Here is a 72,089-nt window from a genome sequence, read left to right as displayed (position 1 = left end):
CCATTTCCATTACCAGAGCAATCGATTTGGGTTTAAGTTTTTTCTTTTTTTCTTCTTTTATTTTTTTTTTTTTTTGTCTATGTCATCTAAAGCAAGTTCTGTAAGGGCCATGAGATAAAGCCCTGAAAAAGGTCTTTAAAAAGGTCTTTGGAAGCAGTGTGGAATTATTTTAAAATCTAATCCGTTATTTAAAGAATGAAAACTAATGTAATTGGTGCACAGTCCATTTCCATTAGAAGGAGGATACTGCCCAGTTGTTTCCTCTCAGCATAGCCTAGATCAAACATATAGGTGAACTATTTATTTTTTTTTTTTTTCTGTTTCTTATTTTTTCTTCTTCTTGTTAGTTTCTCTCTCTAGGGAATCTGTTTGCAGAGTAACAGATGCAGCTTTTGGCCTGTTACACACAGACATATATTTTGCTGTCCGAGATGGAGAGAGAAAGTTGTTCATTCAATGAAGACAGTTTTTAAGCTGCTATGATCTTGAAGCTGCCCACATGTTTCAGAAGTTGTGGCACCTCAGTACTCCCAAAAGATGTGGGCTGGAGCACCGGGCAGCCCTCCTGGCACAGCAGGCTGGCACGAAGCAACATGGGTGCCCGGGCCCCCCATTCCCCTGCAACGCTCCTTTGCCATTGCCTGCAACTACTGACTCTCGCAAGGAAATAAATCAGCTTAGCAGATCAACTAAGAGCAGACCTCTGTGCTGCGACCACCAGCCTGGCCTGGCCTCAGGTGGAGGCTACTCAAGCAAGGCAATGGCAAAGCAAGGCCATGAGAAGAGAGATGTGAGACGCCTGGGGACGTGGAAGCAGCCAGGGATTGTCCTGGAGGGGCTGCTAGCCGGAGAGTCAGAGTGAGGTTTCGGTAGGGGAGTAACCTGGCTGCTGCTCAAGGTAAAAATCACGTTTTTCCTCTCCAGGAGCTTGGAGCCAAGGCTGAAACTGAAGTGCTACAGAAATAATCCTTGCCCAGGGTAGCTGGCATTGTTTCAGGGTTGAAACTGTGAGTCAAAGATGGTTTTATGTCAAGACTTTCTTGAAATCACTCACTGTGGTCCGTTTATTTTAGCCTGTGTCTGGCAGGAGTGCAGTTCAGATGGGTAATGATATTTGGGAGCTTGAAGATGAACTTCGCTTCCAGATCAAAACGTCTCCTCTGTGCTCTGCCACCCATGGCTATGAGACGTCTCAGATGATGCTTGTGTACATTGCAGTGCTCTGACTGCATGTCACACAGAAAGTGGTCATAAGCTGTATCTTGTGAGAGTTTGTTAACAATGCAGCTTGCTATGCTTTCTCAGAAATGTGATATACATGTCCATCGGCCACATGTCTGTGCAGACAGCATCGTAGCTAGAGGAGAAAACCAGCAAACATTACTTATTTTTCCTCCCTCCACACAATTGACTCACAAGATTGCAGCTGGAAGAGCAAGCCTCTAGCAGATGAAATTAAGGAGAGGGAGGGAATTATTTGCTAAGTAGGCATCACATTAAAATAAGTATCTTTTCCTCTTTATAGTAAACAAAGGCAACCTTTGTTAAGGTCTGTAGTTCAAGCAGGACTGGGAAGGTATAACAAATATTTGGTAGCATAGGATTTTTCTAAGGCATAGAGAAAAGAGAGTGCTTATCAGGTGAGAGAGAAAAGCTGAAAAAAAAGAAGGGTACGGTGGGGATCTGGCACAGACAAATAGAAATTTTGTCCCTAAAATAGACATGAAAACACAGTGCTGAAAGCAGTTTTTACTCTAAAGCATTAGGTGTAAAACTTGAGGCACTTATGCAGAAAGGTTTACAAATGAGGGATGTTTGGTTGGGAAGAGCTGTATACTGTACCTATAGACTCAAACCCACTTTACACACACAACCCACCTCATAACCTGTTGCTGTATTCCAGAAGATCAGGAAGAAAATACACAACCCTTTAAATAGAAATCTTTGAGGCTGGGATTTCAATAGAGCCCATGGAAGCTGGAAGCCTTCCTTCCATTAAATTCTGATCGTGCCTCTGTCAGCTGGGTGCCACTGGAAATCTCAAACTGCAGCATTTTATTGAAACCTCGTACACAAATCATCGATATGTTTGTGCAATGCTTGTTAAGCCTATGAATTTGCAACAGCTTATTTTTCCCCCTCTATGAAACCGTGACTTAAAGCATAGTAATGGCATGTCAAAGGCAGTGTTACAGCCCTGGTCTTGAATGCAATGCTGAGTCTCCTGTCATGCGTGGAATGTAATTACCATTAAGGTTGAAAAATGAGAGAGATGAACAGTAGTGGCAGTTTTTCTCAAGTTTACATAAACACTGGCTGCAAGAAGAGGGCAGGAACATTAAAATCAAAGAGTTCCTGTCACATCAGTGCTTTAAATCTCTAAGCGGCTCCTTGAAAATCATCTGGCCTCGGTGAACACAAACAACCGATAAAAGCTTCAGTTGGGGTCTGCTCTTATCTGCTAATTTCAGGGCAGTCTTGCCCTTTACCCACCGTCCCTAGGAAAGCAGTGATTTGAGCACTTTCTCTTGGCTCACTAAACTTTTCATCGCAGTAATAACTAGCTGGGAAAGAAGTAGAAATGGGGTTGAAGGTGTTTGAAGAAGAAATCCTTGTATTGATCACTGAGCAGCTGTGGCGAAACACTCCTAGTTCTTTGCCTGTGTGTGTTAACAGGCAAAGACTGGGTAATAGCGGGTACCACTCCTCTCGTTTCTAGAGCTGGGTGCCATCTCTTGGCCACAGAGCACCAAAGCCTGACCCAAAAGCTCTTCAGAAACGTTGGCAGCATCACTCTCCCATCCGGTCCTGATCACAGAATCATAAAATCATAGCATAGTTTGGGTTGGAAGGGACCTTCAAAGCTCATCTAATTCAGTTCCCTTTCAAAGAGCAGGGACATCTTCAACTAGATCAGGTTGCTCAGAGCCCCGTCCAGCCTGACCTTGAATGTCTCCAGGGATGGGGCATCGACCACCTCTCTGGGAAACCTGTGCCAGTGTTTCACCACCCTCATTGTAAAAAAATTTCTTCCTTGGGTCTAGCCTGAATCTCCCCTCTTTTAGTTTAAAACCATTACCCCTTGTCCTGTCGTAACAGGCCCTACTAAAAAGTTTGTCCCCATCTTTCTTATAGGACCCTTTTAAGTACTGAAATGATGAATCTGCAGGATTTGTCTCCTGGTGGAAGCGCCAGCAAACAGGAGTGCCTTGGGAAGAAAGAAGCAGCAGAGATATTTTAAGGCTTTTTTTCCTGAGTTGTGGGAGTAGTTTTTTCCCTTGTGCGGAGTTAACAGTCAAAAATGCAAGCCCGCAGGTTTCAAGTTTCATTAGGGACATGAAACTCTCAGCAGGTTTGCCAGAGGATGTTTCAAAGGTAACTTTTCTGCATGAAACTGGGCTGATTTATTATCTCTGTGGTTTTATTGAGTGTTTTTTGCTTCTGTTTTCTTGGTGGTTTTTTGTTTTTGTTTTTTTGGGGGGTTTTTGTGTGAAATCTGATTACTTAAGCTGGGATTTGTTTTGAGGCTTTGATGGACTGAAGTCTCCTCATCCTGCTGTTCTTAATGCAGCAGCGCTGTAAAGCACTTTGGGTTCAAAACTTGCAAAATTTGGTGCCAGTAGAAAACGTGGGTCACTCATGTCTGTGTCTCCTGTATTTTCCGCATTGCTCTCCGTCTCCTTTCCCCAAGACTGGCTCTGGGCATCAGACTGGAGCCACCGGCATGCAGCAACCCAAGCTAACTCAGCCTGTATCCTAGCATGGGCTTTTCACTCCTCAAGTCCCCTTTGGCTGCTTCCCGAAGGATGGAGGAAAGGAGGCTGAGAGGAGACCTTATCGCTGTCCACAGCTACCTGAAACGAGGTTGTAGCACGGAGGGTGTTGGTCTCTTCTCCCAAGTAGCAAGAGATACGATGAGAGCAAATGGCCTCAAGTTGTGCCAGGGGAGGTTTAGGTTGGATATTGGGAAAAATTTCTCCACAGAAAGGGTTGTCAGGCATTGGAACAGGCTGCCCAGGGAAGTGGTGGAGTCACCATCCCTGAGCGTGTTTAAAAGGTATTTAGACAAGGTTCTTAGGGATGTGGTTTACTGAAAGTGCAAAGGTCTTTTCCAACCAAAATGATTCTATGATGGGAGTTGTGCCACGGATACACCCTGTTAGAACATCTTCGTGCTGTGATGGAAAAGAAGAGAGAAGGAAGAGGGCAGGAGAAATAAGACAAAAGAGCCATCTGCTCTTCAAAACCGTATAAGGTCTTCATGGAAAGAGGTAAGATGGTGGTCTTCTCTCTGACAGACATCTCCTGCGGCTCTTGCAGTCACCAGTTTCAGCACTCTACTGAGCTTTTATGAAAATGGTCCTCTTGGGTCCAAATGGGCTCTTCTCATCTGCAGAACCGAGTAAGGTTAGTTTAGTCTATGTGGAAATTGTAACCAGCTGCAAATGCTTCATCTACCAGTGACAGAAGAAATTACAAGAAAAAACAAAGAATAGGAAAATTTAATGCAATCTCGCAGGTTTTGAAACCTGTACTTATTTGCCACAAAATAATAATGTATTTTTATAAGTATCTTCTTTTTCATGAAAACGTTGTCTTTTCTGGCACAAGTGTATTTCTTGGTGAAGACTTCTCCCCACCAGTGTCTTGGTCAGCATTTGTTTCTGAGCTGATAGAAATTTTAAGCCCCAAATATTCCGGGGAGGAAAGAGGATTTTTCCCTCCCTCAGGTCTTCCAGCTGAAGGTTCTAAATGAAGCCAAACTGAAGAATTTTTATAATACAGCTTAAGTCTTGAAATATTTCTGTACTCTTCTTTGCTTATCAGAATTTGGATCTCCAGATGGGCTAGAGATTTGCATTTGCAGAAATCCTCTCCACAAAGCACAGAATTAATGCCATGGCTCATTTCTTATTCTAAAGATACCTTAATTAATGAACCTTTTAGGGTCTGTCCCATGGTACCTGAGCACAACAAGCAGAGCAAGTCTTGGGATGAACATCAGGCTGAGCCAAGAGCCTAGAGCACCAGATGAGTCCAGGGTGATGAGGCAGGTGCATAGTCAAGATAAGACTTCTAGTCCAGGGGTCAAGGACGGGGAAATACAAAACCAAGCGGGGGCATAATGACAACGTAGCTTAGGCAGAGACCAGGAGTGGAAGCCTAAGCCTTGATGCAGACCTGTGGAGGCTTCTCAGGGCCAGACCCCCAGGATGGAGCCATCTACCCAGGGCCTTAGCATGGATACACTCACCCTTTAAAGTTGTGGACAGGTGTTTGCAGTCCTAAGCTCTGGAGACTACTCTTGGTACTACAAATCATTCAGGTATTCATGTTCTTTAGTCATAACAATCAATATGAACAACTTCAGTGTTCATTGCTGGTGCTCGGGTAGGACTTCATCTAACCTTAACCCCAGGCAGGTGGGGGAAAATGCCACCCATTAAATATTAACTTAATAACATAGTTGGAATAAACGTATAAATGTAAAAACTGCAGCACTCAAGTGGAGAAGAAAACACCCCAAGGGGCAAGTATTCTTCAATACGAGTGAGACAAAAATTGGATACTTCAGAAATTGTGAGAATGTTCTTGAGTGTACAACCCTTTTTGCAGTGTCACACAACTAACCCAGACTTTTATCAAACCACTCTGGTGATAAAAGCCTGCGAATGAGAAAACCAAATGGAAAAACTAAAAGTGGAAGGAGGGCGTTAATGAAGTCTAATGTGTAATGTGTTCTGTATTAGTTTTTAATCAGATTCTATATGTGGTCACAGTAAAGAAATATGATGAGATTCCTCTGCTAATACTTCACATTCTTACTGGTGGTCTTATTTATTCAAGCTGCGTTTTTCCAAATAAAAGCACTGGGGGTGGGCAAGAAAAGGTGGGAAAAGCAGAGAGGAAAAAGCAGAGACCACACTGGAAAATGAAAAACTCCTCTGAGTATTCATCCTTTATGGAGTTCATTCTGCATTTCATTCCATGTGTGAAAATAAAATGCAGTTCTCCTGCTCCCCAGAGTATCAGTGGACAAAATGAGTTTGACTCCTTTTAATATAAGGGAATTAGATTATACACGTTTTTTTTCTTTCACTGATTTTTTCACTTTGCTTCCATCCAAGCTAACTTATGCTTCTGTTTTATTTGTAGACAATTTGAGCATTCAGTTTTGATCATCATATAAATCTTTCACCCTTGAACCTGTTTTGATACGTTTAAGGGGATATATGGTCTAGCAGCTAGAGAAGGCGTTATTTTAATTAGCAGCTATATAAAAAGTTCTGAACTTTCCTAGCACAACAGTTACAGGATTTGGACCACTGCTTCCCAGTTGGCTCTGCCAGAGAGATTGCAACAAAGAAGGATGTATTTGACTAGCTAGCTCAAGCAGAAAAGGACAAGGTCCAAACTAAGAGGAGGTGGTTGTGCTGGGGATGACTTTTGCAGTCTTAAGGACAGCAGATGAGGCAAGTTGCATGTAGTATTTCAGCAATTAGGTTCTGCAGCTTTGATCAGATGCAGAGAGTGAGTGCAAAAAGGAAGATTTCACGCTTTTGTGTTTTTCTTTGAGTGAATTCTCTCCTGCCACACTAGGAACTTTCTGGATAGCTTCTTGCAAAGGTTTGAGTGATGGAGTTTTACTGATATGCATATTCAAATAAGGCAATTTAGGAATTACTTAGACACAACTAAAGGGAAAACCCCTTTATGAAATGCTAGAGATGCTGTATGTTCATTGTTCTAGTAAGGAAAGATGGTATAATGTGGCTTGTCTGAACAAATTAACCCAAAAGCTTGTAATTTCTTCCACTTATAGTTGTTGGTCTGATAAAGGATAATATCTCCTCCTACAGATTGCCAAATTAGTACAGTTCAGACACTGAATATCAAACACTGGCAAAGGACTTTGTGTTAACTGAGACAACATTCTGGAAATACAGGCAGCAACACAAAAGGTTGTAAGATCTTTTTTAAATGACAGGTAATTTGAATAAAATTATAAAGTAGCAGCAAAATTAACTGTGGGGTTTTTTTCTGTATTTGTTTCATTTGGATTTATTTCTCTATTAATCTGTATGATGTTTTAAAGAAAGGACATCAAAGAATACAGTGGTCTGTAATACCACCTATAGATAAAACCACAGAACAGCCCTTTTGCTACTCTGTGACCCTGCTTCAGCCTGGACTTTTGTCCAGCATGTTAAATGCCATGTCACATGCATGAGATTGTCTGTGGCGCAGACAGCTGACATGTATTTTTTGCATACCGTATCTATAATTATCTTTTTTGAGTTTGGGTATGACATTGCACAGGTAAGATACTTCATAACTCACAAACAGACAAAAGTTATTATTAAAAGGTGCAAGTATACATTATTTGTCATTTTATCTAAGGGGCGAGTGAAACATAAATTATACAAAAACTTACAGAAGATTCCATCTCTCCCTAAAAGAAGTTTGCGCAAACATCTGCCTCCTAAGTTTCCTGGGAGGTCCTCCCTATCTCAGCATTTGGAGAGGTGAAATAAGTGCAGCTCTTTTAGAAGGAAGAAATAAAGTCAGATTTTTTGGTTCCACAGAGAAGTGTCCTCAATTAAAACTGACAGCTATTTAATTTCATTTAAAGTAGGTTGGTTTAAAATATGATTCTTATCTCTTCACCACAGGATGGACTAAGTCTCTCTTTTAGAGTCACACAGCAATGGGTATTAGTAGAACTCGTTTACATTTCTCTTTATGGAAACCTGAGCTCCATTAGCAAAATATAGATTTGAGCAGATACAGACCCAGCATCTGGCCTTTTAGAAATAAGATAAAAATGTGAGGAGGGAATTAGAGGAGATCCAAAAGCCCTTTTAAATCAATAGGGAGGCTCCATAACCTTCAGCAGGTTTTGGATCTCTCTCTCAAAGAACAGAAGAACTTGTTTATCATAAAGGAAAAAATCACTGTCAGTTCATCAACGCCTTGATTTTGTTTTTCTCTAAAATCTCTTTCTTCTCTAACAGTAGCTGGCTGTCTTAAAGAAAATGGGCAGCAAGTGATGCCACAGTGCAGAGGAGTGGATATTCTCCCAACTAAGAGGGATGTGCTTAATCTTCTAATGTAGTGGTCCCATCCCAACTGCTGCTTGAATTTTAATGAAACAGTGTGCTGCTCTTTGTGCTGATCTAGGTTTGGCAGCACAATAAAATCAGCTACTTAAAAAAAAAAGAAGTATCTGTTTTGAAAATGTCTCTTCAAAGCAATGGATGATGATGTTTATTCAGAAATTCACTAGGGTTATTGGTGGAGACTTTTTGTTAAAACACACACACAAAAAAAAATCGGAGGAAACATAGGGTAGAAAGAACGAGAAATACTTTTATCAACCAGCTCTAGACAGGTCTTTGAAAAGCTTTAATTTAATGAAGTGAGAACAGCTGATGCAGAACTGGTTGCTAAGAAGGTGTCATGTAGCATATTGAGTTATATAAACTCACTGTTTGTGGTGATTAGAAAACAGCTTCTTGTCTCTGGGGATGTTTAACTCCTGAAACATAAAGCTTGAGGGCACAGCTACTAAATTAATGTTTGTGAAGTCTCCTGGGCAGTATTACTGAACTTTGCTCAGGCAAAAGAAACACCCAGGTCCTAGGCCATTATACATGGTGGCTTCACAGCAGTCCCCTAAGACACTAGGAAAGCTATGAGAAATACAGTCTCTACCAAGATGTGGGCACCACCAATGAGGGTTCCAGCAAGTCAAATGCAGTGGGTGGTCTCAATCTATACCACAGTTTTCCATTCAAGTAGTCCAGTTCTAGGTGGCAAAGAGGTTTTTTTTTCTCTATCACCAATGAAAATACAGAAGAGCTGCAGTACTGCTTCAGCTCTTCTGGATAAGTGAAAGTGGTGAAGCTATCTGCCACCATTCATGAATAGTACCTATATAAAGCTTAAAATCAGTGCCTAGCATCCCTCCACCAGGTATACAAAGGCACACCTCCCTGCATAGGAGAGCATATCTGGGGAATGAACCTTTTCAGGGCTCTCAGGTGCTCCTGCTTTCCTTCTAGATACTCTTCTAGATACTCTTGGTCAGGTGTTGACTTTGCTAAAATCAACAGGTAGGAGTAAAGCAGTTGAGTGATGTGACTATTTCCTGGTTAGTAAACAGGCAGACTGTTTTGCTTCTGTTCATTTGGAGGACCTTGGGCTAAGAAACATCTGTGTTATCCGTGGGGTTAATGGTACTGACAAGAGAAGGTCTGTGGAAAACCACTGCTTGCTTGTTGGAGCTTGCACGGGTGGATGGAGAAGCCAGCAGGTTCCTGGAATAACAGGGAAGGGAGAGGGGAGTGTAGCACTAATACCTCAGTAAAATATCTAACTTTTTTGTGAGCAGTCATCTACTACATTCGTTTTTCTTGTATGTAACAGGCACCAGCATACAAATACTGCCGCAACACAGGTATACACACAGACCATCTTCAAGGACAGTGAAAGGCAGGCAACCTGTTTATTCAAGCTGTTGCTATGTTGATTCTCCCTTTCAAAAATTGTCCTTTTATCACAAAAGGTGTTTGCAAGCAGTCATGGTATGGTTTCTACAGCTGTGGTTAACAGGTTGTCTGGTTCACTCAAGAAATATTTGTGAAAATTGAAGTTGATGCTGTATGTTTTAATGTAGACCCCTGTTAATTTAATGGAACTGTGTGTAACACTGAGATTTAGGAAAGAATTGTTGTCTAGAAGAGTGATAGATTTTCTGGATCTTGGAGTTAGAACTTTAATTATATTACAATGATAAAGTCATGTGCCATTTGAGGTGTCTCTGCTTTCTAGTCAGTGTTTGTGTGATGTAACCTACTCATCTTCCACATGCCTTCCTGGTATATTTTTTCGGATATGTTTTTGGGTGAAAAAAAGCACTGCTGAAGATAATTTAAAAAAGAGATTACTCTTGGGTTTTGATCTGATTTTTTTTAGTTACTAAGTCTTAATTTAAAAAGAAAAAAACCCTCAAAGTGACTAGTAGGATTAAATTATTTTCAAACTAGAGTATTAAAAGCGACAGTGACAAACACAAATGCTAATGGACTGCAGCTGAATTGATGTGCTGAAGAATTACTTTGTGTGCCTAGTTTTAAAGATGATGATGGCTGTGCTTGCAATCAGTTTTATACATGGTTTTCATGCATTTAGTAATTATTAATATAGACAGTAGGACACTACTAACAGGTTTTTATAGCATTGTGTTTAAACAGCAAGATGGAGATATAGAAAAAATATGTTGGTGAATAAGGGGTATAAAAGTTGGGGGGTTTTTTGGACTCCCATAAGCATAAGTACTGCTACAGTGAACCAGACCAGAACATCCATATATGCCAATATTCTGTTCTGCTACGAGCTGGCTGAACAAATAGAGAGGGATCCTTTTTTCTGGTATATTTTTTCTCAACTTGCAAACATTGATGATTTCAGAATGGTTGTTTCTTTAGGATGCACTAATGGATATATCCTCTATGGATTTGCCTAATTCTTCTCTGAACCTCTTTTCATGCTCCTGGCCTTCACAATCTTCTGTGGCAATAAGTCCCGGAATTTAACTATTTGCGTGGAAAAGTACTTCCTTTACTTCTAAGGTTGCTGCAAGATAATTTCATCAAGTGTCTCTTGGATTGTTTTGTGAGAAGCAAATACCATCACCCACTTGTTTTTGCTGTGACATCCACCATTTTTTGGCACAGTTACTCTTGAAAATTATTTAAAATTTCTGCTTTATTAAAGAAAACTTTGATACATGTATGACGAGTGATATTATAGGACTTAGTTTTACCTGTGTTTATATGTGTTTGAAGTCAAATTAGAACCACACAGTTTTTTCAAGTAAATTCTGTCTGGTTTGTCCCCAAGAAAATTGTTGTTTTACTCAGTTTTCTGTTTATGCTGTGCTCTCGCACCTTTTTTGAAACTTATTTTTGTATTAATGTTTCACATTAGTGAAAGATAGGACAATTTTGTGATGGAGATGGTGTCATTTGCCATAGGATGCTACTTGATAACCATGAGAGATCTGACTCAATAAGGCTGAAGATAAAACTATTGTAGATCACAGCAGCAAATAAACTAGTTCCTGCCTCTTGGGGTGAGGGGTGGAATATGAAAACTAATGAAATTTAGGTTTTGTACTTGCAAACATGAAATATCTCAGCTACCTCTATATCAATTATTCCACTTGTTCCTTACGTGGGCCTCACCATAAATGATATTTAGTGAATACACATTCTCAGCCTGTTACTTTTGTGAGGCAGCAAGGGATCTGGGAGCATGAGGTGAGTTGTAGCTCAAATGAGTTTTTTTCCAAGAGCTTGTTTAGACCAGTTGTCGTGTCGTATAGAGGTGCTCATAATACTTTGGTACTGGGTTTAAAGGTTAACAGTGAAGAAATCTCTGCCTCTCTGAGGTTTCTTCATGAGCTCTGTACTGCACCAGGTGCCCCTCCACTTGCCCTGGCACCATCTCCAAAGCCAGCTATGGCTTGAGTTGAGTTAACCCACAGCCATCAGTTAGCATAGGTCGTACTGCAGCTCCCCAATGCCCTTTCTCCAGCATGTTGCAACGTGTGTGTACCAGGGAGTCCCAGGATGGGCCTGGGGGTGCGGAATGGCTCCTTGAGACCACAAGAGATGGAAGTGGGGGAAAATGAGTGTTCATCAGCACTTGCCTCATCACCAGCACTTGAAAACCCTTCTCTGCACTTGTTTAAAAAATTGTTCCTTGCATTTACTTTATGTTGCTCTTTACAATGTAAGGATGGCAGAAACAAGCCTTTACATATAAATGACTTTGCACTTTGATGAACTACATTGCCTTTACCTATGCAGAGATGTTCAAAAGGTCTTAAGGGTCTTGAGCATATTGAAGTGGGAAATGAAGACTGGCTTTTTCAGTGTCATAGTAGTTGTTTGTGTTAGTGGAGGTTGGTGACCGAAAGAAACAAACAAACAGAAAGCTAAACAAACACCCCGAAAGTACTCCAAAAATAAATAGCTTTAATGATAGCCAGCGCTGTTTTCAGGATTAGTTCATTATTCCTTAATATGAAATAGTCAAAGAAGCTCTTTGACAAGACAGAGAGCACAACATGCTTAGGAAATTCTAACAGGTCTATCCTATGGTCAAAAGAGGCTGGAAAGGTTAGGATATTTCCAGCTTGTTAGAGAGGGAGAGTGTCCTGGTAGTCAGTGCAACAAAAAACTAGATGGAGCTCTGTGTGTCCTGGACTCCTAATGAGGGTCTCCTTATCACTAGCTAAAGAAAATTCCATCTCCTCCTGATTTAACATGAGAGACTGGGTGATGGGAACTCATAATTTTCTACTTCTCAAACCTCCTGTCCCAGAGTTCAAGTACTCCCAGTGCTTCTAAGTTCTCTGACACTTTTCCAGCACTTCACTCCCATTCTTCAAGCTCCTTTCCCTTTCCCAAACTGTTCCTACCCAGAGTTTTCTGTTCCTTCCCTCAGAACCTTTCATCGCCATCTACCCCAAAGTCCCCTCAATCTTTCTAACTCCCTTTCCTCACCATGTCCATTTTGTATTGTGGCAACCTTTGAATAAAATTGTCAGTAGCACTGTGTTTGGTGAGGTCTCCTGGTCTCTTCCCCTCTCTCCCACACTGATTATATCTGATGACTAGGTTTACAAGTATTCACTCCCAGCTGTCTACAATGAGAGCTGTTGTATGCTGAAATATTCTTGTAAACCTAGTCCAAACAGGACCCTATTCTAATGAACAAAGGAAAATGGCATGAATTCCCTCCTAATAGACAAGAGATTGTGATTGTGGGTGTGTGTACTTGTGAACATCTGGTAAAATGCAGTTTGGTGATGAAAGCTTCCTCCACGTGGTCAAGTCCCAATAATATGACCCAGTGTTTAGTCTAAGCTCTTATTTCACCAAGTGCTTCACTCTTGCTTTCAGTGACCTTGTACATCAGTCAAAGGGCATGCCACACACACTGCTGTTTCCACTCTTAACAGGGAGGCTGAAGTTGAAAATTGCAGGTTGGTCACTGTAACACCCCAATGCTCTGCCCCCATTGTTGTGGCTAAGCTTGTTATTGTGGAATTATTGTTGTTATGTTGACACACCAAGCACTGGTCTTACGACCTCTGCAATATCAAGAGCGCTGTTTTCATGAGGCTCATTTCAATAGACATTTGCAAGTGACCTTGAATGGCAGCAAAGATATCCTGCTGTTCTTTTGTGTTTTAGATGGTCTACATCTCACATGCATTATGATGAAATTAATTCTTTCCACAACGATCTCTTGAAAACTTTGTTTCATGTGTTCTTATGTGGCCCTAATGATGGGACCTGAACTACTTTTCTTGAAGCTGTATCATAATCACACTTTATGTCCCCTTGCCTTGTTTTATTTTGAGTATGTGAAAGAGGAAGAAGGGTGAGTGAGGAATACTATGCCATCTACATTCTGATGTTTTTGTTGTAACTGTTATCTTGGACTCTGGTACATGGAGAGCTGCTATTACAGATGCAGGAATTCTAGGACAGGAGGATACTGGCATCAAGTGCTCAGTTTTTCTGCATGTGTATTTCTGATCACTTGATGTAACAGGAGCTTTTACAATCATACAATTGTGGCTGTGCTCGTCAGGTGAACTATTCAATATATGCGGTTGGAATATTATCCAAGTATTATCCGAATAGAATACAAGTAACCGGTTCTTTCACATATGGGTAGGAGATTACCACTGCCTCTTAAAACTGCTTCAGAAAACTAAATTGACCCATTAATATCTATTTAAAAGTTGAAGGGCCAGGGCACAACACCTGATTTAAGGCTCCATAAGGGCACCCTATGACAAGCTTTGGAACAAGGTCTTTGATCTGAATGCAGACTGGATGTAGGACAGTGACTTCTGGCATTCTGCAAGTTCCTTCTTCTGTTAGCAAGCACTTCTTGAGGATATGTAGGGACAGATGTCATGGCTGAAGAAGAAAGCCTGCTGCTTTGGTTTTGAAAGATTGTATGCTTGAAGAGAATGGGCATACCAGGCATCACACTGTGACCTCTCTCTTAAATGCCTATTAGGTTCTTTAAATAATTTTCTAAAATATATTGTTAATGCACCTATCGATAAAATTCTGCAGGAAAGCCTTTTGCAAGTCTGAGCTGACATGAATATGGAGGAATGTTGATGAGATAATATTCCCCAATTTAGACAAGGTCTAAACCACAGAAGATTGAAAACCCATCATTTAAATGAAAATAGGGCCTACTGCAGATGCAGTCAGTGAAAACGAAGCTATTTTGCTGCTAATGTCCTATAATAGAAACCCTGTGCTGCCCAAGTATGAAAGCAAGGATGTTTTGTTACTTCCAAAGTCATGAGTGAAAGGCGCCTGAGATGAATTTTCACTTGTGCTGTTCCTTTTATCCCAGACCAGGTAATAATCCACAGCAGAGCTAAAGACAGTAGGAGGAAGATTGCGTGTTCTGCTATATGGCATCCTTTAATATATACATGCTCATAACAACTTTCAAAGAGTCTGCTGTCACCTTGATACCCCAAATGTTGAAAGACTGAGATCATGTTTTTCTTGTGTGGTATCATGAGAAAGCAGGACTGGAGTTGTCACTCTCTTGTCCATACTGGAGAGGTATTAGAACAGCAATGCAAAATTCTTTTGAGCTGCTCTAGAGGAGTATTAAGAAAGATTTGGGTTTCATTGTGGTTTGGGGTTTTGTTTGTTTGTTTGTTTGGGGTTTTTTGTTTGTTCGTTTGTGTTTTGATTTGGTTTGGTTTTTATGTATATACATTAGCCTCTACCTATGTCACAGTTTTTAAATTAGGCTGGACACATGACAGTGCTTTGCTTGTCTAGACTCTCCCTCCTTTCTCTGGTCTCTCACCTGTTTGTGGAGTTCCCTCTCTCTTCCTTACTTGGACAGTCTCGCTGAACAGTGAAGCACATCCGAAGCAGAAAAAAAATTTGAACATCATGTCTTGAAAGAAAATTCAAAAATCATGTTGTGAGTGCTGCGTAAAGCCCTACAACCCTTGTAACTTAATCGTGACTTTTATTAGAAAGCTGATGTTTAGCATACTGTACTGATTAGTACATGTTCTCTGCATATTTCAAAGACATCTCAAAGGCTGGAATTTCATAGATCTTCAATAATTGCTTAGTACTTGTCCAGCCAGTTGAACTTCTGAAGAATTAACTTCTTCAGAGGCTGAAATGTTCTATCTGTATCCCTTCCACTTGCTTATATTTCCATGCACTAAGGTGAACAGAAATATTGTCTGTGCTGTGTCCAGAAATAAGCTTACAGTTGTCTGAATTCTACTGAGCAGCAAAATAAGAACTGGAAGATATACAGGTGTGTGCATATGTACCTATGTAGAACATATTTAATTGAAGGATATTGGATAAGATGAGCTGAGCAGATGATAATCACTATTTTTTCCAGTAGAGATCTAACAGAGACTCCCAGTAGAGATCATTGCTTGGAGTTTCTTTTCTTCTTGTTACTAACATCACAGAGTCAGGTCTTGTTTGCTCTTTACCTCCAAGACGCATTGAATAGTTCAAGTCCTCCTGAGACCATGTCTGAAAACAGACCAAGAAAGTCCTCACTTGGCTGCGAACTCTCCTGTTTCCCTCAGATGTCTATGCAAAATGTGGAGGGAAGTCTGTTAGTTAAAGCTGCACAACGCCAACTCTTTCAAGTCAGGTTTTGAGGATGCTCATATACACAGAATGATTTCCAAGCTGTCTTCCCCTGAAATGAGAAAGCTATGGCTTTGCACTCCTGAACTCTTTTATGAAAATTAAAAGCATCAGAAAGAAAAGGGGGAAAAGCCCAACCACCAAAATCAAAATCTTTCTTCCCTCTTTTGCAGAGTTGTCATGTCTCGATTGTAAATTAGAATTTTAGGACTTTAGAGGGGAATGGAGCATTTGGCTGCCTCATTTCATGCTAAATCAGAAATAGTGTAAGAGAGCATTTATTTTGCAACAAATGAACAGGGGCTACTGCCTAGAAAACCGCCAGTTTTCTCCTGCTTTTGTAGCCAAGCCCTTGGGCCCCTTTTCATCTCAAATCCTACTATAATTGTAACACCTGCTCTGGAACTACATGGAAAGTTGAGCCGATAAAGGTAGCAGTTTGCAGACCTGAGCGCACTGGAGCGCCTTGGGTTTTTGGAAGGCCCTGCTTTCACTGGCCCAGATCCAATACACCACTTAGACATCTGCTTAACTTTAAGCATGTGAGTATCCCCTTTGAAGTCCTATGTATCTTGTTTTGCTGGACTGAGGTCAATGAGCTCAGTACCTTGCAGGATTGAGCTCCTGAATGTCAGATCTGATTAAATGCTCCCCCTTTTTTCCCCCCCTCTCCTTTCCTACCATGAAAGTCTGACCAGAGCTGAAACAGCCTCATCAAAAAAAAAAAAAAAAAAAAAAAGCAGCTGGTGGGAAGTGAGCCTGGCTTAGCTGTGGTAGCTTGGTCTTGCAGAGCTAACTAGAAGAAAAGCAGAGCAAAAAATCTGATTTGAGATCTAGTTAAAAATTAAACCATCTACACTTTCCTGAGGGAGCTGCAGAATCTCAGCTAGAAGTAACCGCTTATCGATCATGCTGCTTCTTCCTCCTCAAACTCAAACCATACCAGCACCCACTTCATCTAAAACGTAACTGCTCCCTGTTAATTGTGCTTCTGCTCCTTTATTCCTGTGACTCCAAAATATGCTCTCCGCAAGCGGAATGAGCCGCGCTCTCTCTCCCAGTCTGTTCCTTGTCAATTCGCATCAGTTTAAGGTCAAGAAAGCTAACGGGGAAAAAGGCGCTGCAGCATTTGAACTCAACCTTGCTTTCCCGAGGAACAAACTGACAATTAGTACAGGGATCAGCATCAAAAAAGAGCAACCCAGCGTGAAGCCTGTCTAATTAGTCATATGAACGGAGGCCTTCCCCTCCACTTCCTCGGGAACACATGCCTGTCAGATCTGATACAAAGAGACTTCTCTCCCTAACATAATACTGAAATTAGGTTGAGAACAGGTAGCCCTGGCTGAATCGCTTGTTTAAGCAGTGGGAGGCTTAAATGCAAAATCTAGCTGCGTGCCCGTATCCACCGTTGCAGCGTGCTTCTGACCATGTGCTTGGTACCCTATTGCAGGATGTTTCTTTTCTTCCAAGACACAGCAATTAAAAAAAAAAAAAAGGAAAAAAAGTAAAAGTGGCATTGATCTTGTTGCTAATCTTCTCTATTTAATAACACTTCTTATTTAGATGGAAAAATGAACAAAGGGAAAAATTAGAAATGAAAGCTGAATGACAGTCTCCTAATCTCAGAGAATTGTCCTGGTTGAGAGACTCCATGTGTCTGACTTCTTTTTTTTTTTTTTTCCTTTTTTTTCTTTATGAACCAAAACTTGCATTTATCTCCTACAATCTGTGAGATAAGTAGCAGTAGAACTTGGTCTTTACTGTTAATTTTGCCATAGTGTCTGGGAAGTGACTAACGGTGTGAGTTGAAATTAAGATCCTGTTGTATTCACTCTGTGAATGCAAAAGACAACCAAAGCTCACACAGTCTAACAGCTTGTCTATACAGGGAAACACAGAAAAAACAAGCTAAATTAGCTAAAAGTGTATGTTTTATGATTAGTTAAACTCCATTTAAATTCCTGAGTCAAACTCCTAATTCAGAGTTTAAAAGTCCTTAATCTAATTTTTCTGAATTTACTTTGGAAGTGAAGCAAATGAGATTAAATAAAAGCTACCTTAAACACGTCCTGGAACTATTTTGATGTGGGCTGCAAAATACATGTGGCATACTAGCAATTCTGAATTTTCATTTTATTCTTGGACATAAGGTATATTTTATACTGGCATGGCTTATTTCTGGAAGGAAAAAGGAGTAAACTACTCAGACATAACAGGCTTTTGCATGGAGGTAAAGAAACATCTGCATAGGGGCTGCATGCATATAATAAATAAAGAAAAAAAAAATACCCCCACCATTGCCACAGTTTTCTCAGTGCATCTGCTGGGTCTTCGTGATGGTGACATTTTGCAACAAGTCCCTCAGTACCTGTTTCTGTACAGATCATGGCCTAGATTGGGCTCTTTTTTTTTTTTTTTTTTCTGTAGACGAAGTGCTCTATGCCTTGGTTTCACTGACATGACTTTCCCATCAGACAGAAACTCTCTCTTCCTTCCGTAGGGGCTGCCAAAAAGCTGTCAAAGAAGCTTTGCCCCTGCAAGGTACATCAGGCTGTTTGATTCCTACAGGAGACCGAGAGCTGCATCTCCAGATGTAGATTCCTGGCACGGCAGGAGAATGCCAGTGCCAGTCCAAGCACCTGTATTCAAGTGGCTCCTTTTTTTATATACCAAAAAGGAGAATAGACATTTTCTATTTGGTATAGCACTGGGCTGAGTCTCAGGAGACACACATGCACTTCCTACAGTGGCATTTAGCTTCTGGTACTTCAGAGGACAAAGCTAAAACCAGCTGTGTCGTTCTTCCTTTCCTACCTCTCATGATACTACCCTTATTTGTAAAGTACTTGAGTTCTATCACTGAAAAGTGCGATAAAAGCCCTTTTCATCGTTATTTATTGTGATTACTACTAATGCAGAAGCACTGGCAACAGTAGCTTGAGCTGAGCATGTGCTCATGAGGAGCACCACTGTGCCTAAAGAGAAATGCATGGGAACAGAGCTCTTCGTTTGCTGACATACCAGAGAAAGAAGAAAAACAGAAGAATGATTTTTCTGCCATATGCTGAGTGGCACAGAAGCAATTCCACATGCTTGCCAGTGAAGCTGTGTCTCTCTGGTATTTGAACGAGTGTGCTCCGCTCTCTTCATGCAGATTCTGCACGTGTTAATTAGCTGAATTCAGATGCTTGGTGCTTTTAGTAGCTTGTGTTTGAATAGGCACTTGGTGGCACACTTTCTCTGAAGAGTGCTGTGGGATAATGCCACTGTTTTTCTGGAGTCTCTTTTTGTTATCCTCCCTTGTCCTTGGCGTGGTGTGTCCTTACAGGCTGCCAGCCTTGTTCTCTGGCTTTTGCAGCTTACCTGCAGAGCAGAGGCAGCTGCTTTTAAGAAACAAACAAGCAAAACGCTTGATCTCATATCTCTCTCCAGCTCCCAAGAAGAGAATCAACAGCTACAGTATTCTGCAGGTTTCAATAACCATCTGTGTGTGGTTCAAGCTCAGCTGAATTTCACTGTATTCTGGGAGTGCTGGAAACAAAGTCCTTCTCTCATGGACTACTTGGGCCTCCCTTCCTACACCTGCATGGCTGCTCTCTAGAAGAGACAATATTGTTCAGTATTTGCATACACTCAACCAAACAACATCAGCTTTTGCAGCAGTTAGTCCTGGTGATACATGTTTCTGCTACATTCACACCTAGGGAAGATCTCACTATATATAAAAAAATAATTGAACAAGTAGTAAGAAGATAGATAATGTCCTTTATGATTTTTTTTCTCAGGCTGATGTTCATGGCTCATGAATGGCATTTATGCTGCTGCCCTTGTTATACAAATACTTGCCTAATACTACTGCTCAACCATAAGCTTACATTTACTTCCAGCAGATTTCAATGGTGTGAGCTGGCTAATACTGGCATCTTCTCTCTGTGAATCTGCATTAATGAGCCACTAAAAGAAGAGTCATGCATACGTTGGCCTGAAATTTTAAAATTTGACAAGGCACTCTGCCTTCCTGTGCTGATTTAAGATATTGTTTGAAACTTGGAAAAAAGTATGGGCAGTACCCAAAGTCTGTTCAACTTGTAGCTCTGATCAGAATTTCTTCGTGCTGCTTCTGCTAGCTGGCACTCCAGCAGTGCAATGGACTGCACAAGATTGGGCACTGGGCCCACTAATGAGCCAGCACTAACAAACACTGCCAAAATCTCCTGCCATTAGAGCATAAATGTAGAGAAATGGCAGTGGTGTCAAGTCTTTCATATATTTAGTTGTAGGCAAGAACTGAGAGGGAGGGAGAAAGAGAAGTGGGACAGTAGTATGTTACATGTCAGAGATGTGTGTTATATGATGATGAACTGCTAACTGGTTCCTTGGTGCTTTTCCTGTAGTTTCCCCAGCCCTGTAAGCAGTAGTTTAATTAACAGGCTGCTTGTCCAAAGCCATCGTTACTTTTCTGCTCGCTCTCCTTACTCAGTGTATTACAGCATATTCTGCTCTACAAAGCTCTGAGGACTTCTGTGAGGAGGAAAAGAAAGAGCAGATTTGGTTCCCAAATGCTCTAAAGCTCCATATGAAACCAGAAAGTGAGCTGAGCCTTCCCATCATTCACCTGGGGAGGTTTCAGATGATATAATCGTGTGTTTTTCATCCTTTACAGCTCTGGTTCAGGTCTGTTAGCCATTTCAGCAGTGTCCCTCTGAGGGAATGCTAGCGATGCTGCTGACTCACAAAATGCTTCACTTCCTTGACACATCGCAGTGACTGCAAAGAAAGCCTTTCTCCGTGTGAGCCATGCTGCAGCCCAGCCTGGTTCTCATTATGTTCCTCTCCATACCATTATGCTTCTGCATAGACGTGGTACCCACCCAGCTGGGGTCACGTCTGCTGCTAACAATCTGCTGACATATTAGATAAGTTATATGGGTTTCTTCACTGCTGCAAAGGGCAAAATATTCCCACTTCTGCAGCATTTCGGTTTTGGTTTTTTTTTTTAAACCAGATGCTGGTGAGGCTGCAAAAAAGCAGGGGAAGTTCCTGAAGCAGTGATCTTACCTGATTAATGCTGCCTGTTTTCCTCCCCAGAAGTGTAGGATATGAAACAACAGGGAAGTGGAAGCCAGAAATTCTCCACTTGGCCTGCTCAAGAGGTCTTTTGTTCTTTGATGCTTCCCACCATCACCTGATGTGGACACTATGCAATTCGCTTTTGGTATCTCTTTTAATTGAGGGAGGTCTAATGTAGTGAGTCACCTGCAGGACCTTCGTCTTCAACACTGAACACATGGGCCATCTGCAAGACATCTTAATGTCTCTTCCAGAGTTTTTTGACTGCAATGCACTGTCTTTGTTTATATAACACAAAACAGATACGCTTCGTTGTTGTGATATTACCATGAGGGAAACTGCTTGTTGCCTGTTTCTTAAAACTGGCTTCCTTAAGGAAACAAGGCTGAAACAATTCTGCCTATCTGTCCATCCCATCCCTCCTCCAAAAAACTTCTGAACTACTTGGCCAGTTTCAATTTCACTTAATAATAAGGACAGAATGCCAATGATATTAAATGTGTGCTTGTTTTGTGAATATAGACAGACTAATATAGGAGGTACAGATGCTCTTTATGCCTCCATTCATGGAAGAATTACAGTATGACTTGGTTCTCTTTCTTATTAGATAATTATTGACATAGCGAATTTTGTCACAAGACATAAACTCATGGGTGACCAGCCTTCATAGATTCTGCTACTTCATGCAAAGTATTTATTTTTTTGTGTCCCCTTCAATACATACTCCTGCGAAATTGTACCTAAATTGGCACATACTGCCTGCTTCATTGCATCACAGAGGAATGGCCTGGTCCTCAGTAAACCTAGTATGAGGTACATGTATTAGTAGGCTTGTTCCTCAGGTCTAGGATTCGAGTCTGGTGTGCCAACACAGAGTTTTGTGAGACCTGACATGTTCTTCCTTGCTTTGATTACATAGGTTTATGTGATTGTTTTATTTGTCATACACTTCTGAAGAGAAAACCAAAAAAAAGTAAATTCAAATTATAACTGAGGGAGTAAAATTAACTTTAGCTGTGTTGCATGTACGATTATCCCATATATAATCATTTAAACCTCTTTCAGTCCCTAGCACTTGGATAGCTAAACAAGGATGTTAGGAGCTTTGCCATAAGCCTTCAAACAAGACCACACCTAGACCCATCTAAAGCTCTTTGGTATCAGTGTGGCACATCAATATGAAGTCTGCTGAACAGATAGTAGATCTGGTTTCTGTCTCTCTTCTGAAGAAGGGAACCCAGCTCTTGTAAAATCTGGGTTCCATATGCAGAGCCAGCTATGAAGTCTTTCCTTTCACAGGAAAAGCCTGCACCAGTGTCCTCAAGTTTCATCAGCTCTGTTATGTCTCTCATGTCCCTTCCTCCCCACCCAGGAGATCCAAAGTATCAGTGCTTTGGTCAGGCCTGCCTCTTTTTTACTAGAGACATATGGTGATAAGCAGGTTTCATGTCCCCGCTACCTGTTGCTAAACAGAGGCTCGGGGATAAAAGCGACTGGCATGTTGCAATGGCCTTGGTAAAGAGCCTGCTGAGGAACCGCAACTTCTGGTGTCGCTTCTATGAGGCGATGAAGAAAATGTGACCAGGTTGTGGACAGCTTATTAGTATAATTCACTCTCAGTTTGTCTGCAAAAGTTCATTACAAACCCCTTGATTTCTGGCTCTAATGAGAGATTATTTTAAGGTGCCAAGAAGGCAGACCAGGAATATGCTTAACGGCTGAAATGATCCCGTCTTTGCTGGATCATGTATGGTGTGTTTCCTAGGGACAGCTGAGCTAAGTTCACTGGTAACTCTGGGTGCTAGCAAAGCTCCAGCTAAACAGTGGATTAAGAATACAAAACAGTGACACACTGCAGGAAGAATATTGCAGAATGATCACTGTTTATTAACTCCTCTGGATCTGGGGCTGAATGTGACGACGTTTCAGCTTTACCTAAAAGCTTATTTGCTCTGAGAGAGAGCTGGCATTTTGCAGCAGAAATTGCTTTTCTTTAAAAAATAATTTAAAAGTAGAATGAGAACCAATGTGAGTTACATATGTCAAGGACTGTAGGCTGCCAGTGATGTCTATGAGATAGCATGCAGATGACCTAAGCAGTGCTTGAATGAACTGAAAAATCTTTTGTTTGAAAAAAGACAGGAAAGAGAAAAGATATCTTTCAAAAGGGCTAACCCTATATTTCTTTCTTGGCCTGTACCACCTCCCTTCTCTACCCCTGTAGCCCTTGCAGTTCTCATTTATGTGCTTCAGATGCACTCAAAAGTTGGTTCTTTTTGTTTCTCCATTTTCTATGAAAACTCTCATGTTACCATGACAGTTAGTTCTCCAGTGTGAGGCAGCTTTAAGGACTCATGTTTCTGTCAACCAAACAAAAACCAAAACAAAACAAAACCAAAAACGCACACAAAAAGAAAAAACCAAAAAAACCCCCAACCAACCAAAACCACACCAAACAAACAAAAAAAACCCAAAAAACAACAACAAAAAAGGCAAAAAAACCCAGCCAAGCCCCAAACAAACAAAACCAAAAACAGGGTAAGTGACTGGGATACATTAGAAATCCCACTCATTGTACAGTGTCTGTTTCTCCAACCCCCACCCCTGCCACGTACACCATTGCTGGTGGGACAAATGTGTGCTGCTCCTGCAATTCCACCATCATCACCATTGAAAACACTGACCCATAACAAACACAAATTTTCAGGCAAAAGAGTACAGTTTAGAGACAGACAAGAAATACCAAGGTTAGCATGTCACTCAAAACTGTATATACTCAGGTTTTAGTGGAGAAGACCGGCAAAATACTGGTGACCGTTGTGTTGTGCTTGTGACTGCAGTCTGTACCCATTCAGTCTTCCAGTGCTTAGGTCACACATTAGAGAGGGATCGGTCACTGTAGATTAGCACATGTCATCCATTTTAGTGACAGCAGAACTAAGTAATACTCCCTTTCCTGCAGCAGTCAGTGGCTTCTCTAAAGACATTTCCAAATTCAATTGCTGTTGGGTTAATTCCTCTTCTCTTATATCATACTGAAAACTGGACAGCTGCCCCAGCTGGTGTCTGAATCTTCAATAGAGAAGAGGTCAGCAAAACTATTTTTCAACGTTTAGCAGAAATCTACTGAAACTGTCAATTTTAGAAAGCTGATGGCAAGTTGTTTGACAGATGCCAAGTGGTAAGAGCCCAAATATACTATTGTGAATGTTTATTTGTGGGCATAATATCCCCTGTCAAAAGGAAGAAAAGGATGCCATGCAGGTTGCAAATACTAAGTGACAGATTTTATACAGCCTTTCTTTTGCTGAAAACTTGAGTGCATGTTAATCATAGAAGGGCTCTTCCCAGTCCCTAGGAACACATCAGTGCAAGAGGCTCACAACCCTTTGGAACTGAACTTAGGAAATAGAGGGTTCAAATATTCATTGCTTTGATAACAAAAATATTTTAAAAGCTCTCTAAATCTGACCTAATTGAATGTGATAGTGTCATCGGCTGTTAGTGGCAATGCCAGTTTTAAGAACAGATTCTGTCTTCTCCTTTGTGAAAGCTCAGAGTCTACAAATCAAACCGTCTTCCAAATGCCCTGTTTTATAAGCACTACTAATATCAGCTCTCTGTATGGTGCTTTTAATCAGCAGACTCCAAAGCCTCTTATACAGCAGGCTGGTGTCATTACACTCATTTTTTGGCAAAGTACAGGGATGTAGAACAGTCGCAGTTCTGGGCTAGAGCCTAAGACTGGTAAATCCCAGTCTCATGTTCTAGTTACCATCTCGTGCTGTTCAAGAGCAAATGTGGCGTTGCTGAGGAAGGGTGGAGGCATCACCTGAGGTACAAATCTGTCATTACGGCTGTAAAAGCTTTGTCGCACTTAAGCCACTCTTTTTTTTTCCCAGCATGTGTTTCCACCCCTGGGACTTAGCACCAAATCTTCAACCCTTTGGTCTTAATTTTCTTTCCATTACCAAGTGTTGGCTATGTCTGTTTATTTTGCCAGAATTAGCCTTGGCTTTCCCTTTTTGATATAAAATACCTCTTTCAAAGTACTCACTCAATTATGTCCAGGTTTTCTCCTCCTCACCTCTGCTACAGCCTACTGTATGCCATTGTCTTTTACAGTGCTAGCCTCAGTTTTACTATGCACTTAGCAAATCCATTCTGGTAGGCTAAAGGGGATTTTCAATTCTTATTTATTCTAGGCCTTTTTAGGATATGCACACTAATCACAGTGAACAGTTTTAGTGTTTCATGCACTATATAAAGGTAAATATCAATTTGAACAGGATTGCTTGTATCCAAGTGTCTCAAACCTGGGAGACAAGGTTTGTCTAAGCACCAGCACTCAGAATATTCCTGGTGCTAGAAAGAAATATTTATTAAAACACTATTTCTTGTACTGTACTTTGGCAGTAGTCTTGGACATCGAAAGGTGCATGACAAGGTTCTCTACTCCATGCTTGTTCAAGAGTTTCTTAAAAAAAAAACGGAGGAATATAGACTCAAGTATATAAAAGGGGGTCTATACCATGGACTTTTAAGGAGAGCTCTCTCATTGCAGCCTGTGCTAGACCTAAGTTCTTGGTCAAATCCTTAAATTGTCAGAAAGTGACACTGTAAACAATGTTTTTAACTTGAAATATATTATTCCAACATTTTTTAAAACAATGTTTCAATTATTGGAAAATGGAAATTAATTTTCCATTAATGGAAACGTTTCAAATAACGGAAGCTGTTTCAATTGATGAAAGAGATTTTTTTGGCTTTTTTTTTTTTACTTTGACTCCATGTACAGCTGGAATTACAACACATGGCTTCAGGCTGATTTTCATCAACCCCTTCATCAAAGAAAGATCTCTGAAAGAAAAAAAGAAAAAACCAAAGCAAAACATACATACACCAAAAACACTAAGAGAAAGCATCTTTACCCTAAGTTTAAGATGCTACCATGGATGAAGAGAAGTAAGTCACTGGTTTAACTAGGCTAGGCTTAGCCCAGATGTCCACAGTGGGTAGAGGTGAAAGTACAGCCTGTGCTCTCCTGACTGGCAGACGGGAAGATAATCAACAGCAGTAAGTCAGGGCAGCTTTGCTGATAATCATCAACTACGTTGTGGTGGGACTCAGCTGTACTGGGCAACTATCGACATATAGAAAGGCCAATTCCTGCTCTGCAGACCTTGCAGCCTCATCGGAGGCAGGGCAGGCCAGTGGTGGAGGGTCGGATACTCTGTCCTCACCCCCTGACCATCACCTTGCACAAGAGGAACCCCTTCTGCCTGGCCAAATTTAAAAAGCTCCCCATTTACCTTCCTAATGCTGGGCCAAAAGAGCACACTGGGCTGCAAATGTAGTTCAATCCTTGTGTCACAAAGTGTCATCAAAGTAAAAGCCTAGGAGTGGTGATTTCTCCACCATGGAAAAGATAAGGTGCATGATAGGTAGTAAGTGGTGTCTTTTTTTTTGCTGGAAAGGAGCTGTTTTCACAAGTTTTACTTGCCCCCCCTTTTATCCCTAAAATATGCAATTTACATGACTTGTAAGCATTTATAAACTATTTCTATGATTACATTTATTGGTTATTTACTCAACATGTACAGTGAGATGTTATTCTACCAATCAAGTTACATTTGCCTCATTTGTGTTTCACGGTAACAGCAGCATCAGTTGTGTTAAACTTTGTAAACCTTTCCTGTATCTCAAAAGAAAAAACAGCCCAACTTCGTATCCTGCAAGAACACTTGAGGCTAATACCTTATTAACTCTCATTTAGCCATAATTTAAATTAACAGATGCAGGCACTACAAGATTATAAACCTTCCTCATTAGCAAAAAGTACACGTTCATTTATATTAAATATAAACCATCATAATCTTATGTCTGTCATAGGGAAATGTTGTTTTAATTTCTATGGCACTGTGAAGCCTAATGGATTTGTATTTTCATTACCACAATCATTATTGCTGAAAGCTTTGAGATCAGCCACAAATACTGTACTGCAGTCACCCAGTCGGGCTCTAAAACCAGCCTAAAAATCCCTGAGAGGTTTGGTAAAGGTTGAACTGAAGTATTGGTTCAAGTTCTTCTCTGATCCATGCGAAATGAACTGTTAACTTTAAGGGGGCCAGATTTTCACCTTTGCTTGCCTGAAAGCTGATGGCAGCCTACCTGACTTTCAGTCACGTTTTATGGTGCAAATTCCGGGTTGATTGGTTTCCTCGCTTTGATATAACTAATGGAAGCAAGCTGCCGCCTTCTGCAAACCCGCCCGGGCAGGGCAGGAAGCGCTTAGCTCGGACGGTTGTCTTCACGCCGCTGAAATGAAAACCCTTTCGGTGCCAGCCTTCCAGCAAAGCATGTGCTGAGAATTAGGCAAACCGGTGAATTGCTTTCCCCCAACGTTATTTACGACCACGTTATTTCAAATAAGCTTAGTTTCCCTCTGCAAGCTTAGCCATTGCCAGATAAATCAGCGGTATGTTACGGATACTGAAATATGTTTTCCAAGCCTTAATCCTGAATACTTTTGAAATTGCAGGCTTAAAAAAAAAAAAAATCATTTTCATGCCAGAACACCCCCAGTCCTGTTCCCCATACTGTTAAAATAAGCAAAAGCGATGCCTTTCACCACGCCACGGTGTGGGAATGCTTCTCCCTCCATCCTCACAGTGTGGAAATAAGCCAGAAATATCTGGCAGCCCTGTCTGCGGTGCCTGACGGGCCGGGCAGCGCAGCCCTATCTGTGCACACTGGGTTTCTGCGACGTTTCTGTCAGGCTTCAGACAGCCGAAGGCTGCGAGAGCAGTTTCTTGGTGACAGCAGTGCTGCTCCCAGCCTGTATAACACACTTTATTACAAGCTACTCTGTACGATACGATCTGGGAGAGTTGTAAATCATGGCGCTTCTTCTCACTTTCCGAGCTCACTGGGCCAGAAATGAAATAATCTTTGCTCTACATTCACCTCGTATTTCCTTGTTTTCTAACTTGTTTTGTTTTGTTCAAACTACCATTTTCTTTTACATCTACCGAGAGAGACATGGGACACAAAATGTGTATGAATCACTGAGCGAAAACTGAAAAGCGTCTGCTACTGAAGTTTTTGGAAAATGGCTGATAGTCTTTTTTTAATTCTTTCTACCACTGGCCCTCAAAGCAAAACTCATTGTCTTTGGGCGTATTCCTGCTGCTGTATGTTCACAGAGGAAAAATATGCAGAGGTCAGCAGTTTCAAAGGCACTCTCTAATTTTAGGTCCTTAGCTTTGGATATTTTGGGATAAAACTTTGGACACAACAAAAGAAGTGTCAAGGAACTATAAATCTAGATGAAGTAAGTAACACCCAAGATTTCTCGAACCAGAGACCCAAAACCAGACACTCCTCTATTTAAAAAAAAAAAAAAAAAGGTTTTAACATTTGCCAGAAAATGTTTTTTCTTAGTTCTTGAGGTTTCTATCCTTCCCCACACTTCCCGCTATTCCTATTTTCATATCGCCATTACAGGCAACTCTGAAATTCTCCTACCAGTCCAAGGCCTGCAAAAGCCGAGGAAAAAAATGTCCTTTCTTACAATGCGCATGTGATCATCTCAAGATTGAATGCTGCGTAAAGTGTGATTTTTTTAAAAAAACAAAAATATGTTCCTTGAAACTTTTATTTAGCTAAATTCATTCTAAATACTTTTAATTGTCAATGTGTTGTTTATTAATGTCTTTTAAATATGCAATTTTCAATTTTTAAAAATTGTAAACAAAAGATCTATTTAAATTCCAATTATGTAATAAAGTTCAAAAGTGCTGGTTTATTAAATAATTCTTTCATAATTATATATGAAAAGTAGTCCAAAATATTTGAAGGAAAAATAAATTAAAATCGTTTCACATAAAATATGTCACCAATACAAAATGGGGGGGGGGAAAGTAGAAATTAATATAGTTCCAAGAGCTCAAGTACATTTCCAAGCAGTCCCACTGCACAATCACATCACTCATTATCCAGAGATTTGCTTCAAACAACAAAACACTGCAGAGGCAGCTCTCCTGGAAACTGCAAACCCAGAATTTCTGAAGGACCACAGTACCTGATCAAAGGAGAGGGATCCATCAGAATCTTTCAGTCTGCCAGGAACTGCTGTTCCATCTTCAAGTTGAAAGTCAAGAACGAGCTCAGTCCTATCTCCAGGACAGACAAACAGACAGATGTACATATGCCTGTCAGGACATGATAACTTCAGTGAGACTTCAAAAGTCCTGAGTTGGAAGAGATTTTTCAAATGCTCTGATAAACAGCTTCCACATCAGTGGCATACATTTTTGTATCTTCAAAATGAGCACTGAGATACAGAAGTCTTGTTTTCCACTAATATTTTGGTCCAAAGCAGTGGTTTCAGTTTACAGTAAGTCTTGCGCTGTGGCAGATTGTGAGTTGCTTGTATTGGTTCATGGAAGGCAACTAAAAAAAGCACCACGGGACATGTTTAAACCTAAGGGACTGCATATGTATGCATATAGACATGTATACCTGCACGCACATATTTTTCATGTTGAATAATATTCCCAAAAAGCAAGTCACGTTTTATGGTTTCTAAAATTTTGAAGAGCAATTTGTGAAATGTTTTGTGTGTAAAGAAATTGCAGGTGCTTTTTGTGTAAAGAAACTAGCCAAATGGATCCTTTTGCCAGCCATTGAAACACAGTTCTCTCCAACAAAGTAGCAGGACTGTAAATAGAAAACTTCGTATTCTCTGATTTTTTTTTTTTTTAGACCTGTGAAGGACCTTTTCTGAACCCATCCATCCCTGCAATGTGCCCGCATTTCTGCTTAGTTCTGTCAGTTAATCCAATGAATATTTCCTCTAACTCTGCGAAACAGGTGGAAGGGCCCTTAGGAACATTGGTTTGAAATTGAGCATGAAATGGATGTATAAAAATAGAGCATTAAAGATCTTGTGGCTTTTTGTAACACTGCTGACTACCGTTTTAAACACCAAAACGCAAAGCAGGTGCGTGGTCAATGCAGGCACATGTGCCTTGGCTGTTCTGGGTGCTCATGAGGATGGCTTGTTTTGCTTTGTTTTTCAGTTAAGTTATGTTGGTCAAGCTGAGCAAGACAAACATGAGTATTAATTAATTACTTTTTTTCAAAAAAAAAAGAAAAAGGCTTATGACTTATGGTATGTGTGATGCAAAAGGGGGCAGAGGTCCGTCACTGCACGGAGGCAGGAAGGCCCTGGTCCCTACTCCATCTCACCGTGGAGAGACCAACCTTGCCCTGGCCACCCCCCGCGGGTACAGGTCAGACCCCCCCATCACCCACTGGGGTGGGATGGGGTGCTGGCCGGCCGCCCTGCAGCATCCACTTCCCGGGGGTGCAAGCCTCCCTCCCGGGGACGGGGAGGTTCCCCCCTCGCGGGGACCAAGCACAGCATCGGCAGCCGCAAAACCCTCATCCCTTGCCTGTTCCCTGCCTGCACTCGGGGAAACCAATCCAGCTGGCTAAAATGTGCTGCCTGACTCAGGGAGAACGTATAAACACCTTGGATAACGACCTCCGTGGATAGTCGGGGTGCTAATGAGTTCAGGCCGGGGAAAAAAAAAAAAAAAAAACAAAAAAACAGCGCTTTGTGCGTTCGTTGCAGCTTTCTCGGTAGCTGGTCTTGAAACCTAAAGAGATTTTGCAATAGTTGAATGGAATGATCACCTCCGGAGTCTTGCACGTCTTGGTGCTGCTTCAAATTATAGGTGCAGAGCATTTGCAGTACAAATCCTTAGTGAAAATTTCATCAGCTTTTAGTGACGGTTTTTAACCGGGGGAAAAAAAAATCTGTGGAGTACTCAAATTCAGATTTTTTTTTAATATATAAAAGTGTCATCGCTTGCGTTAAGCGTAAACTCAAGGTTTATATGGAAAATACAGTGCGTTTTCTGCACATGAAAGGGACATTAAAGTGTAATCGTATCCAGCTGACGTACCGATGTGTGTATATACAGTATCGCACGTCTGAATATACAATATACTGTGTATATACACAGTATCGCACGTTTATACGCCTGTGGATGCATCTTTACTGGAACGTTTGTAGCGTGTGTGTGTGTGCTCTCGTAAGCTTGCACCAAAAGCAGATTTGCTAGATGGCTTTGGATCAGGATGGTTGCGTTTAATGATCCTCCTGGCTGCGTGTCCGTGTGTCCGTGCGTGTGTTGAGCTGTGCCCGGCCGTTCGCGCTTCCGTGGACAAAGACGTCTCCCGTTCAGGAGTGCAGCAGCCTGCAAAGTGTGAATAATTTTCAGTGAGGAGTTACACTAAGTGGGAAAGCTTTTAGCACATTATCCACTGGCAATTGGACTATAATCTAATTGTCAGCCCTCGGGTCTTAATAGAGCCTCTCTTTTTCTACCATCGGATTTGCATCTGGGAGATGCCTAATGGGTTTAAAATGCATCGCATTTTGCTCCAATAAGCCACCTTCCCGGCGTAGATGACATTGAGACGTTTTTGTTGCGAAATTGGATCTCGGGTACCTGGGCTTCTGCTTTGCTGGCGCGGCTCTTTTCGTGAAGGGAAGAGCCTGAAGCGGCGGCCAGGGGGGAGATGCCCCCGCCGCAGAAACAGCGCTGGGAACTTGCTTGCTTCCTCCGAAACCGGGGAACGCAAAGGGAGGGTGAAGTCGACGGAGGGAGAAATATAATTATGTGCAGCAGAGGAAAACAAACAAACAAACAAACCCAAACAAACCCACCACCAACAACAAAAACTGAAAGCAAAGCGTAAGGTTGGAAAGGAGCAGAGCCGGAGCCACGGAGCTCTATAGTCATCGCTTTGTAAAGGAACGACGAACTCTCAAGACATGAACGGGGGCTCTTACGACCCTGCCCGAGCGAATAAACACGATTCTTAACACACGACAAGCTGTTTTCATCTACAAGGGAAAGAAAAAAAATAATAATAAGAAAAATATTTTAACTCCTCCCCTCCCGAGGCGGGGATGCGTTCAAACCAAAAGCAGCACCGCAGGTTACTTCGCAGCGGGCGGTGTGGGCAGCAGCTCCTGGCAGCACCAGGAGGGAAGCGTTTTGAGTGGGAATGCGGCAGTAAGGGTCTTAGCAGCGTCTCCCCACACTCGTAGGCTCCTAATTAAATGGGGGGGAGGGTCATTAAAGCCCTAATTAAAGGCCACACACATACACACACATACATACATATATACATGCATATCTATGTCGGGTTATCCCAAGGGGCGGCAGGAAGAGGAGTGGGTGACAGCTCAGTTCGATGCTCTGCAAGGAAATAGCAGCCGGGGCCAGTTTCGGGGCACAGCCCCACGGGTGCCACCACAGGGCTGTGTGGAGATTTGTCTCTGCGGCATGAAGTGAGCGGCGTGGGGGCTTTTGAGAGAAAGAGGGGGGAAAAAAGGAAAAAAAAAAAAAAAACAGCGTGAAACAGATGCTTAAAAACAGCGTGGTACCCTGCCGGGTCTGCGCCCCTTTCCGCGCATCTGGCCCGCCGGCGAGGCTGCGCGACCGCGTAAAAGTGCACAGAGTCGGAGCTCATGTCAGCCAAGCAAAGGCACACCTGAAATCAAACCTCCTGCTCGGCACGACGCTGGTTTTCTTGGCGGGTTTCTGCAGGTTTCTGTCCCTCGTGTCTCGTTCCCGTCGTGATTTTGGCTAGGTGAGAAAACGGCCGGGAAGAAAAGTTGTTCATCGTTTTCACGGGATCAGCTTTTCGCCTTTACTTTTCAGGGATCAGAGAGAGGTTTTGGAAGGGGACTGCAAGGTCCCTGTTTGAAACCTGACTATGAAACTGAGATGTAATCCTGATTAAAGTTGGCAACTGAACGAGCACAACGAGGTATGCAGCAATTACTCGCAGCGATTACTCGCACGCTGCTTTTTGCCAGAGCGCAAGACAGCAAAGGAGCAAGGTGCGCAAAGGAAGAAAAAAAGTACTTCGAAAGCATAACGAAGCCTCATGAAATGGCTCTGCCATGCCAGACTGACACAGGCGACAAACACCTGCATTGGCTAGGTAGCAAACAAACTCCGCGGTGTAGATGGCGTGTTCTCTATTTGCGGATAAAGAAATAACGAAGGATTTAATTTAAACGGGTTCGTATAAGACAACAGCCCTGCTCAGGTGCAGCGGGATTTGTAACTGTGCTCTGGGGAGCGGGGTCAGTATAGCGGGGACAGCCTCTCTGTGCCCGCCTGCAGCGGGGGGGACAGCGGGGACCGGCTGCTCCGGCTCACACACCCCGGGAAGGACGCGCGGGGTCTTATTAATTACATCCCCTTGGCTGGGAAAGCAGAGGGAGATCAAGAGCACTGGGGTAACGGTGTGTGCCCCCGACAGCCCCCTCCCGTCCCTGAAAGCACTTCCATCTCCGAGAGGCCCATGGGCAGGGTCGGCAGAGCAACCCAGAGGAGTCGGTCTCTCTCCTTTTTCCCACTCAGGTCGCCGGACCCGCGTGTCTCCTGGCTCGGCCTCGGCGGGGGAGGGAGTTGCAGCGAGGATTAGGCGGCCGGAGCCGAGCCCCATTCATTGCCTACGGGGGAGGAGGGGGTGCTCTGGACGTCTAGACAGGGCTCATTTCCTTATCGGAGGCGGAGCGAGGGAAAAACTAAGAAAATAAAGATTCTCATGGGATTGAGCGAAAACTTGCAAGGTTTAACTGAGCAAAGAAGAGCCATCCCGTAAAGACGAAGCACTTTTAAAATAAAATAAAACGAAGCTCCTGGGGTTTTGGTCTCCAAGGTACGAGCAGGGACCCTCAAACCCCCAAGGCCGGTCCCTCTCCTAGAGGAGCAACCCGCCGCCCGGAGGTGATTGCCACCCCCTCTCCACGGCCGCGCCGCGGCCTCAGTCTCCCCGCTGCTCTCCGTGCCCGACCGCGCAGTGCCGCTCTCACCGCGCAGCGCTCCTGAGTCTTTCTCCCCGAGCTACAGGCAGTGACGGGTCACCCCGCGGGGCTGGAAATCCGCGGCGAGGCAAAGCAGAGAGGAGTCCGGGCTTTGTCGCAGCTCCCGGGGCTGAGCCGATCCCCGCGTGTCGATGTTTTCCAGCCAGGCGCAGTCAGCACCGAAATATCCACCGCCACCCGCCGCACCCCCCTCCTCTAATCCCTGACAGGCCAGGCACGCCGGGGGCAGCCCTTGCTAGGGACAGGTATGTTACGACCTGGCTGCTCTGGAGCGGAGATAAGCAGGTTCTGCGCTGTTACCTTGACGGGAGCTTGGCTTTTTTGTTATCCTTATTTTGCACGGCGCATAGAGGAGGTAGGAAACCAGAGAGGAATTTAGCATCCCCACCACCACCGCAGGGAGAGTGAAGAGAATAGTTGCCCAGGCTATTTGTACCGTCCTTTTTCTTTCTTTTCAGGCAGGCCGAACTCTGCTTTTCAGGCAGGGACAAGGCAGAGCAGGGCCGGGACTCCGGGACCCCCGTCCCACCGCTGCCGCCCGTCGCACGCCGGGAGCGTCCTCAGGAGCGGGGCTGTCCCGCAGGGGAGCTGGACTGTTAAAAGGAGGGATGTCTCTCGAAGTAAAGCGATAAAGCGTTTCGGGGAATTTGTGTTTGTTTGTTTTCTTGGGATTGATGCCGGGAGAATCGTTCGTCTCGTTTTCTCTGTGGCAAGAGGTGATGCTTCGTGAGCTGACCTTGCCGCTGCAGGGTCTCCTGGTTCCCCGGCCGCGGGGGCTGGCTGGGCTCTTCCCCTGCGCCCCTCTCCCCCAGCTTACTCCAAACGCAAGACCCGGCCCCCAGGCCACTGTGGGCCACACTGAAATCCTTAGCTCTCTGCCAAGAGCTTCAGGCGCTTCTAAATACGCATGCTGTTTGAGATAGAATATACATATTTTATTTTTTATATATATATATTCTATCTATTGGCAAATTCGGGTAATAAAAGGGCAAACCGCGGTTGGTTCTCGCTCATTTCAAAGCGATAAGGCACTATTGTGTGTTGCCCACTTCACTGGCTGCGAAGGGTGACCCAAATAATTGTTTCTCCGTATTAACTAAGTTCGGCAGGAATAGGAGTGGCACAGATCTGTACCTGACTGGGGTTAGTCCTTCCAGCGCTATGTTCCCTTGGCACAAGTCTGTGTATTGAAAGCTTCTCGGATTCTCTTTTGGGTTTAGAAGTTGGCACTTCACTAAGAAAAAATGAGTGTCCTCTTGAGTCGTTTTAGCAAGCAAATTTTGTCAGTCCTGTTTTATTTAAAGGACTTTAGCTAGATTGCCCGTTTTTTATTTACGGGAGGATTTTTACACGTTGTGTTTAAAAGAGCACCGGTGGGCAGTTTACTTAAATCACTGTTCTGGGATAATCTGCTCGTTGGCACCATCAGCCCGTCCTGGTTTTGTCTCTGTTTACGTGCTTGATCAATACCATCTAGTTTGGTGGAGCCGATGAAACGGAATTGAAGAAAACTGTAGGATCAGTGGCCCGTGCACTGGCTTGGCTTGAACCCAGTAAGGGTCTCACCTGGAGTCTGCCGGGGCGACTACATCTGATTGGAATGACAATATTTGGGATCTGGTGTAGGAAATCCAAATGCACGATCAGCCTTAAGGAACCTTCTGTCCAAGCAGAAGGCGCACAGCGATGAAACGGCTGCTTTGAAAATGTCGGTCTTTTAAAATTTGATTTTTAAATAGAAAATTGGCACATGCACGCACGCGAAAAAAGAAAATATTTTCTCCTTTAAAACCATCTCTCCACTGATTCTTTGATTCTTGCCTCGACAAAGCGAATGAGCCTAGGGGATCTTTTCGGGAGCAGCCCGGGCCGTGTGGCCTGCCCCCCGCTCCCCTCCCAGGGCTCAGAGGAGCGGGGGGCGCACCCCGAACCGCTCAAGCAGCCGGGGCCTCGAGGGGGAGCGAAGCCCGGTTGCTCGAAGGGGGAGCGGCGGTGGGGAGCCCGCCTGAGGTCCGGCCGCCCCCTGCCCACCCCGCGGGCGGGCAGAGCCCATCCCAGCCCTCCCCTTCTTTTTCTTCTTCCTCCTCCTCCCGCCCGCCTCCGCCCCCTCCTCCGCGGCCGGGCCGGGGCCCTTGACGTGTCCCGCCACCGATTGGCCACCGGCCGATAGGATCTCCGCGGCCCCGCGTTAAGGCGGGGGAGCGCGCAGCACCCGGTGCAGAGTGTTTCCCTTCCGCTCGCCCGGTAACCGCGCTCCGCTGCCCTCGGTACTCCCGGTCCGGGCAGCGCTGAGCCGAGCTGCTTCTCCGGCGAGTGGCCATGGAGTACACACCGCCCCCCAAGCCACAGCTCTCCTCCCGGGCCAACGCCTTCTCCATCGCCGCCCTCATGTCGAGCGGCAGCTCCAAAGACAAGGAGTCCCCCGAGAGCACCATCAAGCCGCTGGGTGAGTGGGGAAGGGGATGACCGCCAGTGTCTGTGGGGCGCGGAGCTTTCGTCCGTCCGTCTGTCCCGGCGGAGCCCGCTTTCCGCTCAGTCTCACCCCCCCTTAAAGCTCCGCAGCCGGGTCAGGCAGCCGCGGATTTCCCGTTGCCCACAGATTTCCCCGCGCTAGGAAAAGCCGCACCGCGGAAGTCCGTTAAAGTCTCCTCATTGCCCCCGGTCTTTTTCAGGCGAGGCTGTAGCACAAACCGTTTTCTAAATTCCTCCAGTTTAAATTACACCGTTTATTAAGTCTTTCCGTTCCTAGAATAATCTTACACGCTGAGGTAGTTATATTTCTCTTCACTGGTATTAAATGGACTTCTTAAATATTTATTGCAGATCATCTATGTTTTTAAAGTCAAATAAGAGAATCTCCCGTATCGCGCCTAGACTTAGAAGGGGTTGTAAAACTTATATGTAGAGCTGAAAATCGCTTTGCTCCATAGTTACTCGGTGTAGACTCGAAGATTTTTTCACTCTACATCGAGCCGGGACGATTTGTATGGTAATTCCTCGCGATCTTCGGGTAAGAGATTTCGTTTCTATTCTGTCGCCTCGATTCAGATTCCCGAAGGCTTTTAAAAAATATTAGAACTTCTCTTCTTTCTCCCCTCCCCACCCCCCCAAATTTCTGCGGCTTGTGGTCCTTGCATGTATCGACTTCGCAGAAAACTAAAAAAAAAAGAAGGCACTAAGCTTTCAAGGCGCCAGTGAAGAAGACTTGTAGTCTTCAAGCTTTTAAGAATTCAGAAAAGCCAGGGCTCTCAGTGTCTCCTCCATCTAATCAACTGACTTAAGAGATTTCACATCGTCCAGAGATTCATTGTAAGCTTTATTTTTTAGTTCAGGCGATAACGTAGGCCGGGAATGGTGTAGTATTCCCGTTTGACATATTTACACGGTCTTGTGCTAAACGTAGCTGTCTTCATTTTCTTTTCCTGAAAACACTCGCTCAATTATTTTCAGAATGATTATTTTTTTTAAATCTCGTTGCCCCATGCGGCTCAGTTAAAAATGGAAGGGAAAGCACTGCCTATAACTGTTTCATTTATTAATCGGAGGTTCTGGGCGAAATCTTTCTCTGTCGGGGCAGGGGGCATTCGTGCGCCTAAGGTTTCTTTGGCGCCGGTCGATGGATCCGTCATCCCGGTGCGGCAGCGTGGGGCCGGGACAGAGATCCTCGCAGCCCTGTGCCCTTGTCCTCATTCGGCTCAAACGCCAAAAGCCTCCCGGGGCTTGCAAGGAGCAGGGGGAGCACCGGCGGGATCCAGCGCCGGCGGCAGCTACCGCACCCGCGCAGGTTGCGTGGTTGCACGCAGCTACCTCGGAGTCTATTTCTCCAACAGAGCGTGTTCAGCCTCAGCAAACTGGCTGGGAGGTGGGGCAGACCCGGCTTTCCGAGCGGGTGAGCCCGCGACCGGCCTGGAGTTAGTATTAGGAGCTCACTACCCCGTGGAGGAAGCGCGGAGACTGCGCTACCGCGCTCGGGCTCTTTCTGCGTTACGCGTTCTGGCAGCGGCGCAATTTAGGAGAATCTGGCCGCGCTTCTCCAGCGTGACCCCAGAGCCGAGCGCTCCCGTTTTAATGAGAATTAGTGACCTTTCCATGGAAACCCTCGCTTAGCAGGGAGGCAGCGCGAAGGACGCGCCCTGTCCCTCCGCGCCCCGCGGAGCGGGTCATAGCGGGGCCGCGGTGCTCCCCGCCGTCCCCCGGTCATCAGCCTCCATGCACTTTCGGGGAGAGGCGCCACTCCGGGCTCTTCTCCGACCTAATCTCTCAAAATCACCACCCCTGCCTTCCAACGACGACCTGACGCCTAAGAAACAGCCAGGATCTACGGGTGTGCTGGATCAGAGGGTGGGAGCTGAACGATAAATGCCTTTTTTTTTTTTTAATAGTTTTTCTCGGCGGTTGCCCCGTCCTGGCTGAATCCTCTCTCTCTTTCCCCCCTCTAAAATTCTGCAGAACAATTCGTTGAGAAATCCTCTTGCGCCCAGCCTTTGAGCGACTTATCCAGCCTGGACCCTCACGGGGATTTTAGCACCAGCCCTTCATCCTTGTGCACCGAGCCCCTCATTCCCACCACCCCCATCATCCCCAGCGAGGAGATGGCCAAAATTTCCTGCAGCCTGGAGACCAAAGAGCTCTGGGACAAGTTTCACGAGCTGGGTACCGAGATGATCATCACCAAATCCGGAAGGTAAGGCTGGGCAGCCCCAGGACCCCTCCGGGCAGCTTTGGAGGGTGGTTGTGGACGCGAGGAAAGGCAAAACAAACAAAACCCACAGGTTTTATTCTGGGAGAGCAGCACGGATAGATTAAAGGGAGGAGGGTGAAGCCCCTTAATTGCCGCCGTGCTGCTCAGCGCGGTGCTGCGCGGTGCGCGGAGCCCCGCGGGGAGCAGAGGGAGAGGCGGCCGGGGCGGCAGCAGGGTTGGGTTAGGTTAGGCTCGGTTCGGTGCGGCCGGCTGACATCGACCCGGCGGGTCCTGGGTAGAAATGAGCAGAAATGTTGTTTCCTTAAAATTTGGTGTGTGGCTGAAAGCTCCTTGGTGCAACGCCGTGATTTTGCAGTGCTGGCTTGGTGCAGATGCGGGGAAAAGCGATGTCGTGGGGAAATAATTCAGTCAGGGCTTGGTTTGGTTTGTTTTTCTTTTCTCTGGGTTGCAAATGACGTGGAAAAGAACCCCAGGCTTTCTTGTCACCTCAAACTATTCTGTTTCGTCAGTAAAGCTTTTGGAGTTTGGGTCAGTCGAATGCAGTTTGCAGGAGCCAAATATCTTTTAGAGTTTTGTAATCCCCAAAGTTACTTGTTATTCATGTAGGTCCTTGACGATTTTTTTTCTTTGTTTTTGTCCTAACTGGTGAGCTCTACCATCATGTGTTTTTTTAAAAATAATACAAGTACATATAAAATCCGCAATTTGAAGTTCAGAGTCTTAAACCGTTTAAAAAGATTTCACTTTATTTCTGGTCTACGGCATAATCTTCCATTTTTAAGTTGCGTTTTGTCAAAATGTAAGTGAAGAAAAAAAAGTTTAGTTTTGTAAATTCCTCTCAGAAATATCGTGAGCGGGCTTAAAAGAACACGCATCTAAAACGTATGAGAATATTAACGGAAATAAGTTTCGCAATATTTCTCTAACACGAGTATGTTTCCCATTAAAAAAAAAATCTGTGTTTTCAAGGACTTATGTACTTTAGGTAAAACTATTTTCCAAAATCGTTGTATACTTTCAACTACCAGGCAAAAGTGTATTTCTCTTTACTTTTTCCCGTTTACTGCTTTTTCCTTTTGGTTCCAAAAATCGTTCTGATTTCAAGCTGCTCTTTCTGTGCATATTAGACAGATACACAGGATTTAACTTCCATCATGCTGAAGCAGAATCAATAGGGGCTTTGATTTTTTTTTTTTTTTTTTCAGGTGGTTTAAATATGATTTTTATTTTTAGCAGCTTTTTAGAAGCTCTCTTGTTTCTATTCTCCATTCACATATTTATTTTCTGATTTGCCTTTATTTCAGGAGAATGTTTCCTACGATCAGGGTTTCCTTCTCGGGAGTGGATCCTGAAGCCAAGTATATTGTGTTAATGGATATAGTTCCTGTAGACAATAAAAGATACAGATATGCCTACCACAGGTCTTCCTGGTTAGTGGCTGGAAAAGCTGACCCTCCACTCCCTGCAAGGTTTGTAGATTTTACTGCTGGTCATCTCTTTATATTCTTAACCTTTTTTTTTTTTTTTTTTAAAGTTTATTTTTATTTTTTTTCCTTCAAGAAATATGCGCTATTGATCTTTACACACTGTTTGCAAACAGTGCTCTGAGACTTTGAGTCCGTGCTTAACCAAGTTGATTGCAAAACTCTTGATTAATTTCTGTGATGCAGAATCAGGCCTCAAATCTCTGCTTGAGGCTTGGTTTATACTGAATGTTCCAAGGCATGCAGGATTTGGCTAAAGGCTCTTTATATATGTATGTATATGTATAGATAGATAGATATAATTTAAATGAAGTTTGCCTCAATTCGGATTAGAAAGCTTTGCTGGTTTTACTTTTAAATTTTTTTTTAATATATTGATTTGTCTCTTGGATTTCCTTCCCCTGGCATTTCACCTCATAATTCAAAACAATCCAGGCACCACCAGCCAAGTCCAAGTAGAAATACAATATTACTGTTCAGTGCTGTTTATGCTGAAATTATACCATTTCTTGTTAACATACTCAGTGTTTACTAACCGATAATTTTACTCTTGCTTTTAGTTGTCTTTTAGACAGCAGACAAAGTATTGGGTCAGTTCTACAGTGCAGAGATTTATTTTTAAATTTGTTTATTTATAAATCATGACATTTTCTGAGACATTAGGAAAAAAAGTAAATTACCCCCCTTTTCTATACATAAACAAAATGCTGTAAAAAAAAAAAAATTTCTAAAATAGTTCTGTTAATGTAGTTAATGACCAACTCCTTTCAGCATGGGGAAACTGAGGCTGCAGCGCTGGGCTGTAGGGTAGGAGGGCACTTCAGCAGAGACCCACACTTCACCGTATTCAGCCCAGCACTTCAGTACATACTTAAGCGCCCAAGTCCAGTAAGACTGAAGCACATGTCGAACGGCTTTGCTGAGTCAGAGCCGGAGATATGGAAATAACGTGGATGCCTCTCTGGCTTCAAAGAAACTTTCCGTAGAGGGCTCTGCGCAGGCAAACAGATCCGCTCCAGGTGGCTTAGTGCAGGGTTAAGAACTTGCTTATTACAGAGAGAGAAATTAGAAGTGAAATGCAAGAAATGGAAGCACTTCTGTGTGTGTAAGAGCATGGGAACCCAATCCTGCACACTTTCTTCATATAAATAGTTTGACTGAAATCTTGCTGACTGTTAATCTCTGGAAGGCGGCTCAGAGAAGTAAACAAACAAAATGCGCATGCAGAGAAGCTGTGATTAAAGACAGCAACCTAGGAGTTATGTCGGCTTTGTTTTCATGGCCAAAAACTCCTTCTTGCAATGTGGTTAGCGTCTGAGGGCTTCATTTGATGTATGGTAATAGGCACTGATCAAAACCCAAAGGAAAAACACGGATCCTGCTCCAAAAGAGTCAACTTCAAAAGAAGAAATAAGGGAAGGACAGAAATAGGTTTAAGGCAGGGTTCTCCCTTTCTTATTTTTCTGTTCAAGTGCCTTTTGGGATACCTTTAAATAGACTTCTAATTCACACTGTCCGGCATAGACTAGTTCAATGAGGAAATACTGACAAGAGTATAAGATGAGATTGATTCTTGGAATAATTAGCAACTGCCATACTGATTGTTTTAGAGCTAGGGTCGAACCTTCTTGAGTTTAATATTTATTATCACCGTACTGTGGTAACTCTTTAAGGTCCCCATCAAGTCAGTACCGCTATGTGCAAATGCATACATGTGCTGTTTCATTTCAGGTTGTCTTCAAGAAGTTTTGCCCCTATGTTCAAGTGGTAACTTTCCTGTTCCATTTTCAGGATGCTTAGCCAAAAGACACATAGGATGGGCGCAGATTACTTTTTCTTTTTATGAACGGTACTTACATACACATTTATACACTTTCTCCTTCTTATGCTCCTGTTTGGTGAGAAAAATTATGTGAAGAGCTTCAGCGTGCCAATGTTTGCAGTGCCTGCGCTTTTTCTAGAGTGTTAATGCATCTTTAGAGGTGGGATGCCTCAATCTTGCTCAAGCAGGTTAAAAGTAGTACTCCTCCCCGCTTGAAACGGGTTTGGTCCTGCTCCAGTAACAGAAACCCTTAATGAAGTTATGATTTCTTGTCTCCCAAACACATGGTTTTAGCTCTCCTTACTTGAGGTGCATCAGTGAGGGGTGCAGGCGTGCTGAGCATCTGGGTGCTGGTATCGAGGTGCTAAATGCCCACTCACATCACTGCCTGTATCTGCATAGGCATGACAGCATCGGGGAATTATTCAGGGCTCACATTATGTATGGGTTAGGTGTTTTGCTCTTTCCACCATAAAAATAACTTTCAACACTAAGGCAGCTTTTTTTTTAAATTTATTTTTTTTCAAAATTAATAAGCATTCTGTGATTCTGTTTGAAAGACTAGCCCTTCAGGGAACTTTCTACAAAACCAGTTTTATCCCTGTCTTCCTGCTGTCAGCATTTAAGACAAGTTTATGTTGCAATGAACACTTAGATACTTTTCAGAGAGTCTTTTGTAAATGTTCTAAAGTGCTATCTGAAGATAGAATTCCTATGTGATGTTTTGTTTGTTCTTCCAAATTGGTAAGACTGTGTGAAACATCAATTTAATAAGTTTCGGCATGTACCTTTATTCAGTGTTCTTCCTTTTTCACCTCCTTTCACTCAAAAGTCCGTCTTTTTTTTTTTTTTTTACTGTGTTTGGCTACAATCATTTGTTTAACGAAGTTATAGTGTTTGCACACTTATAGAGAACTCTAGGTAGGAAACCTTTAAAAGGTATCCTATTTTGCAAATTATTTGAGATGTTAAGGTAATTAAAAGCAGCATCCACAGGGCTTGTAGGATCAAATCAACTGTTAAACTAAATAGAAGGAAAGCAGTGTCGCATTCCTAAATATGCAAGAAGGAAGCAGTACCCAAACTTTGCATATATCATGAAACATTATACACCGTGGAGCAAATTCACATCCTAATATGGCTCCGAAAGCCTTTGTGAACTGGAGTGAGCAGCCCCTTGCATCTGGCTGGCCTTAGAGCTCACATGAACTTCTGGGGGAGCCTCGTGTGCCGTGCTGGAATGTGCACATTTATTTCTCTAACCCCTTTGCTTGTGTGCACTTGTGGTCTCTTCGGCTTTTTCTACTTCAGAGGGCGATACATCAGATTTTCAAGCCTCTTCGCCGAGGCATATGAACTCAGGCTATAGGAGAAGTGTATGGATAGGTGTGGTTCACCACGTGTTGCAGTGGGATTGATGGTGTATAGCAAATAAGTAAAGAAGGGCAAGGTCTAGTAACATGTCCATGTAACCAATATTCAGGTGCCCATCCTTTAGTGACTTTCCTGTCAGCGCTCTGCAAACATCCAGGTGCTTCATAGTTTGAAAGCAGTGCCAAGTATTAATTGCCTATAGTGTAAAGCAAATGAGCTCAGCTTTTAGACACATGAGGGTCTTTACTCATTCCCCAGCACATACTTGAAATAGTTTGACTTTTTGCTCCCAATTAGTCAAACCTTGCTGAGCATGATGCTCTGTGGTTGCAGCAAACATTACTAGCTATCCAGACATTCAAAATTAGGAGTCAGGCACAAAAAAAAAAGAAAAAAATCACAAGACTGGCTGAAGAGTTGCAGGACATGTTTGGGACGTTTTGTTTTGTCTTCTCTAATTCAGGGCTCTAAGGATTGAGATTTTTTTTTTTTCCAGGAAGGCAAACAATTTTCACGAGAGGCAAAATTCTTTTCGCATAACAAGATTCCAGGTCTTGGGTTTTCAGATAACAACATAATTTTTCACAGGCCTTGCAGGGCAATCAGCTGAGTCGATAGCAGTGAGGACACTTGTATGGTAGGAATATTTTACTGTGACAGGAACCCTGGCTCAGCATCCCTCCCATGGATTTAGCTATACCAGCCAAGCTGTGCTTTGGATCAATATAAGGAAAACATCCTGCACATCTGATGCAAGCTGTGCTGGTAAAACTTTAGTTTCATTGTGTCTTGGGGATTCTGCTGGCAAAAACGGAGAGTGCAGGATCAAATATCCTTCCTTTTTAAGCAACAGAGCTGTGCTCCCCAGAGCCTTTAGTATAGGCATTCCTTGATTAGGGATCAGTGTAGTGTATCAGAGAGTTACACCCCATTGTTTAGTGGTTTTTCCACTCTCCTCTTGCCTAACCAAAATCATAGCTCAACAGCAACAAAAAATGTTTATCTTTCTAATCTGGCATCTCAGCGCTGCCCCACCCACCTAATGGAAGAAATTCATCTGTGTGGCCAAACACATCACCTGAAATGAGAGTCAGGCCCTCAGCGAGTGATAACTGACACCAACAGAAGCAGAATAGGTCTGGCTTGTACTAGTTGAAGATCTAGTTCAGCTCTTAATTCACTATTACAAAAGAACATTTGAGTTAAATAATTTTCAGCAATACATTATTCCTATTAAATCATTGTTTTAAAATAGCCTGGCAGTTGTAATTAGTCTGGTCATAATGTATACACTATTGTATCTACATGTCTTCTATGCTTCCTTTTCTTCTGCTTAATTTCCCAAGTGGTGGGTTGTTAATTACAGAGCTGCAATTAATTTTTTCATGTCAGACCACTGTGCTGGACTGCAGCCTTCAACCTCTTATAAACAGACGTCACCACAGCTAATGCGTGATCGAGTGCAGGTTAAAATCATTATCACGGCTTAATGTTACATATAAAGAAAAATGCATTTTTATCTACATTCCCCCATTATCTCTCTCATGACACCATGTTTTTTTCTCTTGGAGCTGTAGTCATTGTTATTTTAAGTGCTTGTTAGTACAGCTGTGGGGAAAGACATGATCAATTTTTCATTTGGGAAAAGACACAACAGCAAATGTTAGTTAATGTCTCAATTTTAGATAACTAGATAAAATAATAGGTATGGTTAGAGAGCAATCTAGCCCTTTGACATGGAATTCTTCATTATGTTACAGTGAACTAAACAGCTCAAGTCATCTGCTTTACTGTCTTTCATTCATGGTCATATTTCAGGCTTGCATTAATTTGGGGGGAGATTGTGTGTCTCTCGTTCGAGTAGCAGCTCTGTACTAACCCTGAGCTCTCAGGAAATCCGTGTCTATGAAACCACCGCATATCCCAAAAGCAAGATATTACAGGCTTTTAATTTCGTATGGAAGTGGTGCCCATGCACAAGACAAGAGGCGAGACTTTTTTATGAGCAGGCCTTTTTCCCTGTGTTTTCTTTAGGCTGTATGTGCACCCTGACTCCCCGTTCACTGGAGAGCAACTGCTGAAGCAGATGGTGTCTTTCGAAAAAGTCAAACTCACCAACAATGAGCTGGATCAGCACGGCCACGTGAGTAGCCTTCCTGGTGGGAAAGGGTAAAAGATCCGACATAGAGGAATAGCTCGCTTGTGCCACAGGGATAAACTTGTGGGAGAGACCATGATGCTGAAAGGCTGCTATGGCCCTCACCTTACACATCTCTTGGCTGGCCTTTCATAGTGCAGTGAAAGAGGATGCTGCATGAGGTTTAAACATGTTGGATTTTAATCTCTGTTGCAGAGGAACAGGTGGCTTCAGAAATCAGATTTTTTACCTGTTGTAAGGTAGAGCCCAGGCCAACACTAGTGTTCAAATTATGTGCCTACTGCCATCAGAGACCAAAAGTCCATTGGGGATAAGCTCAGGGTGGAGTTGAGCATCAAAGTGAGGTAGAGAAGGGAGGCAGGTGAGCTTTTTGTTGCCCTTTTGCCTGCATTTTGCTGTAACTTCTCAGTACGCTCTGCTAGCAAGCTCATACGCTTTTCCATGTGTGCTTGGATGCTTACTCTCATCACAGACAACCTGTTAGGGTTGGGTCCCTCAATAGGAGCTCTTTTACTTCCAGACTCAACGTGGCATGGGGACAGAGTCAGCAGAAAATACTGATGTGACACCAGAGCGAGAGCTATTGAATTATAAAAAGAAAACAACTGTGCCTCTGTTGCCCTTGAAATAACAATAGGTTACCTGCAGGTCAAGGTGCCACAGGGTGTACTTGGGCCTTTAAAGGAAACAAGTCCCAGCTCTGATTGGTACTGGTTTGTTGTCACAAGCCCCAAGGCTGGAAGCTGGTAAATAGGATGCAGAGCTGCTGGCCATGGGCTCTCCTCTCTCTATGCTCCACTCGTGAGGGCAACTCCTTTATCTACCTGACTGTCTAATGGTTGGTGGTAAGAAAAAGTGGTTTTTGTCCTGTCCCCTCCCCAAGAGTGCCTATAAAGTGCAGAAATGTCTTGGTAGTGCCTCCGAATTGCAAAGGAAGAGCTAAAATCGTAGTCTCTAGGCTTGGTTGTTGCCTGAGGGAAGGCTGAAAGAGCAGGGAGATGGATCTGAAAAAGCTGTTGGTTGAGAATGGGACAGTTAAGATGAAAGAGCATAAATGTAGAGTTGTTAAACAAAGTGCTGGGAAGAGGAGAGTGATTTTTCAACTCCAAAACATGTGTACAGGTAACTAACCTGTAAAGTGGAATAATTGTGGCATACACAGTATAAGAAATCCCTTCCCTAGTGTGGTATTTATTGCCTTTTTGGACTGTGTGAGACAGTGGCCGTTTTTCTGAGCTGTGTTCTCTGAAATGCTTCTCATTCGAAAGAGAATTCTTACTCATTTAAAGACCTAAGACTTGAACCACAGCCATGATAATTTAAAGGACATCCTGGAAATAACAACAACAAAAGTAGTTAAAAAACAAAAGAAAGTGCAGATAGATGCCTCTGTGTTGTTCTTTTGTAAAGATCCATTTGTGGGTATATTTTTCTTGAATCCAGTTCTCACCGTTGTTCCTTTCCTGACTAGTAGAGAATGTATTTTTTTTTTCTCTTTTATTTCATAATCTGTAGAAGGGCAAAGCTGAAGATTTGTGGGCTCTATCACCGAGTGATGATAGAGCAGTATATGTGCGCATTTAAAAAGAAACATTTTTCATCATAACAGGGGCCATGTGTGCCTCTAATAAAAGGCTTGCAGCAGTATATTGCAAACCAGTTAGGAGTGATGCAGTTCCCAGAAGCCCAGACGAGTATAAAGAAGAAGTAGGTCTAGGAAGCTGTCGGGAACAGAGACATGTGACAGAGCAAGAAGACGTAATTTTCTCAAATACAGGCAGTGGGAGAAAGTGATCCATAGTGTTTGAGATGCAGCCTCCTGATTAACTTTCCAAGAAGCGGCAGAGGTGGATCTCATTCTTAATGTGAAGGCTTTGGACAGCTCAAGTCGATGGAAAATTTTGCATGTTCAGTTAAGAATAAGCCCCAAAGGCTTGATCCCGTGTTGAGATTTGCATGACAGGTGTTACGGCATTGTGAAACACTCTCTTTTTAAGATTTTGTGGGGTTCTTTATGTTTCAAATTAGGGTGTCAGGTTTTATCTGCTGCCTTGTTGAAGCTATGTAAATACTATCATGGGATGCTCAGTATAATTAGGGAAGAAATTAGTTCTCTGGAGCCTGTAAGGAGGGCTCACTGTGCTATGGCCAATGACATTTCTGAGCTCTTGTGTGCTAAGAGAAGGGAAGAATTGAAATGCCTCCTGAAACCTCTCCCTTCATTTTGAAAGAGCCCTTCACTGATGAGATCTTTTTAATTAACCTGCTGAAAGTCTTAATTATGTTTGATAAGCCATTTTAGTTCCTGAGGAAGTTTTAATGACCTAGGACACCTCTAAATACTAGTTATTGAGAAGCTGGATCCAACCTGATTCCAGTTTGTTATAGTTGCTTGCTTTCTCCATCTGCCAGGACAGTTTTGGTTGTTAAGGTAAATGTGGCATTTTATTTGTAGAGTGGTTCATTTCCTGAAAAGGAATCTGACGAGAAGAGAGGCATTTGTTTGTTTTCTCTTATTCCAAGACTTTTGGAGTTGGCATGCATCTCTTCTTGTGTATCTTCAGCAGCATGCATAACCCCATAGCTACGTACATATTCTCCCCAAGCATCAGGCAGGAGTCTTATCTCTGTGTGCATGACATACAGCTTGCTCCATGGAAACACATTCAGATATCTTTACCAGAAGAAGGAAATGGCTCCTGTCTCTGGATTTTACAGCCTAGCGAGTAATTCCCATTTTTCTGGTTGTGGAACATTTATGAATGTGATTTTTTTAAAAAAAAATTATTTTTATATTTATTTATTAATTTTCAGACTTCTGGTGATGTTTGTCACATGGACTGCTGCTTTTAGGACTTTCGGTTGCAGTTTGGGGTGGCATTTTTTCTGCTTTACGGTGAGGTGAACAGTGAGCATATACATTATAATAATAGCTTTTCTGGCACTTATGAAAACAAAACTCAAACACAGGAACATTTGCAAAAGTAAACACAAAGGTGTGAACATGGCCAACAAGTAAATGTGAAAGCAGGGGATTCAGAATAGCCACAGGGAGCAATGCCCAGGTGTTATTTGGTGGTGGTGGTGGTTTGCTTGCTTTTTAAATCAACCTGGCAGGAGTTAGGAACCTCCACGCTTTTAGAAAGCAAATTTTGTCTGGTAATAGCCTTCTTTGGCGAAGCATAGTTCATGAATTCAAAGCCACCTTGAGGATTTCGCAGCTGGCATCCAGATTATGGCTGGCAACTGGTCTGTAGCCAGTGGGAGCCAGATGCCTACAAACCTGCCTGACCTTACAGCAAACAGAAAACCCTGTAAGGATGGAATCTGGTCATCTCCCCTGCCACAGGCTGTCAGCACAAATGCAGATGGGATGGCTGGGGGGTCTGCAACCATGCTGTACTGTCAATAAGCGTGTGCTGGGGGGTTGCTGTAAGTAAATGCCCTCAGATACATGGTGTGAACTGTGGAGTTGTCCTATGCAGGGACAAGACTTGGACTCAATGATCCTTGTGGGTCCCTTCCAACTCAGGGCATTCTATGATTCTGTGATAGTGCAGCTGATATTTCCCTCTGGGCAGACCAGTGTGAGTGTGCAGAACTGGCATCAGGGATTTTCTGACAGCTACACCACGCAGGCAGGGAACTGCTTGGACCCTTGGATGCAGCCTGTATATCCAGCTCCCTTAAGCTGTTTTGATGGTCCTAACATAAGAAGATGCATGGATATTAAGGGGCAACTTTGTGCAGCATCCTGCTGACTTTAATATCAGTGAGTGCTGCAATGTCGGCAGCCTGTGTGGGGATGCGGATGGAGCACCACATACACAGACCCTCATGAAAAAGAAATAGTGAGCTTAACCTTGGCCATGGGTCTTTTGTGACCTCCTGGCTACATTCAGTACTTATATTCTACCTGAATGAACTGACTTGCCTCTAGTGGGAACGTGCGGGGTAGAGCATCATGGCAGGGAATGTTATCCATGTGCACTTTTGTTCTGGAAAACTTTCATTAAGGATTACATAGTCTTGTTTGAGGAATTGAGTTTCTTTATCACAATTCACGTTCACAGAGTAGTAGAAGGGAAGGGCATGTGTGGGAGCTGCTCTGTCACAGCTTTTTCCTCCTTCCGCTCGGCTGCTGCTCAGATGTAATGTCTCAGTGTGGATAATGCAGCCATGAAAGGCAACGGGAAGCACTGAGCTGTGTGGGCCAGCCCCTCAGTAAGCTCATCACCATCTCTGCACCATCTTTTAAAACGTCCTTTCCAGCTGCTTAAAGCAGCCCAAGTGACTAGGATGGTAAGGCAAAATTTTGCAAAGAGAGGGAAAAGTGCTAAAGACATTAAAGGCAAGGTCAATGGCCATTGTGTGTGCATGTATATGAAATGGTGAAGTGATTCAAGAAAGGACCTGAGCTGGTAAAAGCAGACATATGCCACTTTCAGGATGGTTGTTCCCCAGCACTGTAGTGACTTTCTTGTTGCTGTGTGCCCCTCCCAAAGTCACAGTGCAAGTCTTAGCAATATTTGGCCCCAAAGAAGCAGCAGAGAAAATGTTAATGGAAATTTTATCCATGCCAAAGCTGTCTCTAAGCTCTCTGCTCCAATGCAATGTGCAACCTCTCTCATTGAGCATGAAATCCTGTACCAATTCTGCTGTGTTTCAGCTGTAGTTAACGCTTCCTGAGGAACGCACATTAGCTATTCCAGATGTACAGAGCTGCCTGTAACATCATTATGGTCCCCTGCAAAATAGAACCACCCACACTATTGCCAATTTTGTCTTGTGACTGCGATTATGTCCAAAACAAGAACTGGTGTGAGCCGAGCTCTGTATTTAATTCTTATATTGTAATACTGTGGTTAGACGCAGCCAAACAGGCCTCCAGCCAGTGGTGACCGAAGCAAGCGGGACTCTCTGTTTGACTCCAGTGAACGTCAAACTTGGTTAGCTGATACATCAGGTTTGGAATTGTTTTGGGAGCTCATAAACAATTATTAATGAGGTCATAATGGCAAAGCCTGGTCATTTCAGGGTTCTGTACTGGTTTCCTTCATTGCTCTTATTTTCATTAGTCTGCAGTGAAGAGCATCCACGCAGTAGTTTGCTTTAGAGATTTGCCACAGTAAAAGAATCTGGGGAGTTTTATTTTTGGGCAGCCAGCTTGTGCTGCTGGTGGTGGCGGTTTTTTGGGTTGGGTTTTATTTTTTTATTCTTTTTTTCTGAGGGATTCCTGGCTGTTTTCATTCTGTGCATTTTTGCAAGTGGGAATTCTCAGTCATGAGCTTTCTAGAGTTACGTATTTGCACCTGCAGCTGCCACCTGCAAACTGAGGCACACGCTTGCAATAACAAATCATGCATGTAAAACACCTCACCTGTAGGAGCAGGTATTTGTGCTTCAAAAAAATGTGTGCTCACCAGTGGCATAGGAGTGAGAGGAAACCAGCTCCTGAGATGCCAGCTTTTCCACCTTCATTTTTGGGAGCTGCCCAAAGGAGCTGGAGACTTTGTTCTGGAAATCAACCCCTGGCCAGTTAGATTTCAGGTGTCTCCCCTGCAGTGTTAATTAGATTTGTTTGTTTGATTGGTTTTTTCCCCCGTACAGTTCTATAGACTTTGAGGGTCCTGTTAACCTTCCTCTCAGGGCAGTGCCTTCTCACTCTTTCTTGCAGATCATTTTGAACTCCATGCACAAGTACCAGCCAAGGGTCCACATTATTAAGAAGAAGGATCACACAGCTTCTTTGCTAAACCTGAAATCGGAAGAGTTCAGGACGTTTATCTTTCCAGAGACAGTTTTTACTGCTGTTACTGCCTACCAGAATCAATTGGTGAGTACGTTTGTTGATTTCCACTGATTTGACTGAATCCCACCCTCCTGAAAACTCTCTTTGCCTCGATCTAAACTAGGAAGCTTCCTGATATAATTTACCTCTCCATGCCAATGTCTGTAGTGACCGTGCCCAATTTAATTCATATTCAGGTGTAATTCTTACATATGTGGGTAGTACTACTAATTCCACAGAGCCATGAGGATTATTCATGGGAGTAAAGATGACATGAAAAAGGCTTTTGTTTGTCTTCCCTTTTGTCTATACAAAGCCATTTGCATATTATCATTTAGTCCTTTTCTGCTTATAGCTCATTAAGGAACTGTCCTTATTTGCAGTGAACTTTCACACCATGAACCATTAGCTGAGAGATATTCTTGTTTGCACAGGATGATTTCATGGGCTTAAAAAATTGACTAATTAAGCTGTAAGGCTCAGATGTAAGGGGAATCATTCAGAGACGTACTTTTCAGAGGCTGCCCAGATTACATCCAGATGTCTGAATTGCAATTTGCATGCCAGTGAATAATATATACAAAATGGAGGAGATCATAACAATGGATTGCTAATGAGTAATTTTAGGAAGTATATAAACAATCAGAGAGCAGAGGCTCTGCTTGACAGTGGATAAGGCTTTAATATTTAAGTCAGTGGAAATATGTTGTTGGCTTCAGTGCAATTCAGAGTGTGTTTTAAGGGCCTAATGACCATGGCATTTAAAAAAAAAAAAAAAAAAGACCTCTTTCCCTCTCCGATTTCTCCAAGTTAAGACAAATATAAGTACTGTCCAAACATGTAGGCAAGCAGCATCACAGAGTCAGTGTACCTGCTGGTTTATTTTAAAAAGTCTTTATTTCTTAACATGAAACAAAAGTAATTAATTTTTAAATGTAATGAATAAAACAGAACTACTGTATAGGGGGACAAAGAAGCTATGAAGTTAATATTGGTAGTATTAAGTCGATCCTTATGACAGACCTGACAACCTGCTTTAAAGCTTTAATATCAGAATGTATCGATTTAAAACTCAGATTTGTATACCTGAATGCTGCAGAAAAAGCATTCAGCATCTGTAGTCTCAAGAATATAATATTCGGACAGGCAATTAGATTTTTCCACTTCCTGTAGAAACCAGTAAAATAGTAACAGACACAAAACCAGCTAAACCTGGAATTTATTTCTGTAGGTTGGATTTGTGTTTACTGCTGATATTTACACCAGAGATGTGTCTAAACTAACCTTCCCAAAGCATATACATTGAATCCTGTAAAATTTCTCAATGGAACATCTCCGGAACCCCTAGAGGTTGATGCTGTCTTTTTATTTATGACTAATGAAAATGGAGCCTTTTTTCATTTTTGCCATTTCTTTCAGAACTGTTTTAAGGAGGGGTTGATTACATTTCTGGAGGTTATTAGATAAAAGCTAAATACATTACACTTTCAACAAACTATCTCATAATTTAAAATTTAAAGGGCATGCATTTATTTAAACAGTCAAACCACTGCCACAGAGTTGAATTGTAGGTCAGATTTCATTTTAAAATGCTTTCTAGCAGATGTTCTCTGATTGTTTGTGAGACAGTCTCTCAGGAAAAATACGGCCATAAATGACTGCGAGTCTCATCTGGCTTCAGTGGATACAAAAAGTTTCTCTTGTGATGTCATACCAAATCTTTAATATTAGGAAAATGTAAGTTTGATTGGTGAAAATATGCTCAAGAGATGAATAGACATCCTTATTATTCTGCAGCGCAGTTGGCTCAGTGTGTTGGTGATCTAAGTCGATGAAACTATTTAGAAATTGTCTCTTTTTTTTTTTTTTTTCAAGGTAGTTCTCAAAACGCTGCCATAAAAATGTTTGCTGGACATGAGCCACTAACCCGCCGCTCTTAGCAAAATCACCACGAGTCAAGGGCTTAGGGATATCTTGGGAGTAGGATGAGACAAGGTCCTGTGGCAAGGCTCAGGGTAGTTTCCATCATCTGCACCTGCACTGTGAAACAGCCTCAAACCCTCAGCCAGCTCTGAGGTGCTGCGTTGCTTGCCCAGCCCACGGGGACAACTGGTGAGCTGTAGCACCTCAAGGCAAGGACCTTCCCCAGAGAGCTGGCCCTGGGATGGACCCAACATGCCAGGCAGGGCAGGCAGCAGCCCAGGGGTGCAGTGAGGTTTGCGGGTTGGTGGCAGCTGCTGGAGCAGCCGCTCAACAAATCGTTCATATACCGCAGATCAGTAATTAAATACTCAGGTTTTGCCTTTCTAAGCCTATCCCTCACTCTCTGTGTTTCCCTCCCAGAAGACCTCATCTCAGAATGAAAACTTGGGTTCGGTCGCTTTTTTTTTTTTTTTTTTTTTTTTTTTTTTTTTTTTTGAGGAGAAGCCACCCCATTTTGAAATACCTTTGTTTGATGAGGGCATTTGATTGTTTAAGGATTTGGAAAAAATCCCTTTTCTTTCTGAGTCTCAAGGGCCAGCTATTAAAAGTGAGGTGGCGGCCTCTTCAATAGAGGCTTTTTTTGAGGAAAGCCAGGCTGATGTAGCTGCTCAGTATAAAATGCTGAGAGCTGTTGGTTTTCATGGGCTAAAGTTGGTGGCATTCACTGCCTTGCAGGAAAGGTCCTGTGTTGTCCTTTGTCAAGCTCTAACTCCCACTTATAGTTTTATTTTTAATTCTTGGAAGAAGTATGGCTGGGAAATCTGAATATTATGATGATGTCTCAGGTTTTATTCACCAAATCTCATTTGATTGTACAGCTAGAAAACTTCACAAGGTGTATTTATTTTTTTCCTGCTCCCAAAAAGCACAGTGGAAGCTACGACCTACGCTGAAAAGTTTCACTGCAAAGTTAAGGTGACCCTTGATTCTTTGGTGCAGAAAGACTCCTGATCAGTGGGTTACTCTGCCAGAATGGAAAGGAATGCACTAGGAAGGTTCGTAGCTGCATTTGAAGAAGGGAGGAGAGTTTCAGTTGCAAGATCTCTGGTTTTCCAGGGCTGTGATGGCTTTAATGGTGTTATACCTTTAACCCAAGCCCTGTCACTTTAAATCTCAGTTCTCCCTACATTTTCCCTTCCTCAGCTTCCTTCCAGGCAAAACCAGTTAAGCTACCCCTGTCATGGCTGGTAGGTCTGGCTGAGAACATTTGCATTCCAGTAAAAAAAAAAAAAAAGGTGGGGCCAAACCAAAGAAACGTCTTCAGGTCTGCAGGCAGTGGCTCCTGTTTTGGGCTCATAGTAGCTGATGTGCAGCTCCACCAACAAGGCTCAGATGTTAGCAGGGTGCTGTGCATTCTTTGTGGAAAAGATAAACAGATTTGTGGTGAAGTATTTGGAAGCAGCAACGTTGTGCATGGGCCGGTTCCTCCTGCTCTGAGTGGCATGAAGGCTGAGCCCTCTGTGCCTCCAGTCTTTCCATTGCCGTGTGTACAACAAACTGGTTTGCCTGCCCAGCTCTGCAGCGTATCAAGAGTAGCGTACACACACACACAGGAAGGTGGATAAAATTAGCAGCGAAGCCAGGAGGATGGATTGTTTAACACTTTGTACGCTGCAATACCTTAACACTATATTCATGTTGCATTGCTCTTTTCTGTGTTTCCAGATAACCAAGTTGAAAATTGACAGCAACCCTTTTGCTAAAGGATTCCGGGACTCTTCCAGACTCACTGATATCGAGAGGTAATGGGGACTTTCTGTTTACTTTCCATGCAGATAAGATAAAGAGAAGAGAGAGTTTGTAGGAAAAGCATCCTTTCAACTCCTGAGAAGCTGTGCATTTTAACGTTATCTTGTTGCATATAGTAAGTCTCCTCCACCTCCTTTAAAAATACTTACAAACTTTATGAAGAAAGAGTTTTTTTGAGTTTTGACATCTGTTCCAGTTGGGGCTGATGTATTCATCATCCTGAGGGGACTTCTTGGAAGGGGGAGAGGGTCCATTTTACAACTTCAGAATGAAAAGCTTTTTTCTTATCATGCCATTTAATCCTATTGAGGGCTGTGAATTGGGTCGATGGGAAACAAGGGCAATGGTCCTATGAAAAACATCTTTATAGCTCCCCACTGCTCCACACAGTGGAAAAGAGAGAGGGGAGCTTCCCAAAATACACTTCAGCAGTCCTAGACACTGAAGTCAGCAATTATTGCCATCAGAATGAATCCCATAACTCCCACTCTGACGACAAAGATGCCATTTTTGTTTCACCAAAATTGTACTGCAGGCTGCATCAGGCGAAAGCTTTATCTGGAAACTGTTGAGTTTTGTGTGTGTACAGCTCATTATAAGCAACTGCTGCCATAGGGACAGAAGCATTAACCCTCGGTTGAGTAGGAAATAAACTTCAATCTCTTGGTAGCTTTCCAGCGTGTCACATTTTTATGATATCATGTCAGATAGTTTGGCAAATGAAGCAAATTAAACTGCCTGAGTTCTTTAGGCTGGAAGAGGACTCAATGGAGATGGATATAGCACATCCAAGTTTTCCTATGAGTGCACAATCATGAAAGAAATTTTGGAGAGGCCAAAACTCTGTAAGCTCCAATGTGGGGATATCCAGATGTATCTGTGAGTCATCTTTCATGGGTGCATACAGGGGACAAACTGCTCCATGAAGTCATAACATACAGCTCTAGGAAGTCTTTACACCATTTCGAAAGTACATGAATCTAAGCAGGTTCGTGGCTTGGAAATAGTGGGGTATTTTATATCTTACTAGTAATTGGATCATTAGTGATCTGTTGAGTAACTGGGTAAAAGAACAGTAATTTGGGAAAGCAAGCTTGTAGACTGCAGGGCACACTTGAAAAGCTGTTAAAAAATGCTTCCAAAATGAAAGTTTTAGTTGTAAATGAGGAAAAAAAAAAACCAAGCCAATTTAATTAAAATAGCACAGGCTGCTGTATTGGCAGACTACGAAGATAAATATCAACCAAAGCTCAGGTTTATTTGCAATAAATAGTCAAGAAAGGGCCTGTTGGAAGAGAAAATACTTTCATTTTCCACATTTCAGTTTCCTTGTTTTACAGACAGGCGATATCTAATGAAACAACTTTGCAGGGCTGAGAAAGTCTGAATAGATAAGCTGGGAGAAAAACTTAGTTACCTCCGTACAGATGAACTAACTATCGTAGTGCTGGATATGAAGGGAATTTTTCCAGAGGACATCTTATTATAACAGCACATGGCATGAAGTCAGAAATGCTGAGCATAAACCGCACTGCCCTTTATTGATAAGTGTAAGAATAGAGCCTGAGACAGGCAGCCTAGCCCAGGCACAAATGTTGCCATGAAAGATAAGATAACCAAATGTGAAACCTACAGTAAATACAGGAAACAGAATGTGAAAAGTATTGAAATGACATTAAAACTCTGGATTTGAGAATCCAAGTTTGGTTCAGATCTTGTTTTGACTTAAGCTGGAAATCTTAGCCCTGATTAGGGAACAACAATATTTAGACAAACAAAACCCAACAAAACCAAAATCAAAAAGATGTTGCACAATGCATCAAGTGATGAGATAGTAAAAGTGCAGCACACAAGAGGGTTGGTAAGAGACTGGTAAGAGATCGTTTGAGAATTTCCTAAGTTATCTGACATGGTCCAGAAATACTAAGGGTTTTATTCAGTTTCAGCACTAAAGTATTCAGGCAGATGAGAATGTTATTCTCTAAGTGCCCACTCATCTATAGATTTCATCTTAGCGCCAGCAAAATTGCTTAAAGAAATATGATGTAAAGCAAAAGAAATAGCAAAGTGAGATAGGTCGACAGGAAGAATTTCTTGCTTGATGTACATCACGACATGCATTATAAGATGTAGGCGATACATTGAATAGTACAGCATGACTACTGCTCAGTCTAGATGGAAACTTAGTTATTTTTGTAAGATGACTGTCTAAGAAAAATACTTATTTTCCAGGGGAAAGACTATGCAGGCCAAATGCACGTTTGCACAGCTCTTGAAAATTAAATAGCTATCTAGAAGCTGTGAAAATACCTTCCATGCATATAGGAAGTGCCCAAACAGGTCTGCATACGGCACATATGTGTGTAATCTGCAGTGCTGTGCGGTGATCCTGATGGTCTCCCGTAAAGCATCCCGTGATGTTCGGGCCAAGAGAGCACTCATTTATCGCAAGTTCCAGCTTTTCCAAATGACCTAAGTAGTGTGAAAGTGTACAGAGCTTTGTATTTCATTTCCAGATATTTAAGCCTGCTTTTTCCTAAACAGCCTTTGGGGAAGGAAACAAATCAGATCAATTGATCTTTAGAGACCTAAAGAAATTAAATTAGTCTGGAGTCAGTTACTGTACTAAACCATCCAGTAATTGGATTGCTCCTTGTAACTGATTGAAAACAGCCTCTATCTGTAACAATATAGGGAGCTTTTCTTTATAGTAGATCTGAGAGAAAAACACATCTTTTTATGACATGATGACAGAAATTGCACTTTTTTAACCTAATTGAATATGATTTTATAAATATGTGACTTTAACGATTTCAAGCTTCCCACTCTAGATTTACGATCCCTATGTGGAAAATTCAAGCTGCAAATGCCTTTAGGATTAAATATGTTTGCATTGTATGTGTTGGAGTTAAAATAATATACGTAAAGGTAGTGAAATCTGCAAAATGGTAGAGGAGGTAGGCAACAGCAAAGCTATTGGTGCCTGCATTTTCTAAATAACTTACAATGGTTTCCTTGTACTCATAGGTATATATATACAAAGCTTTTAACTATTGAAAAAATCTTTGGTCGATTTTGGTATATATATAATTTTCAGTAGGATGTGAGATTCCTTCCACAATCAACTCTTTCCACATATTACTTGTGGTAAACTATTTATGGCAATGGGGCAGAGCTTATCTGGTGCTACTGTGATTTAGATAAGTTGCTGATTCACCTTTTGATCTTTTTACATGGTATTTACATTTCCTCTATTATAAAAAAGCTTCCACAGTGATTGTGATTGAAAAACCAAACATTGTAGCAGAGATTGTCAGAATGTGGAGCTTAACATACTGTGGTGTTGTCTATGGGATGGCAAATGCAGGAAAGTGGATGAATGTGATCTTTTTCAACGGCCACCCTTGTGAAAAAGATTAATGCAGGTTTTATAATGAGCAATTCACTCTGGAGATAGGCTTTAAGGGAGTATCTTTACGCTTCTGCTTAAGAACAAAACTGCCAACCCCATAAAGGGTGCACGGTCAGAATCCAACATATTTTTTTTATCTTGAGCCTGAATTTATCTTCTGAGTTGTTGTGAAGAATTAGCCTCTTAAACCCCCCCCAAAAATAAAACCATCACAAATATTGTGCGAACAACTCAGTGAAAAAGGTGGTAATTTCAAGAGTGTGACTCAACAGAACTCCTGAATCGTAAAATAATGGTCAAACAAGAATTGACAGATCATAATCATGATCTGAATGTTGTTTCTCTATTTGATCCAGCATGTGAATGGCAAGTTCAGGGAGTGGACTTGTAAGTAGTAAAGAGATCTAAGGCAATATGCCCATCTGCACGAGTCAAATAATGCTTCTGGGAAGTAGATACATACGTGGGAGGCAATATGGAAAAGTATGGCTGCAGAAAGGAAGGACTGGGGGATGGGGGAAACAAGTAAGAGACCTGCACCCCAGCATCTCAGTGGGATTTGCATGGTAATCAGATTCTGAATTTTCCCCTGAGGAACTTCATGTCTGAGATGTGGAAATATATCGTACTGGCTTACAAGGCTGTAAGTGAAATGGATGTTAATGCCTGGATATGGGCATTTCTCCATTGAAGTAGCAGTCAAAGCCACATGCTTAATGATCTGCCCGTTCCCACTTCTTATTGCTAGTCTAGAACTTCCCTGACTCTTGAAAGCCCCCTGCCAACAGCCAGAAATATATTCTCTCTGACCTACTGCCATGTCCATGGTTAAGTAGGGCTTTGTCATAGTTTGCCAACAGGCCAGACTTAACCAGCTGATCTTTTATCCTCAGCTGGTTCTCAGTCTGTGAATGTCAGCAACCAGCTATGGGAGATCATCTCTGGTGTTTAGATTGGGAGAAGTGAAGTCCTGAGTTTAGGGAGAAACACCAGGGTGTTTCTGGTGCCTAAATGGCTGGTATCTGGTGCCTTTCCAGATGTGCTGAGGCTACTCCAGCCTCCATCTCCTGCTCCAGAGTAGTAGATGGATTGTCTATATTTTCTGTATCATCCCTACCAGACCACTACAGATGGTTTGGATGTCTTAGGACATCTAGAAAGAACTAATTGCATACATTTAGACATTTGAAGCATTCCCTTCAGTTATCAAGATTTTTAAGCACTCTTTTTCCCACATAGGTTTTCTGTAATCTATATTTTGACTGGTGCAAACCAGTACTAAACTCTTATTTTGCTAGAGTTTTCCACTCACGTCACGCAGGCGTAGTGTGTGCTTAAGGGGATGATGTCAGATCACACTTCTGCTTTCTACCCCAGAGGGAGTTTTCCAGGGACTTCCTCCAGCCCCAGTCTTACAGCGCTGCTCTGTCCTCACCTCTCATCCTCTGCCTGACAGTCAGAAATAAATGGTTGCTGTCACTGGGTGAAGCTCCGTGAAGTTCATTATGTTAGAGTTGCGTCCCTGTATTTGGGGAAAAAATATACAAAGAAAAATATTTGACATGTATTTGCAAGTGTGTGCTTTTTTCCCAAGTCAAAGAATAGAAATGTATTTTTTTTTTTCCATTCCCTATATGAAAGCAGCTGTTTTTCTCATTGTTACTTGCAGTTGAGAGAAGAGGGGTGGGTCTACTTAAAGTGTCATTACTTTTCCCATGTCATGGTTTCAGCCAGGCTACATCACCTCCATGCATATTATAGGTCCTCCAGGACTGCCATCAGTAGTCAGATGTTTATTTCAAGGGCACCAGTAAACACCACTTTGGAGATACACTTGTTCTTTCTCCTGCAGTCGGAGAAATATAGATTTTTTTTTTCATAGTTTAATTCTCATTTCCCTGCTTTCTTAAAATCATATGTATTCGTGGAGTATTGCATCCATCCAGCACTTGCCCCACAGTTTTGACTCTGTGTGGAAGTGTTTGGCTCTGTATCAGCTTTCAGGACAAATTAAACTTCAGTTTCTGGGAAACAATGTAGTTTGATGGGCCCTGGTTCTTCCCTGGTCAGAATTGGTTCAGTTTTAGTCCAAGCAGTGGAACTGAGCTACTTTGTTCTGGTCAATGACTTGGTCCATTCTGTGTCAGCTGAATGAGGTTCCTATGGTCAGCCTGTAATATTCATCTACCAGTATGAGAGCAACTATATGTAATGAATTAATCTGTGTCTGTATGTTTATGCATGTGTAAAATAGCAACTAAAAGTCACACGAACATGAAGGCTGAGAGATATCTGAACAGCGGTACTGACAGTATTTGTTGTTCACTCTTAGCTGCTATTATGGAACAAATGTTCCTCCTGCTGTGTTGGGGTTTTTTTGTTTGGGTCGTTGCTTTTTTATTTTACAGGCTTGTTTTTAGCACTCGTATCTTGGACAAATTAGTCATCTCTTCCCCTAAAAAAAAAAAACAACCAAAAAACCCCAAACAACAACAACAACAAAAAACCCAAAAAACCTCAAGCAACTTCTACAACAGTGCAACTTCCGACAAGTTTATTTTTATGCCTTCTCAGCCCATTTATTCCATCTGTCTTCACCTCACCTCACTTCTGATGTCTTCTGTTATCTGGGCTTTCTTCCAAACATACTAACTGGCAGCTACAAAAAAAGGAAACCTTTGAAATGCGGAACTAAAGAAGTCATTCAGGCTGCAAACTGATAATTCATACACTTTATATCCTGTTCTGTATTTTTCTTTGTGTTGAACCAAATGGCCAAGTAAAACATGGTTGTCAGTTTTAGTATTTTATTATTTTCTTTCTATTTTTTTTAACATTGCCTTTCTTGTAAAGAAAAAGACAAAACCCATGACACCAGGAACAGGGAGCAGATCCTGAGTTTATCCTTACCTTGTTGCTTACCTAGCACTTGGATACTAAGGGCAAAAAGAGAAAACACTAACAGGTTGCTCAGCCCTGCCCTGAAACTTGTACCCTTTGTAGCCATTCCTAACCGAGGCAATAACTTCTGCAGAGGACATGAGTTCAGAGTACCTGGCTCTGCCACCTGTTCTTTTTCATCACAGTCTGGTTTTTGTATTTTGCCTTCAAAGGGGCTGAACCTGGCTCCCGGTGGAGCCATCAACTCCATCCTCTTTGAAGCCATGGTATGGATCTAAGATGGATACTAACCCAGGCCTGGCTCCAGCAAGATAATTCTGGATTAGCTTTCCTAACACCTTCTGTCAAAATCAAATATATTGCCTCGAGCCTCCTCATCCCAAAGGGAGAACGTAGGCTTACCGTTGCCATCCCCTGGGTGCTCTCTTTGCCAAAATCAGGGAAACCCACAGCTTCAGGTGCAAGCATGTAAGAGGCATCAGTGTTGATAGTGCATTGGTGCCAGGAGAGCCCTCTTCCATATCAGCAGGGCTCTTGGTCGTGAGCTTCAGAATCAAAGTCATGGTGACCACCAGCCTGCTGTGAATGTAGCTGGAGTGACAGCAAAAGGGGCAGAAAAAATGACATGAAGCATCAAAGAGATGCCTGCCTCCACCTATAAAGAAGTGCTGTTCTTTTATCTTGATTGAAGATCCTGCTCGGGGTAATCTGGGACTCTACCATCTCCCAAGAAAATTTGTGTAACCTGGGCTGACAGCAAAAGTAACTGAGCTTTGTCATGCGGGGCTTCGCTCCTCAGCTGCTTCCCAAGTCAGCTCTGTTTTCTGCCATCTCCATGGCAGGATCTTTGGTTTAGTCTATAAAGTATCAGTGAATCATTTATCAGCCACATCAGGATCTTCCTTTCTAGTTTTTATCCTCTGAGACTATCCTGTATGTACAGGGCATTGTTAACTAAACAAGGCCGAAGACTCAGCTTATAGCTGCAAGACATAAAGCATCCCTGGCTGGAAGTTTAGCTTTGGAATCAGTTGCTGGCAGATGCAAGAGGGAAATGTTCAGCTGAGAGGTTAAAACCTGCAGAATGGCAAGATGTCCTCTGCATACCCTAAAACCTTGCTAAGTGATAAATTCTCCCAACCTTTCATTTCGTTGGTTTCCTGGTCCAAAACTTCCTGGTTTATTTCTTGCATAAAGGAGAGAAGCGCTTCATTTGTAATAAGCAGAGGTTTATTTACAGGGCTGGGCTCAAGGTGTGCTTCTGTCAGAATGCAGATTGTTGGGATCAGCCTAAGCTCCTTTTCTATATTACCTCTATTTGCATTTATCGTTCCTCAGTGTCTTCCCTGTGGATGTGCTAGCCAATATGAGCTGATTTTTTTTTTTTCCCCCCCTCTTTATTTGGCACATGGTTCCTTTTTCTCTTTGTCATCCAGCTTCAGCCCCTAACTTGCTCTTCTCCAGCCTGTCATCTGTTACTACTATCCAGTTGTGCACATAGCATAGCTTAATCATAGTAATATGTTATGCCTGTGTGTGTGCTTTTCTCCTCCTCTGGATATTTACAAGATAACTGTGAGCTGAAGAGCAGTCTGGAAGACTGAAAATTGTTGGTAGACCACACAAAATAATTTGACAGAAAGAAGGCATCTTTCCTTTATCCAGCTGGCAGCTCATCTCTCAAAACAAAGTTTATTGCCAATTTATTGCTAATAGAAGAAACTGTGGAGCTCTAAGATACATTAAAAGGTAGAAATTGTTAGGTTCAAGTATTAGAAAACAAGTGTCCAATCACAAACTGAGTAACGGAAGTATAGAAGTTGAGCACAGAGTAACTGGAAGTCACTTTGTTTTTCAACCAGGTAAATGTGGGTCAGGCCTGAAGGAAAGCTTTAAAAAAATTCTACCATACTCTTCACTTGCTAATTCTTTTTATTGAGCAGAATCATAAATGGCAAATGTTGATTTATTGTTCAGTAATTTATAAAATTATTTCCATAAATCCTTCGAACCACTTTGAGATACCTGAAGGTGTTGCATACAGAACTACAAAGCCAGGGGTTTAAATTAATGAGTCTTTCCTCCTTCTCTTGTTATTATAATTATTAATTACTATTATTATGGGACTTAAAAAACTATCTTATTGGCCCACTCTACAGACCACCATATTCTCTATATCCTAAACAGTTCACACTTCCATAATCTCAAAATCTTTCTGAAAATTCTGTTTTAAATCCTTTTCACCCCAGTTGAATAAAGGGTATAAGCAGGAACCTGTGTTCTAGATTGCCAGCTTTGTTCCTCCATTTTTGAACTAGGTTTCACAGGCACTTTAAATCTTCTTGTTAAGGTTTTGCTTCCTCCTACACATCTACTTTGGAGCAAGTCCTAAAGCACCTCTGTCTTCAAAGGGTGGAGATGTTTGGGGTCCTCTTTCCAACCTCTGTAGGAAACTCCACAAGTTTGTATAGATTAGATGAGTTGAAACTCCTTTCTTCTCTGAGAAGACTTGATCTCTGGGTAGTTGTTGTTCTCTGAGCATGGTAGAGATGCCACCACCCTTTTCCTTTGAAACACAAATAAATGGAAGGAAAGGTTATCCCTTAATTTGCAGTTAGGTCACTTGTCCAGGACCTGAGTGTAGACTTCAGCTCTTGTTTTGTCATGTGGAAGAAACAGCGCTTGGTGGGATAACTCAGAGTTATGCTTCATAAATAGAGAAAATACACCACTTCTGCTTTTCTTTGTTTCCTTTTGCACACTTAGGTGGTTTCCTGTTCAGTCTTTTGCATTTTGTAAGTCTGCTTGGAGGTTTATATGCAGCATGTGTTGCATGTAGGAAGAAGAGTGTCCACCTGAAGGCTGTGGGGAACAGGTGCCTAAATTCTGAATCTCCATGCTGTGCACTCATTATGTGAATCACAGCCTCTCCCTCTAAAATTAAAGATTAGCAGGCGTGTTGTGATTATAGTGTAAACCACTAACATGGTTAGGCTAGATAAGCATATACAGTTTGTAATATCAAATCCCAGCTGCACAAAAGGAACAGCTTTTGTGAAATTAGTTGCTTTCCCTGATCCAAGTTTCCTTGTTAGACCATTCCCTCTGCCATAAAAACCTTTGCTTCTTGTGCCAATGAATGAGATTAATCTTCTAAAATATGTGGCATGCTACCTGCAACATTACAAGATAAAAATTAGATAAATAAATGTACCACATAGTTTCCTGGTTTCAAACTTTGCAGAATCAAGGTTCACTAAGAAGTCATCTCTTTTTCGTTTAAAAGAAGACAACCATACAGAATAATAGAGTTCTCTGTCTAGCATACAGACCCATCTGGAAAGAATTTAGTTTGCAATAATTGTGGGCATTTGATTTAGCTTTAAATCTCTGTAGGTAATTCAAAACTAAATTTATTGGGGTGAGTTTATTCCCAAACCACGATTGGATCCAACGTTTTCGAGATGAATTTGGCCCACTACACTAAAACTAGAGCCTGCATTGTTTCTGTTGCATCAGGATATTATTACATACTGTAATGTCTGTCATTATAAGCAGAACTTATAGAAATAAAGTCAACAGAGACAATATAGCCAATCACCTGAACCACATTTATTTTTCAGACCTTTGAAGATAAGTAATTTTTTGCTTGTTAATATGTTTATAGACTGGTATCTAAATCACTCAGACAACACAGGTCTATTTCATTATTCATTTATTCTGTACTCATCTGAGATAGCCTTTTTGGTTAAGTAAAATTCTTTGCATTTCACATTCTTCTTCAAAAAAAAAGTTTCAAGAGGCATTCAGCACATAATGTAAACAATGCCATCTGTCTTTTTCTTTGTAGAATCTTCTCTGAGATAGCTCCGATATGCCTACTGTTTTCAATCACTTAAAAGGCAGTAATTCAATTATATCATCCTCTATGTAGCAACTGCCATTGCTTTCAGTCCACTTCCAGTCCTGACACAAGTAAATCACTTTGATAAGATCCTCTTTTTATTCATTTTTTTTTTCCTGAGGAGACTAGCATAAGTAATGATACCAGTGATAGACCAAGGACAAAATGACCATAATGGGCTTTCTGTAGGAAAGGAAAACATGTGCCATTGTGATTTATCACGTTACTTGGAAAATGTTTTTCCTTGGAATTTCTGCAACAGCCACAGTCTCCAAGCAAAGGGCACCAGCAAGTATAAATGGCCAAATGGCCAAATTCAGATAAAACCTTCACCAAGCAGCAGATTTAAACAGCTATTGCTACCTAGATTTCTTAAATTAGGACAAAAGGTCAAAGCCATTTTGGAAATGTGCCTTGGTTGTATTCATCTTTGGTATAATGCCATCCACTTACATGGAAACGCGCCGGGAATGTGTAAGGTTGGATCTTCCTTACGAACTGCTATGGCTTATCGTGCAGATATGCTTTCCTTCTATTTAAAAATTGTTTGGGTGACTTCAGTGCTTTGTGCCACCAGCAACAAAGGGGCCTGGCAGACACGTCAAACCTCCCAGAATAGACGTGGCACGAGATCGGTAGAATCTGTAGACTTCCTGCTACAAACTGGCCTCAGCCCTGATGCTGAGAGAGCATGGTTAGAGCTGAGCTGTCTCTGGACACCTCTATTAATATCTCTTGCCCCTGATTTCAGAAAAAAATTAGAGGGCACCCAATGAGGTGGTCAGGTGTGATGTGAAAGCTTGTTTGAAAGGAGCTGGGCCACAGGTGTCTCTTTGAACTCAGATTGGTCACTCAGCATGAAAAACCCCAGAGGCTGCATTTTCAAATTTGTGAAGAGACCTGGTCTTATATTCCTTGTCTGAGACCACATCCAGGAAACACAGTGGGAAGTCTACTTTACTCTGTCTGCTGAAGAAACAGTACCACACAGGTAAGAGGTGATCAACCCAGGTCAAAACACCACAGGCCAAACTCAGCATCTCCAAGTGACATGCTATGAAGTAATCCTTTTGTCAAGTAATTTTGGAGAGTCTGTGTGAGAAAGCTGTGATCTGGACAGGGAAAAGGCAGCATGCTCATTGTATTCAACTTAATGAATTAGGAGGCTGTTTAGGGTGTTATTGATACAGTAGGTTGTTTCCTTTCACAGAGAAAGTGTGGAGAGCCTTATCCAAAAGCATTCCTATGCCCGATCCCCCATTCGAACGTATGGAGGAGAAGATGATCTCGGAGATGACAGCCAAGTGACACAAAGCAGAGGTAGGAAAATATGCTCATGAGGTAAGCTGTAGTGACCTGGTTATGCTTGAGAAAAGGAGGACCATGGTCAATACTGTGGTACTCTAAAGCATTTCTCTGGTGCATCTCTCTGCCATGAAGTCCTACAATAAAGAAGAATACTTGTTACTTTATGGCTCTTCCGGATATCTGATATGCCTATGACACTGGTGTGTGTGGGTCAGGAGGAAGTTCTAGAGAAGCCTATACAGTCTTTTCCATCAGAAGAGAGCTATGTCTGCTTCCTCTTCAAAAGGGTTGAAAAATAGGCAACTTCATTACTGTGGTGCTGAGAACAAGTTAAACACTCCCTGTCCCTTGGAAGGACTTACTAACTGGGGCTCAGCACCAGTTGTAAAGTACCATGTAGATGTGCCATTTTTTGTCCCTCCAGCCTTCTGTGAACAGAGGATTTGGTTCTGCTCATCTTCAGCCAGGCTGTGGTTAACCTGCTTTGCTTCTACAGGAAGAAAAGTCTATTCCTTCCTGGAAAATTGATGTTTAATTGTTATATCTTGGTCTCTAAAATGTGCTTTTCCTGCGGAGGCAATTAATCTCAAATGTTTTATCAAATGGCTCATCTACTTTAGCAGTCCCAAAAGTAGTAGCAAGGCAGAGTTGTTCTTTGTGGGGATACTCACTGGACAAATTGCATCTGTCATAGTTTGCCTCTGGAAATAGATCTTAAATCCATCTTGTGGGATCACTGACTAGCATGAACTCGTGTTGCATTATACTTTGCATGTTGACTTCATGACCTGCCTGATATGCAACAGCCACTTGAAGTAAAGCAATTCTATCTGCCTTTCGACTGGCAGTGCCCTTGTCTTGTCCTCCAACTTCATACAGTGTTGCTAAGATAAGAGCATTATTTCTGGTAATAAGCCCTTTGGACTTGTGATGGGAAAACACACTTATTTTTAACCATGAGTTGCTCTTCGACAAAATGTGATTAGGTGGGCTTGTTCATACATGTCTATTCCAAGAGCAGTTCCTTAGATTGCGGAGTTTCTAGAGCAACTCCTCAGCTGGTACGATGCCATCCTTTCACATACTTCTGGGGGATTACCTCACTTCATATCAGCTTAGATCCTAGTTATTGCTGTAGACAGTGTTAAATTTTCCCTTGCCAGACTTGCTCAGAGCAAGGTACCTTCTCTCCAAGAATCACATTTCTCTCTAGTATTATGTCCTCTTTTGGGAATGACAAAGTGAACAAGGCGAACCTCAGTATGAGAACTGGCCTTCAGAGCCTTTCTCTTCTGAGGATCATCCTGAGGAAGGTCTCAGAGGATGTAGTAGGTTATTAAAATTAATTTTATGTACAATATATACAGGGTACAGTTCTGCATTTGTTTGCAATATGGCAAATGAGTGAGTGAGGAAGATTATGAGTTGTAGCAACTACCTCTTTTCTAATCTGGGAGACATATGCTAACAGAGGACATGATTGTTCTGAGCAACCAGAGTCACGCACAGAAGGTAAAACATACTGCTCTTACAGATGAATACCTTGTACTGCCTTCAGTCCCTAGATCTGGTGTCCTTAAATAAGGAAAAGTCCTCCAAGATATGAGGAGAGAAATAATGGCATTATCAAAACTCCATGGACATTTTTATTTCTTCTGATGCATTTGAAAACTAACTTGCATGCAAAATTGAGGAGTGTCCTTCCATATGTATGAGAATTGACAACTAAATACAAACTGGGTGGTGTATGTTATAAGGTCTCTGAAGCCTCAACTGCCTCAGAATTACTACAGCATATTTCCTTGGTGCTGGAAACATGGCAGACGTTTTGGAGTACTGAGTTACAATTAGAGACCATTGCAGTTCGAGAAAGAAATGGCCCTTTTGGAGGTTCCTCATGAGAAGAAATCATGTACTTTGTTCTATGTAGAACAAAGAAAGTCTATCACAGCTATTTATTTCTAACTACATCCAGAGCATTCTCATCTTAGTCAAATTCAACCATCTAAAGATGGAAGCGGCTAACCTTCAGTAGCATATTTATCACAAGAAGTATTTTTTCCAAATGAATTAACAGATATGAAATAAATAAATCAATCAAAATAAAACTCTTCATTGCATAACGTCTGGGTGTCTGTGCTCCAGCATCCACACACAGGATTCATGGTAGCCACCTGGAACAGAGCCAAACATAAGCCTTCTCATCAAATCCGGGTTCACACCCCACTTTTCCTGTAGTGCATTCATGCTGAGATATCCCCTGATTTGTAAAGGGGCTTGCTCTGGTCTCTGAGTACGGTGTTATAGTTTGGCTCTGGATCACGACTTCCCAGCAGCTGGAATTTGGTTCAGTGGTGGGGTCACGATTTGGTTCAATTTCATTTCTACTGCTGAACTGACACAATTTCTCTTTCCTGTTACTGGGCCGTTTTACTTGTTTCATTAACCAGAGGAGGAATTATTCAACAGTAGCTCTCCTTCTGATTTGAAAATGTATCACTAAAGAGATTTATGGGGTTTTTTTAAATAATAATTTGCATTTTTTTATTGTGTTTGCTCATAGTTTTGTTTTTTGGAGTACGTGGCTACGACATACGTAATTCCAATAAGTTTACCTTGACAGATAGATGTCTTAGTATTTTTTCTTTTCACAATTTGGATGAACCTATCTTCTAGAATCAGATTTATGAAACTAATACCTGTCATTTTTTTTCTCAGAATGTTTTTGCAATACTGGCTTGAAATTATATTTTGCCAAACATTCTTGCCAGTAAATTTTCTCAATGGACAAAGTTGGACAAGTCGGAAAATACAGAAGGGACATGGGTTGAATTACTGTTTGAATAGGAATAAAAAAAAAAGAGTTTATAGGATTTTATTGTATTCCCCATTTCTAGAAATCGGACATCTGATGATGACGAGGTGCATAGAGGAAATGCAGAAGTGAAGGGCAACATCATCACTAGATTATTTGAAAATGACCATGTATAATTGTCAAAACAAATTATGCATTGGTTTCCCCAAAATTTTACTGTCAAAATAAAAAAAGTAATCAGTTCTAATTTAAAGATACCATTTTTCCTTTTTTTTTTTTTCCTGATTTTTAGGTCTTCAGAGAAAAAATGTTTTAAAGAGGTGGAAGATTTGTGAAAATAATCTTGGGAATTTTTGAGATTAAAAAAAATAGCCAAGAAACCACTTCCTTTTCAAAAGTAGATAATTACCCTGGGAGCAAGTTTTAAATATTTTTGTGCTTTCCACTTAAGGCCCCACACCTCTTACTGTGATTTAGCATCGGTGTTGTTTCTTAGAGCACTATACACAGTTGGAAAAATAGCAATCATTTTGACATTTTAGAATTTTAGAATTTTTTGTTCAATATTTTGGAAAAAGTTAAGTTGAGAGCAGTGTTGACAAGTTTTACTAGGATATGTATTAAAAACAAAATAACACCTTGTAGTGCAAAACACATTTTTCTATATTTTTGCCAGACTAGAATTTTAGAAAAAAATAAGTATAAAAATGAGTAGTTCTACTGAGGATCTGATATAAAAAGCTACAAGCATGTCTTGGAAACAGGGGTGTAATGCGGTGAGATTCCACATCAGAGATTTTTCAGTGTTTAGTGGTAGCATTGTAAGGTTCTTCAGCGTTTAATACCAAAAATGTCTAATGTGCAGAACTGATTTTCCTGTTCAAGCCACTGCAATCAGCTTCTTCAAATCAAAATTTGTCTAAGATGCAGTGATAAGGACAGCAACAGGTAAATAAGAATAATATAAAGAAAGATATAAGGAGAAGTATTTGATAAGTCTTTCCAATGACAACTCATCATTAAAATTAGCCTTGCTGTGAAAGACTTTTTCTCCCTTTTTGCTATTTTTACCTGCTTTGTTTGTCGCAGTGCAAACATCAGGCATTCTTTCTCTTTGCTTGCAGGGTCAGCTTTTACAACATCTGATAACCTGTCCCTCAGTTCCTGGGTATCCTCCTCAACCAGTTTCCCTGGATTTCAGCATCCACAGTCTTTGAGTGCCCTGGGTACCAGCACTGCATCCATAGCTACTCCCATTCCTCATCCCATCCAAGGATCTCTGCCTCCATACAGCCGCCTGGGAATGCCTCTGACACCCTCTGCTATCGCCAGCTCCATGCAAGGTAGTGGCCCCACTTTCCCTTCCTTCCACATGCCAAGGTACCACCATTATTTTCAGCAGGGTCCTTATGCAGCCATCCAGGGACTGCGTCACTCCTCCGCAGTGATGACGCCGTTTGTATGACTGATGTAAGACAAGAGAAATGTGAGATTTTAAACATGCAAGTTTGGTATGAAAAAAATACAAGGGACCTTCCTGAAAGGCCTGTGGGAGGAGTGCTGAACCTTTAACAAACCAGCTAAGAAAATGCATTATGGATACAGATTCCTCCATTGAGGGATCACAAGAAGCGAGCATGCAGCTTGGAGCTGCTCATAGATTTATGTGTAACACAGCCGAAATGGATCCCAAAGCTCCCAGGATTCTTGGTCGCGTGCAGCTTGTTCCAAAGGTGCATTATACCTAGTGGAAAGAGATTATGTTTATGCAGCAGTGTACAAATTAATTGTGAATAGGTCTTTTTTCATATGCTAGAAGAATTACGAAGAAGGCAATACTCTTATTCATCTTCATCTCTTCTTGTGACTGATGAGCATCTAAACAGAAAAAAAAAGTATTGCTATATCTTTGAGCTTGTTTTAAGCTATCTCAGTATACATTTGCTGGGAATGGGACAAAGTGGAGAAGGCCACTGTCCTTGAAAGACTGGGTTATATTTACCAAAAGCAGTATTTCTTAGTTGCTACTATAATCCCAAAGAGAAAATTATTAACAAGTCTTTCTTTCTTTGTTTCTTTCATAAAACACTATTAGTTCCAAAAAAAAGAACTGTGTTACAAGACTGTAGCAGTAATTATGTGTTCTGTCCTTCAGTCTAAAAAAAACTTTTGTCCTATATCCTAGGAGGAGCAATTTAACTGTCTATTAAGATATGATGAAGGAAAATGTTGATTTTGGAAATTCTGTTACTTAAATTTAGAAACCCAAGATATCAAATCAATGTTTGTTTGCTGCTGTGCTTGCCACCGAAAACCTGTTTCTAGCTGCAAATGCGTACCAAGATAACCGAATTTCAGGCTACATCCGTTTATAGACTCTAGATCACACTATAATCAATGGACTGGTATGAGTGGCATTGCAGTATCCTTCTACTTTTTCTGATTTTCTTGGGTTAGATCATGGCTATTGTTATACAAGCTGTTTGGCCAGAAAAATGAGGGTTATACTGTCTGTTTTTCCATGTACCAGTAGAATGGCGGAGTTTCCTTGGGAAAACATCAGTGCAGAATTTCACACTTTTTTTTGTTCATATCTGCCATTTTTGAGTTAGTAATTAGGGTTCTCATTCAAAGTACTGTCCACTTTTTCTAGTACGTTATGCCCGAGGCAACAGAGGAACTGTAGAGGTGTAAGAAAAATGGACCTCTCTGCAGAGAGCCAGCATGAATCCTTTGCACTGCTGAAAAGAGTACCAGTGCCGCGCTGGTTTTCTCTGTGGTGGGTGCCAGGATTTCACTGTAAGTAAGGAGTCAACACAGAGTTTCTGTGTAGAGTGGCATCCAAATTATAGATGATAACACGTCTACTGATAGAAAAGAACTAGCAGTCCAATCTCGTATATTAGAGGTCCGTGTGGAGCTGGAACACAGAATGGAAA

General features: G+C 42.1%; 1 protein-coding gene across 1 annotated transcript; it reads left to right on the top strand.

Moving 5' to 3' along the window:
• Positions 1-36,066: 36,066 nt before the first annotated feature.
• TBX20 (T-box transcription factor 20) lies at positions 36,067-70,958 on the top strand. Its single transcript, XM_065629570.1, has 8 exons — positions 36,067-36,193; positions 38,197-38,431; positions 39,754-39,918; positions 45,164-45,272; positions 50,965-51,123; positions 54,727-54,803; positions 66,238-66,347; positions 70,275-70,958. The coding sequence occupies exons 1-8, from the start codon at positions 36,067-36,069 to the stop codon at positions 70,613-70,615; spliced, it is 1,323 nt and encodes a 440-aa protein (XP_065485642.1). The 3' UTR covers positions 70,616-70,958.
• Positions 70,959-72,089: the final 1,131 nt, after the last annotated feature.

The sequence above is a fragment of the Caloenas nicobarica genome, chromosome 2 (assembly GCF_036013445.1).
Source record: "Caloenas nicobarica isolate bCalNic1 chromosome 2, bCalNic1.hap1, whole genome shotgun sequence".
Classification (NCBI taxonomy): Eukaryota; Metazoa; Chordata; class Aves; order Columbiformes; family Columbidae; genus Caloenas; species Caloenas nicobarica.
Note: the sequence above shows the minus strand (reverse complement) of the source record. Positions and strands in the feature narration are given on the sequence as shown.

Coding starts and splice junctions, on each gene's coding strand:
- TBX20 (XM_065629570.1), top strand. CDS start 36,067: ATGGAGTACACACCGCCCCCCAAGCCACAGCTCTCCTCCCGGGCCAAC. Junction 51,124..54,726: donor CTGCCTACCAGAATCAATTG/GTGAGTACGTTT, acceptor CTGTGTTTCCAG/ATAACCAAGTTGAAAATTGA. Junction 66,348..70,274: donor CCAAGTGACACAAAGCAGAG/GTAGGAAAATAT, acceptor CTTTGCTTGCAG/GGTCAGCTTTTACAACATCT.